The sequence below is a fragment of the Papilio machaon genome, chromosome 11 (genome assembly GCF_912999745.1).
Source record: "Papilio machaon chromosome 11, ilPapMach1.1, whole genome shotgun sequence".
NCBI classification, from domain to species: Eukaryota; Metazoa; Arthropoda; class Insecta; order Lepidoptera; family Papilionidae; genus Papilio; species Papilio machaon.
In genome coordinates this window covers 7,208,499-7,280,587 of record NC_059996.1, presented here as the reverse complement: position 1 = coordinate 7,280,587, position 72,089 = coordinate 7,208,499, and the positions used below count along the sequence as shown (strand labels likewise).

Sequence of the window (72,089 nt, the reverse complement as noted above, 5' to 3'; positions counted from 1 at the left end):
ATAAAATGTTATATAAACTAAATTGTTAAAAAAATTATTTAATGTTAGGTTCACGTGAGGTGAGATCAGTGGTAAAAAAAGTAAGTTGAGAGTCGTGTTAGTTACACTATTTATAACTCAAGAACGGCTGAATCGATTTGACTGAAAATTGGTGGGCAGGTAGCTTAAAACCAGGAAACAGACATAGGATAATTTTTACCCCGTTTTCTATTTTTTATTCCGAGCGGACGGAGTCGCGAGTAAAAGCTAGTTTTATCTATGTTTTTACACTCTTTATTTTAATATCAACTTCGACTTTGAAACCAAATAACGTTTACGCGTATATCAAATTAGGTTTGAGAAAGGAAAATAGATTTAAAGGTTTATTATCCTGAAACAAAGTAATTTTATAGTTCTTATAAAAGTATAATCTTTCAGAGAAAAGCGGTGATTACACAAAGTACAACAAAATAAATGTATTTTTTTACAATTTAATCCTAAAACAATTGTTTTGTCTCTATTTAAAACTAGCTTTTACCCGCGACTCCGTCCGCGCGGAATAAAAAAATAGAAAACGGGGTAAAAATTATCCTATGTCTTATTCCTGGTTCTAAGCTACCTGCCCACCAATTTTCAGTCAAATCGATTCAGCCGTTCTTGAGTTATAAATGGTGTAACTAACACAACTTTCTTTTATATATATAGACTAGCTTTTACCCGCGACCTCGTCCGCGCGGAAAAAAAAAATAGAAAACGGGGTAAAAATTATCCTATGTCCTATTCCTGGTTCTAAGCTACATGCCCACCAATTTTCAACTAAATCTGTTCGACCGATCTTGAGTTATAAATAGTGTAACTAACACAACTTTCTTTTATATATATAGATGTGTATTTGATGCTTCAAAACGGATACAAAGACTTTATTTATAACCCAGTTTCGTTCTACATCTGTGCCAAATTTCATCAAGATCCGTTGAGCCGTTCCGGAGATATCAAATAAATAAACATCCATCCATCCATCAATCTAAACATTCGAATTTACAATATTAGTAACATTTGAATAGTTTTTACAAATTAATGAAATGTTTTTTTGGAAGTTTTATGTAAAATTTTAATCGAAACGTAAATTTTTAGGAATTAGAAAATTGTTTAAGTTGCCTAAATTTTCGTAAAAACATGTTTCTAAAACTAGCACAGCAAATCTAACCAGAAAAAAGTTTTTAAGATGCATCTCGGGAAAATCCGTAACAGTAGAATGCTTTTAGTTTAGTTATTCGAAGCTGCGATTGCCCTCCTTCTATAGAAGAAAAGTATTCAACACGTATATTATCTATTCGTACACATCGTTTATGTTTAATTATGTAAACTGCAATAACTTTTTGTAACAGACGTTTTCTAACCAGAAGTCAATTTAAAAAGTCCTTTTTTTTTTTTTAAAGAGGGGAATGCTTTATGCATACGCCGTGCCCCGGGGGGGACACGGAGTTATGCGAGATTCTCTCCCCTAATGGGAGCATACCCGCTAAACCACCTCTGTTCCTCCTGCGCATTGGTGACGGGGCTACGGGCACGCTTTCGCACTCCTCCGCGGCCCCGTCTGCGCTAGCCGCCGAAGCAGCTCCACCACTGGGGTGGGTAAACCCACCATCCATCCTTTAGGGGAGGCGCGCCGGAACGATACGCGCCAATTTAAAAAGTCCTAGTAAACCAAATTTACTGATGTAAATATTGCATTTTATAAGTAAATTAAAAATGTACGTTTATAGTTATTTTTTTATTTTTTACGAGCAAGCGGTCACCTGAATCCGCCTAAATAGCGAAGCGGCCGCTGCCCATAGACATCCGCAATTGCAGATGCGTTGCCTACTTTTAATCGACAGAGGAGGGGACGCACAGAGAGAGGATATATTCTCTTCCTATGCGTCCCCTCCTCCGTCAAATCCACTTTCCCTTATAAGGAAAGGATGGGAAGGGGAAACGTGGACTAAATTAGGCCTCCTTTTATTTTTTCCTCCATTATTAATTTCAGCAATTACTAAATTATTATTTTTTAATAATCATTAATAACACTTAAAATTAATTTTGGGTAGTTATGCATCCTTTTTATTTTCCCCAATAAGAAACAGTAAATGCATAACGAAAACATGCCGGGAAACATTGTTAGTGCAAATGAATCCTAACTTAGTTTCGGAAAATATGTTCCTCGCTCTGTACACGAATTTGGCAAACATTTGACAACATCTCGCGAGACACGTTCCCAACAAAGGAACTAGTTTGTCATAAAGTTGACCAAGTAATTTGCGATTGTGAATAATATTTTCACTTTGTTTATAATCTGAATACATTCTATTTAAAATAGCAAAATATTAAAAAAGTTCTATTCTATTTCCAGAATGGTTTCGAATTACCTTTACTTGCAACCCATAGTCGTATAGTTTATGGAAGCTTTTTTTTATAATCTGTGGTTTTAAAGCTTTTACTTCTTACTACGTTAATTTTTGATTTAATAAGCTAAGAGAAATGAGTTTATTTTTCTGACTATTCTATTTACATTAGCAGTTATTACACGTTTTTTTATTCTCCAACTATAAGTATGAAAAACTTCAACATTTCGTTGCAATTATCAAGCGACAGCTGCAAAATACTTCCAGCTTGAAACAAGTCGAGTTCTCAATGAATGATGTTCAAGTACGCCGCTTGTTACTTAAACTTAAAACTTAAGAAGTTTCCTTGACAAGTTTAAACGTAAAAGTTTTAGTGTCAGAGCCGAGAATATTTGATACAATCAAATATTGTTTCTCTAATTTTGTTGTGGTGCAATTTTGCAAAGAAATACTTAGACCACAAATTATATAGAAAGGAAACATGTGTAAAGATTAATTAAGCTTAGTGGTTACTAGCTGTCGCCCGCGACTCTGCCTGCACAGAATTAAAAAAACTTAAGTATCCTATGTTATCTTCCAGACTATGTTCTACATATATGCCAAATTTTATTAAAATTCGTTAAGCCGTTTCGGAGATACCCTCTAGTAAACATCCATCCATACATCCATCTAAACTTTTGCATTTATAATATTAGTAAAATTAACCAACTCTGAATGTAGCAATTAATCTAAAACATGTGCTTTACCAGCATTGCCCGCGACTTCGTCTGCGTGAGCTTAAAAAAAACTTATGAAACCAATGCGTTCTTTGAGACTATGTTAATCTGTGCCAAATTACATCAAGATCCGTCTAACCGTATTGGAGATACATTATATATCCATACATCCAAACTTTCGCATTTATAATACGAGTATTAGTGACATGTTTTGTAAACTCTGTAATTTCTTATACTAGAACTGTGATCTGCGAGCGATGTATTCGCTTTTTTGTAAAGTCAACCAAAATTGAACTATTAAATACAAACTTCGTAGATAATATTAGTTCAAATAAGTGTTACTTTAAGTCCTTAGCAAACATTTCTTGTGGCCCATTAACAAATTGCTAATTATCTTCTAACGAACCCCACTTCAGTTTAGCGCTTTTGGAAAGCTCGAATTAATATCGCCCTACCCTACTTTAAGGGAGATGACACTGTACTCATTTTAATGATCCTGTCAGCCTTAACAGTCAAATTACTTTAAAATATAGCTGTTTGCTCTGTTTTTATTTATATTCAAACAATAGTCGAAAACGTTTATTTCCTACTCATTGGTATGTAAAGTCATTTGACTTGACTCACAAAGTCATTTGACTTGTTACTTGATTTCATAATGGAATAAGGCTGAAAAATTCTGATAGCAATAAATTATGTGCTGAATAATATCTCTTATCACATTGTACTGTGCGATAATGGGTCCTAAGTGGGAAGCGAATTAAATTCTTTGACTATAGAATGTGAACATATATAGAGAAAAATCTGCAAACAAATAATTATATTCAACGCTTATATACATACAAATGTAACCGATTCAAATAATTGGTAAAGTTAAAATTACTTTTGTTGGCAATCTCTATGATTTCTGTATACGAGAAAAGTTTTATTATATTCACATAGGTACATGTATTTTTTGGTTCTAGTTTGTATTTTTGTTGTATATGATACTAGCTGTCGCCCGCGACTCCGTCCGAGCGCAGTTAAAAAAAAATGGGTGGGGGGGGGGGTTTATGAAATATAGATGTTGGCCGATTCTCAGACCTACTGAATATGCTCACAAAATTTCATGAGAATCGGTCAAGCCGTTTCGGAGGAGTACGGTGACGAAAACTGTGACACGAGAATTTTATATATTAGATATTAATCTAAATCGAAAAATTTGAATTTCAAATTACTTAAATTTAACGAATTATTTGTTTTTCGAAAAATTCAAAATATTCGTAAGTTCGAATAATTCTCACAACCCTAATATTTACATATAAAGTGAGATGGATTATTTTAATATTGGTGTAAAAAAACAATGATATAATAACAGTAATTTTCTAACTGTTCCTTTTGTTCTTGTCTGTCGCCGCTTTGAACAAGTTGTGATAATAAATCATACTCTCCTGTCACTTTTTACAAGGACCCAGGGGGAGGAAAATACGCTTCAATTTACAAGCGGTAAATAAAAATTGTATTTGGTAGATATTAAGATATAACGATGCCCAAATGTTGTTTACTAATATTGTTTTCTGTGTAAAAATTTGTAACACTTTGATATTTGTAAAAGGAGGCGATGTACTAAGGAGTTTCTAACCTACTTTACCTCTGTAAGTCTTATATTCTAATTTCGCTATTAAATAAATCCTCGGTTATGAACAAACTAATGTTTTATGTCATGTGTGTGAGTGGTTGTTTATTTATGAGTTAAGAAATATGGAATATATTATATATTGAGAAAAAAAGTATGGAAAACAATACATAAATTATGCTGCCTTAAAAACAACTTACTTTGGTTATAATAATATTTTATAGGAAACTATAGCTTAATTTAAAACAACCCACAAAGTGAAGTTCTTGTATCAGAGAAGCAAAGACATTTCGTTATTCCCTCACGTGTACCTGACAAATGCTGTGAAACTGCACTTTACGTGCCTCTAGAGTATAGTGTGAAAGTGCTTTAAAATTTTAAGAAATATATAACTAACTTGTCAGCGACTTCGTGCTCACGGAATTAAATAATAATAATAATAAATATGGTATACGTCATCCGGTGAAACTGTTACTTGCGTTATGCACTGAAGTTTTTCGATAGCTTGATGATAAATTTGTAAAAGAAAACATCTATTGTTCTGGTGATAATACTATTGTCGTGACAATGACAAGAAAAAAAAAATGACTAATGACAGAAAAAGAAACAAAAAAAATAAACGATAAAGTATGACGGGCGACGCGCACTGGCCGGTAACATTGTTGCCGCAGCAACTGTAGCTTACGCGAACGATCAACACTTATGTCTTTATAATATTAGTATAGATAACGGAAATTTAACATGAATTATCTAAAATATTCGCAAGATGAGCGTCGGTGGCTCAGGGGTTAAGCACTTGACTTGCAATCTGCAGGTCCTGGGTTCGATCCCGCCATGTACCAATGTGTTGTACATTTTTCTGACGTTCGTAGGGTGAAGGAAAACATCGTGATGCAACCCGCACATATGTGTGAATTCCCGGGAGAACAAGACGGCGACGCGGCTTAACACCGCGAACCCCGAAACGGCGAAAAGTGTATTGCGGAGGTTAATTTGGCCTCACCAAATGGAGGTTCGTGGTCTCTGCCTACCCCTATGAGTTGTGTATCTAAAATCTGTCTATAATAGGAAAATACTCTGTAGATTTTTGTGTTTTTTGCGAATTGTATTGGATAATACAATTGGATTGTCTATTCGGTTTTATTTGTGCGTTTGTATGCCATTAAGTAATTGGCTAATCCATTTGTCGATTCCCATGTGAACACTCTCGCATAGATACAAATTTAACAAACAGAGTAGCAAATACAAAGTCTTGTTATACATTTAATACTACGATCTTTGTTATAAACCACTTCAAGAAGCTATTTTAAGTACTTGTTTCTTTATAGTTATTCTTTTATTTTGTATGAAACACTTTACTAAATAACAGTAATCAGACTTCTTCCAAATATTATCAAATGATTTATAAATTAAATTTACAACATTGAAAGCAAATGTAAGCTTGGATTTCCATTGAAACATTAATCAAAATAATTTTGTTATCTGTATTTTAGATAATGATCACGATGAGTATTGTTTTTTGCAGTTTAAACACAGAATAAAACACAAAAATATTTGTATAAACATTTAGTGCGTGATAAATCCTATTCTTGAACAACACAACATAAACTAGAAACGTTTCATGGAAGAATGAATTCAATTACTTAAAATTAATATTTAGTTATATTGAAATAGCATTGAATATTGTTTAAAAATTCTATATACAAACCGCTTTGCAATATCTGTGCTATTCTGTGATCCGTGCGCTTTGACGATGCACGGAACTCTATTGTTCCCACATCCCAACGTTAGAGGTTTTATTAAAAACGTCACTGGAAAAATACTGGCCCTCGGATGCGCCCCTCAATAAACTCTCGTGGAATTTCATTTATTATGCGTCGTATATGCATAATTTTTTTGAGTTATGATTTAAATATTGCGTTTGTTTTTGATGATAATCTATATATATATAAAAGAAAGTCGTGTTAGTTACACTATTTATAACTCAAGAACGGCTGAATCGATTTGACTGAAAATTGGTGGGCAGGTAGCTTAGAACCAGGAAACGGACATAGGATAATTTTTAGCCCGTTTTCTATTTCTCATTCCGCGCGGACGGAGTCGCGGGTAAAAGCTAGTTTAAAATAAAAATTAAATAAATTTACTAAGATATCATGATATATTTTAATTTATAGATATTAAGATATATAATGTATAAGTTTTTTTTATAAAAAAGAAATAATAAGAAGTAGTTATTTATTTCGAATTTTGCCCACTAAAATCTTATTAATTTTCATGTGACGACCCTCGTACTTATAAGTTGGAGATTGTTTACAACTTCTCGTATTAACTCAAAGTAATAATATTGTGAAGGACACGAGAACAATTTTAATACAACATACTTTAGAACTCTCTCTAAGCGATCTTAAAATTATGTAAAGGAAGAATTTCATGTCATGTTCATAAACTATGTACGTAATTTCTTTTTATTGAATCACTAGTTGTCGCCCGCGGCTAAGTCCTCGCGGAAAAAAAAAAATGCCTTTGAAGTAACCAATGTGTTCTTCCAGACTATGTTCTATATTTATGCCAAATTTCATCAAGATCCATTTAACCGTTCTGGAGATACCTTTAAACAAACATTCATCGATCCATCTATCTAAACATTCGCGTTTATAATATTGGTAAGATAGTAAGATTAATAAATGAGAAAACAGGCGTGAAGTGGAAGCAATTCCGCGTTTCGTCTGATGTGTGCTGCTGTGTGTGGTGCTGGAGGCCCAATTTTAGTCCACGTTCCCTTCTCACCCTTTTCTTGTAAGGAAATGTTGGGAAGGGGAAGTGGATTCGGCGGATGAGGGGACGCATTGGAAAGTAAAATTTTGCTTTTTTTTCCTCCTTCGTTGATTAAAGGTAGACAACGCATCTGCATTTGCAGTTCATGGGCAGCGGTCGTTTTGTTAATTCAGCGAATTTAAGTGGCCGTTAGCTCGTTAGCCACCTAAAATATAAAAAATAAAAAAAAATATTTTGTATCCGCAAATCTTACTAATATTAAAATTGTAAATGTTTAGATGGATGTTTATTCGAAGAAATCTCCGGAACGGCTCAACGGATCTTGATGAAATTTGGGAAGTAAAACATAGTCTGGAAGAACACATAGGCTCATTATTATTTTTTTTGATTCCGCTCGGGCGACAGCAAGCACTTAATATATACGAAGCATGAGGAGTTCCGACGTGAGTGTTAACTGTACTTAACTATTTTATCTACTGTTTATGAGGAAAATAACGCCTATATAAGAAAAAGGTCTCATTCATAAACCATTCCAATAACTCTCAATTAGTTCAGGATAAACCTTACAGCAAGAAACATGTTCCGTATTCTTATGTGACCGTGATAAAGTTTGTGAGGGTATGTCGTAGGTAATCCTTACGGAACATGTACCGTAAATGAAAATTATTTTGGCTCCTACGTTTACGTAACGAAAAATTATTAAATTTTTCACAGCAGTCGTTTTAATGTACTTACGTAAAAGACATGTCTTTTCGATGTTATTTACTTTTTTTTTATATAGTATTTGATAATGATAATGAAAAATGCATCTTCAAATAAGAAAGTCTTGAATCTAACGATCCTATGAAGTCATCATCATTTATTTGCCCTTTGCTGGGCCTTTACTTGCCCACTGCTCGGCATAGGTCTTTCCCAATGCCTTCCATAGTATGCGATTCTCCGCCTTCCGCATCCTACAACTTCCCGACTTATGAAGTCACTGTACATTAATTCACATTATATTTATATTCCATTTAAAATCATCTGATTTCAATTATTATATTAAAACTAGCTTTTACCCGCGACTCCGTCCGCGCGGAATAAAAAATAGAAAACGGGGTAAAAATTATCCTATGTCCGTTTCCTGGTTCTAAGCTACCTGCCCACCAATTTTCAGTCAAATCGATTCAGCCGTTCTTGAGTTATAAATGGTGTAACCAACACAACTTTCTTTTATATATATAGATGTTGATTTCAGAAATAAAAAAATCTTGTTTTGTACTTCGAAAACACAAAGGGAAATTTTGGTAAAAAACGAGTTACGACCTTTTTCGTAGGATCCATCAATTTGTTGTGCTCTTGTTTGAATCGTCTGTCTCAGCCGGAAGTAGCATTTGAAGCGGATTTGGAGGCTTACGAGTTGTATACTTCTTTTCCAGACTACTTTGAGACCAAGGCAATTGCAAAACGAAAGTAGAATTAATTTTTTTTTCTATTAAGACTAGTTTACTATCTTATCGTGTAAAGTGATCAAAATTTACATTGAAAATAACGTTAATTGTTTTTATGAATGTTACAAAGTGTATTTTTAATTGATAATTGTGTGGAACAGAATTCAGCAAACTCGACATATTATTATTTAATTTTTTTTAATATCAGGAAAATAGAAAGAATGGAAAAATATTTTATATTGTTTTTTTAAAACAATGAATGTCTAACAATAAGTTTTGTATCGGTTTTTTCAAAGAGGAAATCCAAAGTGAAACAGAAATAACATCACAATTTATGGTAACAAATAAACAATAGATACGAGTACTGTCATAGCACGAATTTTGGTGACAATCACCTTCGTATCATCATCATCATCATCAACTCACTATACGTCCCCACCGAGGGGCTCGGAGCCGACCCCAACTTAGGGGTGTTTTTAGGCCATAGTCAACCACGCTGGCCAAGTGCGGTTTGGTTGACTTCACACATATCATCAGAATTTCTTCTCAGATATGTGCAGGTTGTATCACGATGTTTTCCTTCACCGTAAGAACGTCGGATAACCCACCTTCGTATCATCATCGTTAATTATGTCAAAATAGGTATGAGATTTTTCAAGTACTTTACACCCGATACCATGCACAAATGTTTGTGAATATCTCCATAACAGTTTATGTTTGCAGTATACGTGCAGAATTTCATATCAAAAGCGTTAGGAATATTGTACAAAGACAGTTTAAACTCGCACTGCTCTCTGCTGTTTCCATTGTTTGCGTGCACGCGCGTACGACAAACTGCTTTGAGAATTTCTAATACATATTGTGACTGAATTGCGGAACAATCAAGACTAATATTATAGATGCAAAGATATTTTTTGGAAGGTAAGGAACGGGGTCTGCATACAAGGTTTTATAAACCATAATCCTTAAGATTAATTTGTTTTGCCTTCCGCCTGCCTGTCACCAACCATATCTTAAAAGGTAACGGAGTTATGTTACTTAATAAAATAGCAATATGAATAACAAAAAAAAAATTATAATGAGAGAAGGTCTCTGGCACGTCTGTCAGGCTTTTGGAAGATAAAGCCGCTGCATAGTTTTGTGAGTCAGTTTGTGTAAAAGAATGCGTGTTTGACGGTCGCCTCGCTATTTCGGCGAATTCAGGTGTCCGTTTGCTCGTTTTTCGCCTTTTAACATAAAAAAATAAATCATATGTTAGCGCTGAAAGTCATGACATATGTAATAGTTATGTTACGTTTTTGCTAATAAATGCAATACAACTACCATTTTTCTAGTCGAATTGTTGAAATGTCGAAAATCATTTTGTAGTGTTAAGTTTTTGAGAATAAATTAAATGATAACAATCATTACTATCTTTTTACAAAAAAAAATTATATTTAATGCACAAATATTTTGTAAACATAAAACTGTAATAACGGATCACTTGAGATTAGAACAAAGGGACAATAAAGTGGCATGCATTGCCGCGGATGCATTGTGCGGCCGCGCTCATGTGAAATGCCGCGCCGTGCGACTGAACGAGAAGAATGTCCCTGTTATTACAATGTTCATTTTATAAACATACTTTTAGCTCTCGTTATATCTCAAAGTTATATTATAAATGCGGATGTATTATTATAACACTTCTAATAGGTTGTTAAGACGTGACTATTGACTATGGGAGAAATCGATCTCCAAAATCAGTCAAGTTATTTAGGCCTAACTGACATACCGTACATACACGTTAAGAAATAAAACTCTTTTAGATCTTCAGTACCGATTTATTTTTAAAGTTGTTACTAAAAAGTAAGTTATAATAATAATAAAAAAATCATCAAAATTACTAGAATTATTCGTTAGAAAATCTAAGCAAATATGTTAGTTGTCTTGCAGACATAGTATACAGCCGCCGTATCATATGGCCAAGTGACGACATAGTTTGAAGTAGTTAAGCTCCAGTTAGCCCCGAACTTTGTAACTTTAAGTTAGTTACGGCTAAACCTTTGTAACTGTTTCAAAATGTTTCGGACGCGACGAACACTATTAATTAAGAGTACGGTTTAAAGCATTAGATTTTATATTAAACATTAGTGCCTCTTATACAAATATTATATATATTATGAATGCTTAGACTTTTAACAATAGTATTTCAAAAATAAATTACCTATTAGAGCTTTTTAAATTAGATAAATCTTATAACTAGCTATCGCCCGCGACTCTTGAATTAAAGAGAAACTTCATTAGTAACCTATGTGTTCTTCAAGACTATATTCTACATCTGTGCCAAATTTCATCAAGACACATTGAGCCGTTTCGGAGATACTTTCAAACAAACATCCATCCATCTAAACATTCGCATTTATAATATTAGTAAGATTGTAAAGCAACTTTTTCAAAATCGATCACACAATTGAAATTGTAATAAAATAGATTGATTTAAATCGTTACTAAAAACAGGTCATGAAACGAAACGATCATTGAATTGAAACGATTAACCGAACTTATACGAATACGTTTGTAATGGATGTTCGCTTTATTGTTAGAACAGCATTTTATATCGTTTTGTTGTAAAGCGACATTTTAGTATTTACTACGTATAGATTAACATTAACCATTTTCTTTATTTAACAGTTAAGCACTTTTGTACGAATGTTATGAGTAACATATGGAAATTTTTTAAAAGTAGTTTAATTTGATTAAAAAGGTTAATATAAAATATATCGTCATCCTTCTCGTTATCTTTGACAGAGATAACAATATTTTTTATACTTACTTTTTACTATTTGACGTAACTTAACTCTTAATATGTAGTGTAAAGTAATGAGATTGAATGTGGATGGCTATAAAGGTAGAGGAAGACCAAAGAAAGTATGGATGGATTGTGTGAAAGAGGATATGCGTACGAAGGGGGTAAATTCAGATGTGACGGTTGATAGAGATAAATGGAAGCGTAGTACATACTGTGCCGACCCTCCATAAGTAAAAGGGCAGGTTGACGATGTTGATTATAAGCATTTTTGTTTTAATTATTAAATCCAAATAGTAAATACGCATTAATATTTGATATCTTAGACAGAGTAACAAGACCCGTATGGATTATTCTGAAAGCTTACGTCTAACGCTTACACCAAAACAATAGATGTGATAAACCTCTACATTCGAGTATATGTAGAGCATTATGTATACAGATATTAAGGCTTTTGCCGTTGTATGCCAATGTATGTGGTATGTACTTCTAAGATTGTTTAGTATTAAACATTTACACACATATTGTTGTTAGCTACTAAGTATATGATTCGAATTTGTTAACAAGAACCAATTCCCGACCCAGTTCAAAAATAAAACTCTAACTGAGAGATTGTTAGTGTAGCTATGATGTAAGAAATCCACACTAAGGGACTCTCATATCCCTAAAAGGTATAAAAAAAACTTGAGGAAATTTGATATTAAAATTATACGAAATTCTCGTAGAAGTTGGTTGAGGAAAAATAAAGGACGAAAAAGGGAAGCCCCTAAATCCCCTTCAAACGTTATATCCGGACAAAACAGAGTAGACTCGCCGAGTGCACGACAAATAGCCCTCATTGAGCGGCTCTGTTTTGTGAAATGAATACCTACATCTCACCCCTGCACAACTATATTGTATACAAGTAATGCAAGTCACACACGTTACTGGTAAAGGTTAAAATAGATACTAAAAAGAGGTATGTTTTGTGAAAACCACCATACGAAATCTTATGTGTGTTGTATACATAATATCCGCAGACGTGCAAAATCCTTTGTAATTGAAGCAAGAATAGGGTTGCGGTAAAGAAATGGATAACTTAATACAGGATGTATGGATATACCTACATACATAACAAGATATATGGACACATAATATGTATATTATTTTTATTCCTTTATCATAAAACTAGCTTTTACCCGCGACTCCGTCCGCGCGGATGATAGAAAAAAATGCACATAAGATAAAAAAGTTCTAATGTCCGTCTCCTAGTTCTAAGCTACCTGCTCACCAATTTTCAGTCAAATCGATTCAGCCGTTCTTGAGTTATAAATAGTGTAACTAACACGACTTTCTTTTATATATATATATATATTATATATAGATAAATTAACATTGATTCATGAAAATTTCTGTTATTATAATGTTTCCATTTAATGTGTTATTCAACGATAGTTATTACACAAAAGATGGTGAAATATTTTTCATAACACGAAGCCCTATACGAAGAATGTAGAACATAGAAAAGTAAATCTCACTATTCGATGAGTTGTTTCACAAATATAACATTAAGTTTGCAAATATTTACATGAAAATCACTTAGAATTCTTTGCTGTCTGACATTAAGCCCTTTTACACTTGGGATTTGTTTTGGCTTATAGCCTCTTATATGTGTGTGCATACTTTTAATCAATCATTTGAGGTATGTCTTTAAATCTATTTATACTGTCTGTCTGTCGTAATAGCTGTACACTTCTAATGTAAGGTATTTTAAAGTAAGTAGATCTTATTACCAACAAACTACTGAACAAAAATACTGTTTTATAAATATACAAGCTGTCGCCCGTGATTCCGTCCGCGCGGTTTTAAAAAAAATTAGTAGCCTATGTGCTCTCCAAGCTATGCTCTGCATCTATGCCGTTCTGGAAATACCTTCAAACAAACATCTATCCATACAAACATTCGCATTTATAATGTTAGTAAGATTTCAGATAACATACATTGCTATACATTTTTGTATGATCATACAATCAAAAAACTATTCGAGTATAAAAGCAATCCAAAATCACGTACACAAAGCGATCTCGATTGCTATCGTGAAAAGCAGTGAGAAAAACCCCTACGATTGCACTCCATTGTTATGCTTAAAACTTGCCCCAGTTCTCAGTCAAAACTGAACAATCTAAATGTGGCACAAGATCTCACTGAAACATACAAAAAGAATTTTAGGTTTCCTAAACATCTCCGCAACAATGATTTAGTTCCTTACAACACCACAATATTGAAAATGTATCAATTTTTATATACAAATAATGTTGAAACTACACTCACTGTTACATTAAGAAGTATGTTCAGAAGCCAATGGTCTTTAATTTTGATTCCCAATGTTAATATGGCACCTAATATGGGACAAACTTCACCAGTGAAATATAGCTAACATAGAATTTAAATGAATAGTCGTACAACAAAAGATTAGTCGATAGAAAGCCATTCCAAGTACCATTTCGAAGAGATTAGATTCTCGTTTTAAGTGCACCGTCAAGAAAATTTTCTCTCGCGTATATTCTATTCGCGGACATTTTAAGTGCTTTTTAAAGAAAAAAAAAGGTTGAATTATCAATTCATTTATTTTATTTTAATTAACCGTTAGTTTCGTCATCACTGTCACTGTGAAAACAGTTAACTATAAGTTCAGAATTTAACTATAATTTCATCTTAATATAATTTTAATCGTCGACGCATAAAAAAATACATATTTTTAGACTACGCCATCGAAGCGCAAAGAGCAAAAGGAAATCAAGCTAAACACTTTTTTTCGAATTAAAAGAGGCGCTGCTATCTGGTAACGGATTGCGGAACTAGATTGATTGACAATGGAACAATCGTTGAGTCGTTTAAATTGGGCAAACTGTTTTTTAAGCACGTGCATTCTTTCCTTTGCCATTTCACTGAAATGTAGATAACAAAATTAGCAAATATATCCTAGTAATGTTATAAACGCGAATGGATGGATGTTTTAAGGCATCTCCAGAATGGCTCAACGGATCTTGATGAAATTTGGCACAGATGTAGAACATAGTCTGGAAGAACACATAGGCTACTTATTAAGTTTTTTTTAATTTCACGCGGGCGATTACTAGTAGCATATAAACCATAATGTAGTTAATATACTTTTATTTAATAACCTTAATAAAAGTTTTGACTATCATAACATCTATACAAAGACATAGTTATCTCTATTTTTTTAATAAGAGTGAAAGAGATGACTAATATAATTGTGTTTCAGTAGTGAAAACATAGACCTTTTGACAAAACTACAGTTATGTATATACCTAGTTAATGTAGATATAATAAGCAATTAGTTAATGGGATACGAGAAATGTTTGCAGACGTCTCATCATGCTGCAGTCGCATGTGCAATATCATTAAGCCTTATTTCCACTAAGCAACAAGCCGCCACTAAAGTTGATTGACACTACAAGTAATGTTTGTACTATTTTCATTGGCACGATAACGACTAGGAATAAACAGCGAGATAATATGCGACTAGTTGTTTAGTGGAAATGGATTCTAAGTACTCCCATAGAGTAGTCACGTAGAAACGACATTAAATATCCTCTAAGAAGTCATATGAAATTTTAATATCATGTCTATTAACTTGAATTTTTTATCTGTCTCATATAAGAGTCTCTCCGCTAACTGTATTTATCCTAGAGTCATGCGTACATGCAAAATATTATTAAATTGTAGATTATCTTTGTCCGCGTCTTTGTCAGCGCAGAATAAATAAAAAAGTCTATGTTATGGCCGCGTGCATCAGCTACCTTCCCGTCCAAGTTCGTCAAAATCAGTCCAGTCGTCATCCATTTTCTTAATAGGATAGGATGGGAAGGGGAAATGGATTTGGCGGAAGAGGGGCACATAGGAAGGAGAAATATCCTCTTTCTGTGCGTCCCCTTCTCCGTTAATTAAAGGTAGTCAACGCATCTGCATTTGCGGATGTCTATGGGCAACGGTCGTCTCGCTATTGCGGCGAATCCAGGTGTCCGTCTGCTCGTTTGCCAACTTATGATATAAAAAAAACTCGTTCCGAAGATAACCCGGAACAAACGCGGCCTTGCGGACAAGTAGACAGGACAAACAAACAAAAATTTTAAGAGCGGACGGAGTTAGTTTTTCTATGGAAGATACCCGATGTTTCTAAAATATCCTAAAATTTTGAATACTGGTTACTTACTAATATTAAAAACTAGCTTTTACCCGCGACTCCGTCCGCGCGGAATAAAAAAAATAGAAAACGGGGTAAAAATTATCCTATGTCCGTTTCCTGGTTCTAAGCTACCTGCTCACCAATTTTCAGTCAAATCGATTCTGCCATTCTTGAGTTATAAATGGTGTAACTAACACAACTTTCTTTTATATATATAGATGTTTAGATGGAGGGATGGAGGGATAAGGGATAGTCTGGAAGTATACAAAAGCTTATTACGTTTTTTTAAATTCCTCACGGACGGAGTCACGGGCTAGTAGAACATAAATTAAAATCTAGCTGTCAAAATAGAATGTTAGCAGGTACATTATTAAAGTTCTCCTACACAGTGTCTAGACAACATATTAAATGATTAATAGTCTAATGCATCGCTTGTGGACGTGAAATACTGCAAGTTGAAAGATTTAAAAGTAAACAAAATCCTTGGTTTCTTGTCATAATCGATCGCATTGAAATCCCAGCGTACTAACACACAGTTTATTCGCAGCCAAAAGACCTCTAAAAAAACAAAATACTGTCTCGTTTTTTTTTTCAAGGAAAATAAAAGTGATGACAAAATGTTTTTATACATGTCTCAACAGTGGAAACACGATTACTAAGATATAATATACCAATTATATAGAAGAAACGTAGTAAATCACACAAACTAAACGTACGCTAGAGACATTGACTGTGGGAGTCTTTCGCCTTGAATATTAAGAATAGCACCCCGCTCATAAATAATACAAATACTCTCGGTTTCGTCTGCTATTATAAGATTTATTAGCTCTACGGCATAGATAAATTCGTGACTAGCAGCCTGTCATATTTTAGCATATAGAAAAATTCATTAAGATAAGGTAATTTCATTCAAAATTTCTTTATATAAACAAGATAATTTTATAGGAACATAAAAATCTTGTCTTGCAAGAAAAAAAGAGTTACCTGACTTTATATTTAGAACCCCTCGATTTCGAGTAATATATTTTTTTTATTAAAAAAAAAGAGAACTCGGTAGGTAAAGACAAACAAAAGATGTCGTGTCATTTTTCAGACCCACGAGTCTTTAAAATATGTCATCACGACAATAGGAAATGACGTAATTTATTTGGGTACCCCATCCCTACAACAATGGTGGTTGGGGGAGATAATTAGCAATTAGAATATGGTCCAGGGTAAATGTTTACTCGTATCTTGTAATAGGATACATATTGTGTGCTTAATGATTTGCAATTTTAACCAGCATGATATTGAAAACAGGATATTTCTATACTGAAACGTACTTTATGATGAACACAAGTTACATAAGAAAATTTATTCTTAAAAGACAATAAAATACTTAACACATACTTGTCGTACACTTTCATACAACTTAAAACAGCCAGTCCACATCTCAGCAGATTATAATACTCCAATACTTTTATCATCAGCTCACTATACGTCCCCACTGAGGGGCTCGGAGCTTACCCCAAGTTAGGGGTGACTAGGCCATAGTCAACCACGCTGTCCAAGTGCGGTTTGGTTGACTTCACACATATCATTGAATTTATTCTCAGATATGTGCAGGTTGCATCACGTTTTCCTTCAACAATATCAATCAATATCAATAACAAGATCAATAACAAGATGCCTAAAATATTAGCTGCTCGTTTAAAATATGAGCCTAAATTTTCTAAAATTCTAAATAGTAGATTATAATCTGTACAGATATTTATAAAACGTTACATTTACGTTATTGGCCACTTTAACCATCCTCGGTCTCACATGGGAATTAAGTCGATGGGGTTCTTTGTCCAAGCTGCACACTTACAAACATACTTTTACGTAAATTACCCAAGGGAATAGTCTACAGCTTACATCCGATACCATAGAATTTCAGTTTATTTAAATTAAAAAAAAAACAACATACTTTAAGTACTCCCTTACTTAAGTCATCGTAGCAACAAGGCACATTTATAACCAAAATATCTAGATAAGTTAATAAATAGACTTTAAAACAAACCTAACTGCGTTCAGCAGTTTGATGTTAAGCAGACAGACTTAAGGGACACCCTAAATGTTTAAAACCACCCTTAAGAGAAGAAGAGGAGAAAGATATAAATCTTCTTACACAAGTGTATTTATAGTATGTCCTAATAACCTGTATATTATGTCAATATCTTAGAACTATCTGAGAACTTTAATATCTTAACGAAATATCTGGGTTCATTGAACCTTTACACAAGCATGTAACGTCGCGCAGTCAACACAACTGCTTTTAGCTGAATGAAATTCCAAGTAGTGTATGTAGTACGGTGGAGGAAAACGTTATTACATTATTGTCTTGGGGAAATATTTCCTTGTTACTTTTCATGTTTTTATTGCGGTGTAATGTAGAGTTTAGTGTTTGCTTCAACGATTTAATTTTCAAATAGAACTAACTTTGTTACTTCATACTAATATTATAAACGCGAAAGTTCAGATGGATGGCTGAATGGATGGATCGATGTTTGTTTTGAAGTTATCTCCAGAACGGCTGAACGGATCTTGATGCAATTTGTTTTACTTATTAAGTTTTTTTTTAATTCCTCGCGGGCCAAGTCGCGGTCTACAACTAGTGTCTTATAAAACTAAGAATGAAGAAACGGTTTCATAGTATTATTTTGGATTATAAATAATAACGTCATCAGAAACTAGTTTGACAATCTCTGACTACTTTATAAGATTTAAATAATATTCAGACACTATTAATCACAAGAAAGCAATTCTAAATATATTTTTGCACTTTTTATAAATACGCAATTCAAAAGCCAACTTTTGTAACGTCGCGTCGGTCATTTTCTGTTCAAACAAATGTTTAAAACAAACTGCATCAATTACTTCTGCAGTTCTAATGCACAAAGCATGGCAATTATTTAGTTCTTTATCACTTTATTACTTAACCAGATGTTAACCTTCGTTATGGTTCAGAATTGTAAGTTTATTGACCTCCATTAGTCATAGAATATTTTTTTTAGTTAGAAATTTTCAATAGACACAAAAGCTTTAACGATCATTTACTTAAGGATTAATCTTCAAGACTTTGTTCTTATTATACTTTGTTTATTTATTTGTTTGAAGTAGTTGTGCATTGAGTTTTCACTGCTTAAGCAAGTGTATAAAAACATCTTGTCATCTCTGTCTACTGTGAGCATGAGCATGACAAAGTATTGAAACACGAGAAATTATCATCAATTAAAAGAATGTTTTTGTTACAATATTTAAATTTAATACAATGTAAACTCTTTATAACGAAACTCAAGGGACTGAGCATTTTTGTCGCTATAGAGAGTTATCGTTATATGGAGTGAACAAAAAACAATCAAATTAACAAGATAACATAATATCAACAATAATACCGATAATAAATATTTACTGTCTACAAATATGGACACATTTCTTCGTAATAGAGAATGGCGTATCGCTATAAAGAGTGTTTCAATATGTGGGTTTTAACGCAAACCAAGTTGGGCTCATTTCAACGTTACAGGGAGTTTATTGTTATAAAGGATAACGTTATAAAGAGTTTACACTGTAGTTAAAATAACACCAATTCGTAGAAATACATACAAGCGTGTCTAGGCTCAGGGTTGGCATTCCGTTATCATATTATTGTTTAAATGAGCGTGACATAGCGAACGCCTCCGCTCCTGTATCACCCTTGTAATACAAATTGCGGATGGTATTTTCTCATTAATGATTGTACGTACTATGACGAGTTTAATATATTTTATACTAGCTGTCGTCTGAGACTCTGTCCGCGCGGAATTAAAATAAAATGTACTAAGTAGCCTATGTGTTCTTCTAGGCTATGTTTTACATCTGTGCCAATTTTATCAAGATCCGTTGAGCCATTTCGTAGATACCTTCAAACAAATATCCATACATCCATCTAAACTTTCGCATTTATATTATTAGTAAGATTTATAAAAAATCTACTAGTCTTATAGTTATTAAAAAAAATCGAAAAAAATGGGACCCATCTGCAAGCACTTCCTTTCGATTAAAATTATTTTTATCAAAATCGGACCACCAGGGGCGGAAAATCCCGGTAACACATATAAAAAACTGAAGTCTTTTTGAAGTCGGCTAAAAAAATGGCGATTTACGTCAACAATTTCACAAAAGAGAATAGTCTATTGAAAGTTTATTTTGGATGAAAAAAGGGAACAGAGTCTGTCTTCTTGTCTAGCATCTGCAACTACATATGTACATAGAATCTCATTATGTTATTAGGTATTTCTGATGATAATTCCTAAACAACGTTGTTTGTTTTATATTGAGTCAATTTGTGTGTCACATTGACATCGCAACATAATATGAACTATCTATGCAATAAAAAAAAAGTTATTTAAATAAAAGAAGTAGCACTGTGTACGAGCACTTTATAATTTGTCGCTTTAATAGCTTGAGATAAAATGTAGCGAGCCGACATGTGAGTATGAATTCCTCGCAACTAGAGTTGCTGCCACGCCACGTTATCCTCTGTCGAGTGTGAAACATGCTATAATGTGTTCTAAAGGGCCGTGTAAATATGCAAATTATATGCCATTACAGAATTATTCAATACATTTTAGCTTAACGCTAATGTTTATTAAAGTTTTCATAGCAAACATTTAGCAAAAAACATGCCAACGATTAGTGTTTTTTTTTCTTTTTTTTGATTGAATTAATGTTATCTTGTGTACAACTTTCAGCCTGCTAGTTTAACAAACCTCTTTGGCGAATGAAAATTTTTGCTCGTTTCATAAATACAGGCGTTCTTTTTTTAGTATTTACACATAAAAAAACATTGAATATAATTTTTTTTTACTTCCACAGAAATTATATCTATAAGTATTTTTTAAACAAAGCACAGCACTAGATAATTCCTTTTGTCTCGGTTTCTATTATTCAAAAGCAAACTCGAAGTCGGAATTTGTATTCGCTGTAGATATCTGAAGGGACGCGGGTGTACAAGATTTACGGCGAGGCCGGGACTGTCCCGGACAAGGGACGGGCCATTCCCGCAAGATTAATTGCTCAACGTCACCCACTATTCGACCGGTGCTGATTTTTAATCCCGATTCTGACTAATACGGATTTAAATTCAAATCGCTTTTAGATTGCGTCTCATTTACGTTATCGCTCAGGGATTTGCTGAAAATCGTCGGAATTGGATTGCTAGCGGGGATTTCTAACTTACGACATGTGAAAACTAGTTTTTAATTGAAGATTAAGTCTTCAAAACCATTCTGCATGTCACTAAAAGGTATGTAATTTATTCATATCAAGAAGTATATTATCTTTTATCTTTTAATCTTATATGAGAATAACTAGAGTTGTCGGAAATGGAAACAATGAATTATTTTCAATCTCACAATTAATGTCACGTGTAGTGTTGATATTAATACAAAAGGAACTCTTAAAAAGTACTCCTGTTTTCGATAGCTGACATCACAATACGGAGAATAATATAGATATGACAAGATGTAAATTTGAATAAAAAAATACGTGGAAATATGTTTCGATTGTTTGCAAACACAATGACCCTATACATCGCCGGGACGTGTACCGAATCGTCAAACTGTCGAGCGAAATGTACGAGACCACTTCTGTCTCTTTGCTTGAAATATTTATTAACGAAACACCCTTTGTAATATCCACATCGTATAATTAAATTAAGTTAGAGAAAATGAAATTTTCCAGTTTCATTTAAATAAAAAAAAAACATAAATAGGGTACATAAATAAACAGATAAATACGCTATATTTTTCTAATATTATAAATGCTAATGTTTAGTTTAGATGGATGGATGGATGTTTGTTTGAAGCTATCTCCGGAACGGCTCAACGAATCTTGATGTAGAACATAGTCTGGTAGAACACATAAGCTACGCGCGGACGGAGTCGCGGGCGACAGCTAGTCTATTGTATCTTCTTAATTAAATAATAGATTAAATATTTAGTCCTTGAACATTCTTCAATTTCTTAAAATATTACTACGTCTTTTGTTTTAATTACAGCAGTAAATTATCTGTGACTGACAGTCCTTTCTTAATCTTCGCACTATATCTCTCCTCTCGTGAAGTTAGATTGTCTCCCGGCCCGTGCTAAACCACTACAATATGTCTTTTTTTTATTAATATTACATATCTTAATGAAAACATGATCTACATCTCTCGTGTTTAATTTAATTACAAGAATTTCACGAGTATTAATAAAAAATAAAACACATGAAAAATAAATGTACCTTAAATACGTATCGTATTTAGAACATAGAAGTAGGTTCGTTGGAATTTTTACGTTATATTTTTGTAGAGTCTAAGTAATTTTAAGATGTGTAAATTTTAAATTTAGACAAGCCAATACTAACTTAGGATTAGTAAGCTAGCGGATTAACTAAGTACGTTTTGTGTTTTAAAGAAAAAAGGGTAACTAACTTAATGAACTACTAAATATTATCGCAGGTTTAAGTAATAGAAAGGTGAAACTATTACTAAAATAAACATAGACAAAGTAAAAGCGAAGGCTTCGCTCATTGAATTAGTGTAACTTAGCAACCAACGACTGCGGCCTCAGCAGGTATTAATTTACTTAAGTTATCTATAGAAATGGCGGGAGAATCTTAAATTAATGCTAACAATTGAGGGATTGGATTATCTCGCAAAATCTATTTGTTTTCTTAGGCCCTTTGTTCACAAGGAAAGGTGAATCTTCTAAATTAATATTGTATACTTGCGTAGCGGTTATCGCGTAACGCACTCCGTACACACAACGTTGGATCCTCTACCCGAGTCGTCTATTCGGTTAGTACAGTCATAGCGACTATACGACTAATATGAATTTATAAAATGTCAATAATTTGCTGCGCCATCTTGAAAATCGTAACAACTTTTCAAACGACGATCTTGATAAATATGTAGAGAGCGGTTGGCTTTGGCCACAAAAGAACAAAATGACGGACGTGTGCATGTGTACGTACCTCTATGACATTTTATTGCGTAAGTCGTTTGTACTTTATATACGAAGGGGCTCACTGATGCTGGATAAACTGTAGGAGTTCATGTATTACAATAGATTATACTGGGCAAACAACTTTTTCTAAACTTAAACTGTAATTATGTGTCAGCTTTACTAAATACAAATTAAGAACCAATTTAATTGATTATTTAATACAATAATTTTGGTAATTAGTGATGAAAAAGATAATCGACATAAAACATTACAAGCAATCAAGAATGACATTAAATATTCAATATAATCCGACTGAATTATTAGAAAAAAAAATTACATCCGGAGAGAGATTACATTTTATTCGAGTCTCATTTTCAAATGGGAATGGATATATTAATCCAATCTCGAACGGCTCACTAAATGATACAAATAAATCGAATTCCGCAGGGTGAGGGCGACGCGACTCGACGCGTGCATCAGTCTCTATCAGACGTGGGCACATAGCAAATTGAATTCGATACGTAATACTACCAAATATGTGGTTTTATAAATCATTCTAGATATATTATTAATTACTTTGATTTCTCATAAAAAATTGGAACTAAAAAAAAATCTTAAATAGTTACCAAATAAATATTATGACAGCCAATGGGGCCGCAAAGTACTGGAATGGCGGCCACGTACAGGTCGACGCAGTGTGGACAGGCCTCTCGCATGATGGACCGATGATACGGTCAAGGTTGCGGGAGTATCCTGGATGCGGGTTGCACAGGACCGATCATCGTGGCGATCTTTGGGGGAGGCTTATGCCCAGCAGTGGGCGTTACGAGGCTGAATTGATGGATGGAATTATTATGAATCTTAAAATTTTACTTTATGTTACAATACGTGAACATAGTCATTCTGTAACCCATTAATTGTGTTCTATTTTACCAGTACTTTAACTCTATATACACTTTACATTTACTTTGAGGCCCTTCGTACACATATCAACGTAAATCGTCGACACTAATATTGTATGGTTGCGTTGCGAGTATCGAGTTTGAGTCGTTGACGCGAATCGTCTGTTCGGTCAGTATAAGATTAGTAACTACATCTTAACTACATATATACTCGTAGATTTGCTCCGCCATCTTCAAAATCGTGACGACTTTACTTTTTTTTTATGTTTTGGCGATGCCTGATAGAAATTTCAACATGTGCTTATGTAGGAACCTTTATAACATTGTATTGCGTAAAATCGATCGACTAAAGTAGCCAGTTATAAAAAATTCACGTCGCCTTGTGTACGTAGTGTCTAACATAACTAACTTAAATAACAAATAAAAAGTTATTTGTTTAGTGATTTCTACAATTTTCAACTACATACTTGATCACGGTAAATGATGTGTGCTGTAGCAGATTAAATTCGCACAATTCAATCAAATCCTTGAACATTTTGGGTTATTCCGTTAAGATAACGTTATGCAGTGATTTTTTTATCAAATTTATGTTGAATTTATGCATCACTTCCCTTATAAAAATGAGAACAAACTTGATTATTGAATGTTAGTTTGAAGAATGTGTTTTGTAAAGTATACTTCGTTACTTTAATATCAGAAATACCATGCATGAAATGTGTTGACTATCGTGAAGATAAAATATTTCAATAATGTGTTTAAAAGTGGTAGATCCCGCAATAACAATATTTGTTGGGTATACGAATGGGTCGGGTCGACTGGTTTAGAAAGTAAGAAAGAAAGAAAGAAAGAAAGAACGAAAGAAAGAAAGAAAGAAAGAAAGAAAGAAAGAAAGAAGGAAAGAAAGAAAGAAAAACATTTACTTTTTTTCTTTCTTTCTCTGATGAGTGTACGTGCCGGAGGCCTATGTTTCTTTCCCACCTTTTTCTTAAAGGGAAAGGACGAGAAGGGGAAGTGAATTTGATGTAGGCAGGGATGCATATCAAGAGGATATATCTTCTTTGTGTGCGTCCCCTCCTCTATCGATTAAAGGTAGGCAACGCATCTGCAATTACGGATGTCTATGGGCAGCGATCGCTTCGCCTTTTAGGCGTATTCAGATGGCCGTTTGTTCGTTTGCCACCTTATGATATAAAAATATAGTTAGTTATTTAGATAGGTACAACCACCCCATTGGGCTCAGTAAGAATAGTCAGTTCTATCATGCATCGGTTACTAGTTGAAGTTTAATAAAGACTACAAGCTTTGTTAAAATATAAATGACATATTTTTTTTAATTGGAATGTTTTTATATTACATAAACAAAGGAATAAGCAGACAGAATATACCGTTTGTCGGGTACCGACAAGGGCTAGTTAAGTACATTCATGTCGGTGCAGTATAACAGATATGCTCATAGCAAACCCGCTGAGCAGATTTCCCCGAGGACTTGCGCTCATGGACGCAATTGCATACAACTGCTGTCTGCGCATTATTCTACCATTTTTTACGTGTCGAGAACAGTCTATATTTTCTTTTACTACTTTACAATCTTGTCTAGTGTTAAATTTTCGTGTTTAAAGTATGAAATTAGTCACGGCTAGAGACAGAGAGATGGTGTACATTCAAATCAATTTCATTGGATAAGATGATGCACCGTAAAAGTAAAATAAATGTAATAATAATACTTATTTGTAAAAAAAATTATTACAATCGAATTAATTAAAAGGAAAAAAACTTTCATTCTTTAATGTTTAGGATATTAAAGTTACATGACATAAACTTATAAAAGTTCAAATTAATTAAAATAGATTGATGACTACATTAGTCATCAATCTAAAATTAAAAAATTCATATTAAAATATTAATTAATAAACACAAAAACATGTTAGAGAAATACATTTTAATCAAAGCACATTACCATAAGGGCACGACAAGGTTGTCGGGAGCAATTTGCATGAAAATTTCAAATGTATTCACAGAGGACAATACCTAAACTTTACAGTCGAGGACGTTTATTTCCTACCCATATGGATAAGATGTCATTTATCATTCAAAATGCAATGGGGAGGACCACTTAAATCTCTAAGTAGGTGGGTCGAGAGTGGGCTATCATCTGTCAAAGTTCTTTACGTTATTCTGGCGATTAAAAAAGATTGATCCCTTTTTTCATTTTTGTTATAGCATCATGCAGATATTCTAAATTATAGCTCTAATGTGACAGTTTATTAAATTCGTTTCGATCTTAAGTGGGTAGCGAATTTAGTTCTTTGACTGCACCTACATAATACATTATACAGTGATATTCCACTGCCGAAACAATTGTATTAAAACATACTGTCCTCTCTTTTTTTTTCAAAGGGAATAAAAGTGATGAGAGAATATTTCATCAGTGGAGACCCGTAGTTACTGTGCCTTTTGTCCGTGAACATGACAAGAGAATAACGCGACCTGTCGTTGTGGAACGAGTTATTGAATAAAGTTATTAGTACGGCCATTGTTACGCGTTTAATTATTAGAATGGAGTCATGTTGTAGTGAACAATAGAAAGTGAGGATTTTAATTCACGTTATACATATAAAGTGCATTTAGGTTTATTAAATAATGTTGCAACGTACTTAATTTATAGTTGGAATGATAGGAAAATAATATTTATATTACCAGCCATATGTTTATGTTATTAAAGTATGTTTTTTTTATATGGCAAACGAGCAAGCGGCCATCTGGATTCCGCTGCCTATAGACATTGTCAATTGCAGATGCGTTGCCTACCTTTAATCAACAGTGGAGGAGACGCACACAAAGAGAATATTTCCCCTCCTTATCCCCTTCCCATTCTTTCCTTAAAAGAAAAGAGTGGAAAGGGAAAGAGGACTTAAATTAGGCCTCCTAAACATACACTACGGAACATCATATAAAACACGGAATTGCTTCCACTTGTCGCCTGTCTTCTGTGGTCATGGTATAGCAGCGGGCGATCCAACCAATTCGTGCAACAGATGTTATTGGGCTGGCGTCTGCCAATGTCTTAATGCCTGTTCTATTGTTAAATCCTGTAGCCAAAAAAACTTGATCGATTTACAAATATGAGGTAGAAATATTATAGAAGATAGAATCAATTGGGTATATTTTTTTAACGTTGTCCGAAAGTTAACAATTATATTTTACTTTTATTCTAATTTTACTAGATCTTATTACATTTTTTAATGTTGTAATAATTGGAGAGAGGGGAGAAAAGTAAATTAGGATCGAAAAGGTCGAGCATGGCGAGGTCCATTTCATTTTCATTGTGGCCGACGCTGTTTTATCCCAGCAATAAAAAGTTCTGGCACGTTTTCACGTTTCTTCTATTAATATGTATGAATTTAAGATGCCCTTAGTTAGATACTTTTATGTCATTTGATTCTTGTCAAATGTACACATGGAACAATGACGGAAAGACCTTTCTACTGATCTGACTTACATTGCGGCTGTTTCTCAAAAGACTTCTCCTGGTTTGTAAAAATGAAATTTAATTCATAAAAACCATCAACTATTTAACTACTTTGTATATAACATTGCAAGAAAAAACTTGTTTTTAGACAATTAACTTCAGTTAACCCTACTTTATAAATAATCGTTTTTTTATATTTAGAAGTAATTAAAATAAATTTTATGATATAAAGAACTTATAATTCATGAAAATGTTTTAAAACTTTGAAAGTTAGCGTCACTAAGTCTATAAACGTAATTTGAAACAATGAAAATTGATGCATTGTTGAACGTGAGTGTACTATACTGCACGTGTAATGAGACGCGACTCGTGGGGAATTGCTTCTTACTGATTTCCCAAGGGTATATCAAATTCTACACATTATTGCACAAAATTGATACACATCATTAATAACTATAGATATGTAATAGTACATTGTTATCCTGTTCAATTAATTAACATAATAAGGAGTTCAAATCGACACGAAAAAAGCCTTATATTTAAATTAAAAGTAAAGATTTTTATAATCCAATAATCTAAATTTTAGCAGCATACGAGCTGTAAGTCATCATCATCATCATCAAAATGCCCTTATCCCTATGGAGGGTCGGCACAGTATGTACTACTCCTCCATACATCTCTATCAGCCGTCATATCTGAATTTCCCCATTTCTTACGCATATCCTCTTTCACACAATCCATCCATACTTTCTTTGGTCTTCCTTTACCTTTATAGCCATCCACATTCAATCTCATTACTTTTTTGTTTATATGATTATCATCCCTCCGCATAACATGACCAAACCACGCTAACCTTCTGCTCCTCAATTTCTCGATAACTGGCGCTACTTTCAAACTTACAGGCATACGAGCTGTAAGTGTTATTTTTAAATGTAGTTAAAATTTTTCAATTTTAAAACAGTGATATGACTCATTAATTTACGGCGTAATTTACGTAATAAACATTTATAAATATCGATTTGTTAACTAATTAAAAAAGGGACAATAATGTTTTTAAAAAATTTAATAGCTTAAGCTTTATCGTCATGTAAACATGAAATTCCACTGGTATGACATGGCTGATGATATGTTTTTTTACACAAAGGTTTCTACATTAATAACAAACAACACGTAATACCTTTAGTTATAGTAAAATTAAAATAAAAAACTCAATAAAAATGTATCTCCCCCTTATTCTAAAGAAAAAATAAATAAAAACACAGTGAATCAAAAGGAAAAAAGGATGCATAAATAATTAGAGATTATTAACAAAGATCGCAAAAAGTATTGTTATAATTCAGAACCCTCGAGCTTTCGCAAGGGCTACGTTATGAAATCGATCATCAAACAACGAATTCGGTGTCCAATTAGACGGGAACAAACGCCCGGACGTCTCGTCTATTTATTTTATGCATTCCGCTTCGAGGATTTTCGGCCTGAGTTAATTTAGTGGCCATTATACAAATGCTGAGCTGTTAGATGACTCCACGTCCCGCTTTCATCACTTTTTTAATTGACTCTAGGCGATTGTTGTTCGACAAAATTTTAAAAACACTGTTCAGAAACAATAAATGACGTGTAACAATATTGTAACGCGTTTGGATGAATTTTAAGCGACGTTAGTGACGATGTTAGTTCTTGCTGAATGAAGATTTAGTGAAATTTTCCATTCTGAAATTTTAAAAGAATGGTAAAGGAAAGATAAGCCATTACTAAGTTTCTTCAATTCTTCTTTTTTCGGGAAAAAAATTATGACACCTGGTTTTCTCTGGCCAACCTCTCGTCTATTGGGGTTTACGTATATTATTACAACCTGTACTCGATACGAAGAGCTCGGCTCGTGCAAACATAATCGAATATGAAACATAATATTTACAACTACCGCACGGTCACGAAAAAGCTCTCACGTAGAACGCATGTTATCCTATTACACGTAACCCACAATAAACATCTGATTCTTTCCTGCGCACCTCTATGCACCTTCTTTTGTCTCGCTCATGCAAATACACATCTCTGTCCGGCTGTGTTCGGTTCGGGAGCTCCTTATTCCCTAGTTCATTCCGCGAGCTCGCGGTGATAGGACGCGTACGTCGCTCCTGATTTTCATGAAAACGTGCGGCCCGGGAGTGTTTTTTTTCTACCGGTATCTTAATGAAAAATTGATGAATAGGAGCCTTTAACGATCTTTTTTCCGTAACGGTGTAGTGACTCGAATGAAATATTTGTAGAACTGTGAAAGGGTGGCGATGTTACGGGATGCTGTCGCTTTGGTAAGTGTAACCTTACACCGATTACAGGTGGATAAGTTGCCTGAAAATTATCAGTACAGGTAGAGAAAGCGATAAGTGGGCCCGGAAGTAGAATTTATGTTTTACATTTTTTTTGTTGAATTTTAAATTGAATATTATTTGAATTTTTGAAATTTAAATTTTTATAAAATGATTGGATTTATAAAAATTGTTTATATCTGTTACAGAAGTTTTAAATTTAACAAATAACAGCTGTTAATTGTAGTTAGAGCGTTTGTCTTTTAAATTAAAGTGGGTACGAATCTGTAGAGATATTATAGTGCCGATATCAACATAGATAATCTTGGACAAAGCATGTGTGTACATTTGTTAAACTAATTTAAATCTGTTCTAATTATAATATAGAATTTAAAAGCACAGTAGTGTACATTTTTGATATCTTATCTGTAGAATTGCTTCGTAATTTTATAATGTATAGATAATTGGAGTTATTGTGTCTATTTCTGCATCACTTAGCTGCGAATTACTTTCGAAAATCTTCTAGAATAGAAGATTGTCATACCGCTCATTCAACACATTTTAATACTGCAAAGGATTCTCATGATAAGCTGTTTTTGTTATGAACTTTAATATTCTTGTATAAATAAAATGGTTAACATCTTTCCGCTTAACACACTTTAGAGTCCACGTTTAAGTTAAAAAAGAAGATAAGGTCTAAATGAAACCATTTATGAAAGGTTAATAGCCCATTTACAAGAAGGTATTATATTCTAAAGATACTGTAAGCGGTTCGAATCAATTGATTAAACGATTTTAGGCATTTCCAAATCAATGGAAAATAAGGAATATCTGTTTTCCTTGAATTGATAGGCTATTTTAACCGCTTACAGATTTCATAAGCTTTATGAGAAATTTGAGAGGTAAATTTTCTTATATGAAAAAGGAAAATTTATTTTGGTAATATGGTATTGGTAATATGATTGAATTTTATTTATTTTTTTTGCTAATTTTGCAGTGATTTTCTTTTGCAGACTGTAGTTGCGACTTTAGGCGACATATCCGTTTAGCTTGCAATGTTTTGTTACTAAAACATTTCTCAACAAATTTAGGATGTAAGAATACATATATATTCACGAGGTATACTTTTAAATTGACGTCGGGTTATCCACGATTGCTATTTGAATATAAATTTTGAATGCAGTCTGTTGGAATTGAGCTTCAATAATTAATTGGCTATCGAATTAAAAATTTGCGACGAGCTTTCTCATTAAAAGTTTGTACTTGATTTTGAACAAATTTGGCCGTGTTAACATCATAAAAAAGACTTTTATTGAAAGACTAGCTGTCGAATGCGACTCCGTCCGCGCGCTTTTAAAAAAAACTAAATGGGGGGGGTATGAAAAATAGATGTTGGCCGATTCTCAGACCTACTGAATATGCTCACAAAATTCCATGAGAATCGGTCAAGCCGTTTCGGAGGAGTATGGCAACGAAAACTGTGACACGAGAATTTTATATATTAGATTTTTGGTAAAAGTCAAAGAGCTCACAGAGCTTTTTCCTTATAAAATTTCCTCATCTGCTGACTTTTTTAAAATTATGCATCGAATTAATCATATACAGTCACGATAAAATCGTATCTTGGAGTGCAAAGCACCCAGCGAGGCTAGCACAAGTGGATGTAGTTCACAGGTTTAATTTTGTGTTAAACTTACTATGTGCCCAGTAGTTCTGATTTTTACTAGTATTTCTAAATATAGAATATACAAGAGCCGCGCCCTATGACAGAGTCGGGTGTAAGATATCGTATAACGAAGTTCTAAGTGCTGCCATTGTCATGTAGGAAGTATCACTAGCCATTAGGTGAATGCCCCGTATGACTTTTCGCTATTCCTCGAAAAGGAAACTTTATTTTTACACATTACTAAGAAAAAGGCAAAAGTTACTTTGGTAACGTTCCATTGGTTGAATCGTAAGAAATCAACCATTCATAAGTGTGCAATATTTATGTAAGAACACAACAAATACCACAAAAACCTTACCTTTGTTACCTAAATTTACCTTTTTTTATCTAGCCTTTTTTCATGTAGAATAAGCGGGACAACAATATGTTTTTGTACAATTGTGTCGGCAGTAGAAATTCACGAATCGATAAACTACATACTCGGCGGTATTTCCAAACCAGTACGACTTAGGGTCCTTCAAGAAGCGAGCGTATCACCATCTCAAAGGCCGGCAACGTATTTGCGATTCCTCTGGTATTGCAGATGTCCATGGGCGTCGATGAACACCTAGGTGTTCCCGCTGCTCGTTTGCCCCCTTTTCTTATAAAAAAAAAAAAAAAAAAACTAATCTGGACTTGCCAAAGTTATAAATAAATATCTTAAAAGTAATTTATACTTGAATAAATTGTTTCTAATATTATTAAATATCTATTTGTTAGCTCTTGAGCTATGTACGAACACTATTACTGTTAACTAGGTCATCTATTTTCCACAATTATATTCTCGGTTACGTGACTACTAGATCGATATGTCTACGAATAAACAAGCTTAATCGACTACTTTATACTCTTTAGGTGTAATCTTACTAATATTATAAACTAGCTTTTACCCGCGACTCCGTCCGCGCGGAATAAAAAATAGAAAACGGGGTAAAAATTATCCTATGTCCTTTTCCTGGTTCTAAGCTACCTGCCCACCAATTTTCAGTCAAATCGATTCAGCCGTTCTTGAGTTATAAATGGTGTAACTAACACAACTTTCTTTTATATATATAGATGCGATAATTTAGATGGATGTCTGGATGTTAGAAGATATCTCTGGAACGGCTCTACGGACCTTAATGAAATTTAGCACAGACATAGAACATAGTCTGAAAGAACACATAGGCTACTTAAGTTTTTTTTTTAATTTTAATTATTTTGAAAAGTGGATAAAACTCAAGAACTGGATTCTTAATTCCATTTAGATCAAAGGCTTAAATGAAATAAACAAAGGAATGTCAAGTTTCATACATCGAGGTTCTCTCTCTCTCTTTCTCTCTCTCTCTCTGCCTAGCTCGAATCCCACATGGTGGTGGGATCGGCATAACATCGAGGTTATTACGCTAATACACTTACTGTGGGTTCCTGAGACCAAAATCGCTGTATAAAACATATCCTCATCCATGTGATAAATTTTTACAGAACAAAGAAAACAATATATTTTAAACCGGAATTGTGGTCTTAGAAACCTATAGTTATTCAGTTAGTTTAAAATTGTGAAATTGTTAAAGGCATTTTCCGCTATAATGGCGATGTTACAAAATATTTTGAAATGATTTTTTTTTAGCTAGATAAAAAATGTGCAACCAGTGAAACAGAAGGTACAAAAATGCTTTAATTTCTACACAATGTGATCAATTTTGGTGTGATCTGTTTTGTGTGTTGCATTGGATCATTTCTATAGAATTGAAAGCCCGCATTCGTATCTTATAGGCTTAACTTTAGATAAAAACGAGTAGCACTTTCTCAAGTTTTATATCCGTCACGACCGAGAGAAGCTATAAAGCGCTTCCCGCTGAAAATTGAAAGTGGCCTCGGCTGTAAAACTTGCGATGAATGAAGCACTCACAGATATCAATTTAGGAATTCGACGCTTACGACGCTATGAAAATTTATCTTTTTTTTACATCGACTTATTGCTTTGTTTAGTGTTAGTAAACATACCTTCGAATAAAATAATCTCAGAGAATAGTTTCTAATTTAAGGTTTTTTTTTTGTAAAATAGCAATGATTTCTAAACGGAAAGTTGTTTTTACAGTTCATGATTAATATCTTTATTAGTTTTTCTAATTTTAAATGCTAGAAATTCGATGCAGATATAAAACTTGCTTATCTTCTCTAGCTAAGATATTACATAACATAATTTTTAATATTTAATTATTTTTTTTATTAATTAAGATTTCGAGTACTGTATAAATAAGTATATTGTAACCTTGTTCTAAGTACGATTATCCAGGGTAGGACTCAAACGCTGTAAATAATGTTAGGTGAATCGGAAACGAGGGTGATGGTGCGCTCCGTTGATTTACATCCTCCCCGCCTACGACTTATAAGGATAATTTTTTTCCGGCTCCATTTTTGTCTATCCCTTTCTCTGCCCGATTAACCCCGACTTGGGGAGTTTTGACAAAGTCATTGCGAAAACGAAATGACTATGCGAATCTAGTATATTTTTTTGTAATTGTTAATTTATTTACAGGTATTAAATTTTAATAAACAATTAAAATGCCCCTAATAAGATATGAATCAGTTATTTATTTAATTTTATTAGATTAAAATAATTTGGTCCGTTTACATAGCAGAGCCGATATATACAGATACAGATTTTATCGCAATTACGATTAAAGGAAGATTTAATATTACTTTGCACGTTTTTTTTTATCAAAAGAAAGCGCAAAAAGACCTCAAATTTAATAAAACAACAAAATAAAACTCAATGTTTGCGGTTTGCGATTAAAATCTGCTCTGGTCTTCGCCTCGGTCTGTGTAAACGCACCTTTAGTGCACAAACACGTGGGTTTCCACATCAAAATCGCATGTACAAAACCTTATTGTCTTACGTTAAAGTTTAAATAAAATTAATCATAACGTGATGAGATGCGTGGGTCATTAAACTGAAGGCTTATTTGTCTACAGCCTCCGATTTAGAAGCCGTATTTTGTCACAGTTTTTTGTAGTTGTTCATCGGCATTGGCTTCTGTGAATTTTGGTGTACACTTTCACCGGGATTATAGTTGACTGAGCGCTTAAGTTTTGTTGAACATTTTTTTTACCTTAAGAACATTAAGCAATGTATTTATCCAACTTATATTAAAAACACGTATTTCTTTTGAAAATATTTTTGTTTTCATTTTAGTCTCTATTTATCTCTATCATTCATTTGTTTTTAATATGCATGGTTTCATAATATTTTATTACATCTATATATATAAAAGAAAGTTGTGTTAGTTACACCATTTATAACTCAAGAACGGTTGAATCGATTTGACTGAAAATTGGTGGGCAGGTAGCTTAGAACCAGGAAACGGACATAGGATAATTTTTACCCCGTTTTCTATTTTTTATTCCGCGCGGACGGAGTCACGGGTAAAAGCTAGTATTTATATAAACAAAGAAACTACTCTACATATCTTTAGATGACAGGCAAATAATAACAGTCCAATAAACGTAACAATTGATGTTATGTCAATAAATCTGTAAACATTAATATGTTGACGTGTGTCACATTCCTATATAAATATGAGAATATTACGAAAAACATAGACTTTGTATCAATAGACAAGACAACATGAACCAAATCGTAATCTATGAATACTGCGTAATAAGTCTGTTTTACACTGAAATGTGAAGGCATTTGATTTTAACTGACGATCATGATTAAATTAGATTGTAGAAAACATTTGCTAGATATAAGACAAATGTATGGAAAACAAGGTAAACTAACGAAATTCAAGCATTTACGAAGTTTAAGAAACTTCAACGTTACATCGAGTTACGTTATAAAGAGTTTACAATTATATAGAAATGTTTCTAACAGTGGGTTTCGTGACAATTGTTTTATTCCATATTTATGCCACCCTTTTCATTTTCTTTGACAAAATAGACATAACAATAGGTAACAAGTGTCACGCAGTCGAATTCTACAGCAATGTCCACTCTATAGCTTATTTATTGGAATATCTATGCCCAAAACCAATATCCGTTGTTATAAGTTATAACTGTAGGTACATTGTTAACGGAGAATGACTGTCATCCGCCAAATATATTACGAAGCGCCATTCGACCGTCGACGTGCATTGACCTATTTCACGTCTATTTCTGCGCGGACAGGAATATACAGCGGACTTTAATGTTTACTTTGCTTTGATGATAACATCAAATTATCAATGCGTGAACTTTTTGATGAAAATTGTATTGACAGCTTTAAACGTGTCGAAAGGAAAAATATTTTGCTGTGCAGAACTAATGTACACTTCGGTCGTTAAAATAAAAAATGCGTAATGTTATGTAATTTAAATTATTAAACGAATTAGAAATATTTACCTAAAATGCCTAAAGAAGCATAAATGAAAAACGTATTACTAGTAAAATAAGAGGCAAAATACTGACGTACAACATTCTTAAGGCCGTTTTATTGTTTTTTTATATCAAAGGTGGTATCAAAACGAGCACACAGCCACCTGAATTCGCCGAAATAGCGAGGCGACCGTTGTCCATAGACATCCGCAAATGCAGATGCGTTGCCTACCTTTAATCAACGGAAAAGGGGACGCACAGAAAGAAGATATTCCCCCTTACTATACGTCCCTTTTTCCGCCAAATCCACTTAATAAGAAATGAAGAACTAACATTAGGCCTCCGGCACCACACTCATCAGACGAAACGCGGAATTGTTTCCACTTCACGCCTGTCTTCTGTGTGGTCGTGGTATTTCACCGGTCGACCAGGCCCATGCGTGCACTGTTAAACTGTTAAAAAGTCTAATTAGGGAAGAGTTACTAGGTAGACAAATAGGTGTTTTAATAAGACATTGAACTATGTCTAATATATAAAATACTCGTGTCACAGTTTTCGTCACCGTACTCCTCCAAAACGGCTTGACCGATTCTCATGAAATTTTGTGAGCATATTCAGTAGGTCTGAGAATCGGCCAACATCTATTTTTCATACCCCCCCCCCCATTTTTATTTTTTTTTTAACTGCGCGCGGACGGAGTCGCGGGCGACAGCTAGTAATAATATATAAATCTACTCTTATAAACGATCACAATGCCTTACTTTACATTGTATAACTTTAACTAAACCTGGTTTTATTGATTGTCATAACAAGATACAACTAATTTAAAAGTTATTTTCAAGATTGTTACCATCGCTTAACCCAATATAGCGGTCGCATTAGGCTTGTCAACGGATTACCTCATCGAAGCGTTGGCCAAATAAAGTGCACCCAAAAGCATAATCAGTGTTTCATCGCTCACGTCGGGATTGTGGCAGATGTCCAAGAATTTAATTCAATCACTTGATCTCCTTTCCACAAACTATTTCCCACTTTTTTAACGAGATCAACGGCCAAATAAAGATTTTTTAATAAGTTCAATTTGAGTTTATCATTGCAAGTAGTTAAGGGAAAAATATTAGCATTTTTTGCAGATTTCTGAAGGTATTCTTGATTATTCGTATTTCTTGATTACCAGAAAAATATCCAGATAATTAAAAATATTATAAAATTATTTTAACCCAAATAGAATAGAGTATTTTTTACTACGTTACTGATTTGAAGGTGCAGTTTTCTGATGAGAGTTTTATAAAAATTAAAGATTAGTAGCTGTGTCTATATGAACCAATATTTTTCCTTAATAAGATAGATATCGTGATTGCACGCGATTTAAAAAAAAAACTGGTTTGAAATAAAGATTTTAAAGTAGAGAATTAATTAAAAATACGTGGATAGCAATAGCCGATGATGATATCGCGAAACAATAAGCTAATCGAATTATTGCTCCTGCGGGAGTGAATGACGAAAAACAAAAGACAGGGAGGGATCGGAACGAGTCGCCGAGTTGTTTACAAGGGACCGGCGGGCGACGGCGACGGCCCCGTGTTTTATAGCCAGGCCGGGGATTGCGGTAAAGGTGGGAATAGATTATCGTTAAAATTTAAAGCCAAACCGACGCGATATTTTTGGCTTTGAACTTTTTTACAGCGTGAAAAAGTTTGCGCTTTCGAACAAAGGAAAAACATAGCTATTGGTACACACACATTATGAGTGTATTAGGAGACCTTTTTTTATAGTGTATTTACTATAATTTATTTAATTTTAACACAATTCTTTTAATTTTCCTATTTTGTCTACCTTTCTGGATATTTAAATAGGCTATTCCATATAGGTTAGTTTTTTACCGATACGTTGAACATTTTTCCTTTAATTGACCAACAAAAATATGATTTTTTGTTTTATATAAGATCACAAAATGTTTTCCTTTTCCTCTTTTTTCAATTTGTGGTTTTGTAAAAGGCGATCCAAGTCATTGAATTCAATAAATGTGAAAGAAAATCTAGAAAAATCCGGTCGAAAAGGATTTTCGTTATTTTGAAAGGACAAACCTTTTGTTACATTTTTTCTGTAGAAATGAAATGTTTTGAATACGAACCAATATAATGGTATACTAACTCGTCTTTGCATAAGATATTGGCTTGTGACCGATGGGATTTTGAAATGTACGATTCCTTATATTGAATCTTTACATTTATTGATGTCGTGAAAATGTTGCGGATTCCTCTTTTTTACATTTGCATCTTCCATTTATGTTAAGTTTTTCTTCAACTTTATAACAGAAGTATCGGAAATTATAAAATAAAACGAATAAAATTGTTTAAAAACAAGCGACACCTTATTTCCTATCTTTCTCCATTTTGTTGTGGATTATAAAGTATATGGAAAACCTTCGAAAACAACTTACAAAAAAAAAAACTTATAAGAACATAAAAAATAAATTAATAAATGCAGATATCAAAAACAAGCAATAATAAAATATTAAAACATCCAAATCAAATCCAATCCCAAATCAGCCGAGGGGTAAAGTTTATAAAGAAAAATGCGTTTGTAAAATGAACTAAAAACTATAGCTGCAATGTATTAATACTGGCGCAATATAGTGCCTTCCTAGAACAAGGCTGACATAAATTGCTTCAGGGACTCGCCCAGTTAACGAGCTAGCTGTAGGTGGGTGAACGTAATAATTTCTTTATTGTTCACAAATATAGAAACAAACCAATTGTTATTTAGGACAACGTAACTATCGCTATTGATCGAATATCGTTACTAAAAATCGAATACATATTCATAAGAAACCTTTTAACGGATGTAACAAAAACAAAATATTATACAGATTGTAAAAGTAAAAAAAAAACGATTCTTTCGTTGACTTACTTTACTTTTATTAAAGCTTTCAGGTTATTTTTTATTTAACTAAATAAAGCTTTTAATTTTTTTTACGAAACATCCACATTACATCCCTTAAGTATTTAAATTGTGGATGCGTAATTTTTAACAAATAATTGTTATAAAAGACAATTCCGCTTTTATTTGCGGATCGTAATAAAACAGAGCACAGTTTCAGCTTTTCAGGCGACCCTAATTAATCCCATAATGCCTCGCTGACATGAAATGGAAGAAAACTACGGCCGACAGTGGAATGCTTTAAAATAATTTGTCCTTGTTACAATGATCATGGTTTTATTTAAGAATAAACAATTTATACGATGTATCGTTATCCTTAATTTTGTTATAACGATGTGCAATAACGATACGCGTTGTAAACGTCAAAAACATTATATTTTTATCTAAATACTTTAGCGAAGTGAATCTCCGTGAATTTTCAGTGCCAAAAATATATAAAAACACAATGATGTCCCTCGAATAATTAAAACAAAAAAGAGATAACGACATGTTTTTTATGAGTATTGCGACCGTAGATACACATGGTTGCTGTTGTGTTAATTTGTTTATTATATAAATGCCAGCCCCATCGGCACGTCCATACGCTACGGCGATAGATGTCAAACTGAGTTAATGTGGAGATTCTCTGTAGGTAGACACAAAATAAACATTCTTGTAATTTCCGTTACCGTTGAATTCTAAATTAGTTTATAATTTTTTTAGATAGTATTGTCAACTTTTCAACAATGTCAATGAATGTGAAAAAAATTCTAATGTAGATAAAATAAATTTTGTTTCCGAAGCTACGTTTAGATCAAACGAAGAATTTTTATTCGTTTCATATATCAAACTAATTTTGAAAACTTACAACTTCTTGTTATGCTGAGGAATTATTATAGCTGTCATAGTATGGCGTCCGTCCAGGATATTATTAAAGCGGGCATGTTAAATACATTAATAATCATAGCCAGTTGCCGGGACATAGCAATATTTTGATGTGAATACGAGACGAAAATAATGTGTGAGTTATTATTTAGTAGTATTTAATTTGTATTTTTAATATGATGCTAAGATTAAGTTCGTTGCTCTTCTAGATTTATACAGCGAAACTATTTTATATAGATGAACTTTGCAAAGAAAAATCTTACTTCAAACTGACTTATTTTTAATTTAAAACTATTAGAAAGGAACAATAATAATATAGTTCTAATACAAATTTTTTATTTGTGCAAAATAGAATATGTTAAATTGGTTTGTTTCGTATCCTGTCAAGATTTCAAAAAGAAATTTAAACGTTCGAAATACTCACGATTCTGTGAACCACAATCATCTTTGACATTCACAATGTGTTAAATATGCTTTAGACGATTCAGCTTTAGTATCTTTAGTTGCAGATAACATTCAACCTTGAGAGGTCGAGCCTAAGCATTCTAGTCACGAGCCGCGCCACTCGCTGCAAATCCCTAAAGTAATTGAATGGTTCAGTTGTAAAGTGTATTGAGAGGCGATTGGCTATACAGCCATCGGTAGTCCCCCGATCGTACTATGCCGTCGAAAAGTTTAACGGGTTAAGGTATTAGTTCAGTTAACAGTTTAGAGAAAATTGTCCCGTTCTGTAGTAATAAAGTTTATCGGAACGTTTATAGGAAAGTGTTCGACGCTTGTTACATCGAGCGTATTAATTTTGTTACTGAGTGTATTGATGTTAATTAAAGATAGCGTATCTTCAAGTACAATTAAACTAGCAGTTGAATCTTGTACGTTTATTGTTTGTGAGTATAATTGATCTGTTACGTGTACAGATAATAGTCTGGTAGATGAAAAAACAGATCGTTTGGTGGAAATTAATAATCGAAACATACGAAAAGCATACGAAAAACAAGCTGCTTTACTTTATGGTTTTTGACTCATAAAATAAAGTTACATCGAAAGTTCTAGATATAGTTTAAATTCTACATAAACAGAGCTAAAATGAGAGTTGTTAATAGTACGATTTTCTCAATATAGGTCCGTAGACATTTTATCTTAGAGATCCAGTTTTGATTACGGGAACCCATTCAATTTCGGGCAAGGTTGATCTTGGCAGCAAGCTGATAATCTTGCATTGGACGTATTTTGGTTGAAATTGATTATTGAACCTTGGAACTTACATGAAACGTAAAAACACCTTTGGCACAAATTTTTAGTGCTCTAAATCCATCACTCAGGGTTACATTGTTATTATAAAGTGTTTAGAATTAACAGATTGTTTTGAAAACAACTTCGCTAGGCAAGTCGGTGGTTCATACTTAATGTTTTAACTGACTACCGCTGTTAGCACTTTCATTCATTACGTAGACATTATTCCAAATAGCTAATTATTATGGTCAGCCTTATTTGCGGAATAAAAATATTTGTATTCCGTCAGGTTAAAATTTATGAATGGACGAAGATTAAGTCAATCTTTAGACTTTCACGTCAGGAATGATGTCAATGAACTCGTCTATTTCAGTCTCTTTGAGGTGAGATGTTGGTTAAATTAACGCGACGGATTGTTGACGCACGTGTCTGGTAAAAAAATATATATTTAAAAATAAACGTCTGCACATTTTAAAATTAACCCTGTCTACCCTGGTTAAACTACTTATTAAGGGAAATTATTTATAAGCTTACGTTTTTGGTGCAAACTTGAATCGTAAGATTTAATTCATTAAATTTCAAAATCGTACATTTTTCTAGACTGTCGCGTCAAATGTTGTGATGCATGTGAACTTAGCTTAGTCTTTAGTTGTATTACTATTTATCATGCAACGTGCAAACTTGATTTTGAGGTTTATTTAAACTTGAAACTTGGAGTACAATATAACCCTATTAATTTTGTTTCAGATGCAGCGAGAACGAATGAAATGATTATCAATTGTAGATAATGATTGACACCTAATACACATCTACAATGTTGTGGAACACGTTGTTGTTGTTGCTGCCGCTATTAGCGGTTGCGGCGGCTGCGGAGGACGGATGCAATCCTGATAAGATGACAGTCTACCGCATGGTCCTGCACACTTACTGGACGAGAGAGAAGTTCCCGAAGCACTACCCGGACTGGAGACCTCCGGCGCAGTGGTCGCGGATTTATGGTGAGTGGTTTAAAATAACACTCACAGTATGTAAACTCAATGATTACTAATATCGTTACTCTGAGATGTATCCAGAGATCATTAAATTATAATTTATTTATCTCCTTGTAATCAACCACGACGCTCTGGTAAACTCTTTTTACTACTTCTTTTGGAAAATTTGATTTTTTTTTTCATCCCTGTCTTAATTTTTGATAAAACAGAGATAATAATATTTTTAATATTTTTATCTCTGAAATCCACAGTAACTCCACTTGTATCATATATTTACAGAACACATCGTAGCCACAAAAAATACTTTATAAAACAACTACGTCGAAAGTCGCATAAACGTATCGTATAACACCAAAATTGTCCTCTTCAAGATCCCTTAATGCCTTCAATTTACAATTTTCCCTTTGACGTGGAGAGCGTATCTCGAATCCGGCTCCGTTCCACTCGCCGAATTTACAAAACAATGCCTAATCTCTTAAGACATCCCTTTGTACGTAAACGATAATGTTAAATTATTTTATTTACGCCGTTCTTTTGCCAAGAAATAAACGCCTTTATATTTTGTCAACCAAAATGACTCCATTTGTTATCAAAAATCGTATTTTTTTTACTTTACGTTGTTTATGATGATCAAAAAAGCTTTTATGATCGTTTTATGATAATAATTTGAATGAAGAACAATTTAATTAATCTGAATTAGCTTCTGAGTATATCTGGAGAAACATCCAAGTCGATGACCTAGATATTTCAATATTGTTTAAACTTCGAATATGTTTCTACAATAATAATTTTTATTAATATAATAATAATATATAATAATAAAGTATAATAATTTACAATAGTAATATTCATTTATTGAAGTCTTTATTCGCTAAATGCATTTCTATGTTTCTGTACATACGGCAACGCTTTTAAACCGCGCCTTTTTCACTGCGCAGTGTTGGATTTTGAACGCTGGGCGAATAGAACAAGAGTTATATTAAAGTATTCGTCACTCAATAGCCAACAACGCCTTGTTTTAACGCTGCGTTAAAAAGTGCCCGTGTAAATAAGGGCTTAAAAAATGAAAAGTAAGTTTAAGTCTTATGTTAAATAATCACATTAGTCTTGCAAAAGCTACCAATTTATAAATCTAAATAATGAATGACATTTTGAAAAAACATCTTCCTTGATCCTAAATATTAGCTTAAATCCAAAGCATCCGCTTTAACAGAATACATAAAATGGTGTTAAAATTGCCCAACCTTAATACTAAAGTTGAATTTGAAACACATCATGGCTGCATATAAAGTTATAAAAACATGAGATAGATGGGTAATAAAATGCGCCCAAAATACTCGTAGCGATATATTTTATCGATATATAAAATGTTTCCCGTATGATTTGATATTAGTTACAGAATCCCTTTTAGCCCAAAAGGAACGTGATGAAATTCAGATTTATTACACATATGTACATATAAGCTGTGGCTTCGTGTTTCCACTGTGGAAAAACTTGTATAAAAACGAATTTTCATCTTTGTTATTATTATTTTTAAATATAGTTTCCAATAAGATTTTAATGCAAGTCTTTCGTAAATGTATTATCAAGGTTATCTGCGCGTCTGTTTCTTGAAATTATTTCAGTCTTTCGTTAGATAAATTTAATCTTATTTTCAATATCTAATATATAAAATTCTCGTGTCACAGTTTTCGTCACCGTACTCCTCCAAAACGGCTTGAACGATTCTCATGAAATTTTGTGAGCATATTCAGTAGGTCTGAGAATCGGCCAACATCTATTTTTCATAATCCCCCCCATTTTTTTTTTATCTGCGCGCGGGCGGAGTCGCGGGCGACAGCTAGTCTCAGTATAAAATTATGCAAGTTCGCATTGGTCAGGGTGCATAAGATAAATTGGAATATATTATTTTGATTTTACTTATAAAATTATAAATCTTACTAATATTATAAATGCGAATGTTTAGATGGATGGATGGATGTTTGTTTGAAGGTATTTCCTGAACGGGTCAACGGATCTTGATGATTTTTGGCATAGAGGTAGAGCATAGTCTGGAAGAACACATAGGCTACTCATAAAGTTTTTTTTTAATTCCACGCGGACGGAATCGTGGGGTACTACTAGTAAAAAATAAATCGTAAGTATAAGAGCGCCGTCAACCGCCTTGGACGTATTTTAAAATAAACACAATTCTAGAAAAAAAATGAAGCGCTAGGCCAAAAATACATTAGTCATAGTATTATCTGTTGTGGCCGAAACTAGTCCTCGGGAATTGAAGTAGAGCCAAGACGTGTGACTCATCTATCGGACTCCCCTGACACATCACTTGCACTGCCTCAATTACACTTCCGAGAAATTTATTTTCATTCTACTATCGTTGCTATGATTAAAAATGAGTATAATGATTCGTGTAAATAGAAATAGTGGAGTCTACGTCTGGTCTCAAAAATATGTTACAAAAACACTATTACACAAATTAGTTTAGTCATGCACATTTAGCCTTTAGTTTTATACTTATTCTACGCTTGGCTAATAATGTGTGTGTATGAATGGCGTTATGCAATAAACATTCAATTCACACGAAAACATATATTCGATACGATTACATACATACAATTCGGCGACTTATTTAAGACTGGATTACGAAAGGAAACAAATATAACTTAGTTAGCCTATTCTGTGAGGGAAATAGACTTCGTCCACACCAAGTATATTGATGACGTCATTACGTAGATTTCTTTATTGCTCTGGGGGAAAAGAAATTGGAATACATGTAGACTAACAAGTCTCATTTATATAAAGTGCGACTGTTAACAGCTAGCATTCATCTAATATTACATACATGAGTATACTATGTTAACAGTAGATTACGGCAGCTTTTTGTCATCATTCAAGGGGGGAACCCTTATCAAATTGTCATCCCTTTCATTCTTTTTGACAAAACGGAGACAACAATATGTTTCAACACGGCAGTTGAATTCTATGGAATGCATTTACTGGAATTATGAAATGATTCAGAAATAATTGGTAATGTAAATGTGCAGTACATACTTTTGGAAGACAAATTGGTAATTTTATAATATTTTTAAATTGTCAACGAAGTAGGACATTATGAAAAACACATTATCATTTAAATGTCATTTATTCCTCAGGGTTGTTAAATATTACTCGAGTATGCTGTGCCTATAACGTTTATGCCTTGTAACATAGCCAACTGGTAACGCATCGTATTGTGACATTCAAACTTTATTGCGGCTCGTAATTAGCAGCATACGGATGTCTTCGCGGTGTGACCTGTGACCACTGTGAGTGAACGAAAAGTGACGCACGGGTGTACTCCCCAGCAGTATCCTTGTACATCTCGCCGGTACTAGAAACATTGTAGTGTTAATGTAGGGTCTCGAGCGAAATTTCTAGGCGTTATCTTAATATATATAAATCTCGTGTCACAATGTTTGTCCTCAATGGACTCCTAAACCACTCAACCGATTATAATAAAATTCGCACACCATGTGCAGTTCGATCCAACTTGAGAGATAGGATAGTTTAAATCTCAAATTATAGTCGCAATTTTAATTTATTGCTAATTATTTGTCTGTTATTATTTGACAGTCACAATTATCTGTTAACTCCAAATGATTCTAACAGATGTCGATACCTTTCGACTGGGTTGAGTAAGTAATCAATAGATGGCGCTGGTAAATCTACGAACGTGTCATATAAGCTTATTAACTGCGCGCGGACGGAGTCGCGGGCGACAGCTAGTAATATAAAATGTTTGAATGATACACTCCATCACTGTGACTGTGAATCATAGCTATGTAAACAAACCATCTAATCACAATTCAATGGATAATTTGTGAGAGACGTTTTGAATATAATATTTAATTTATTTTTTATTTATCTATTTAATATTAATACATAGAATATTAAATAGCTCTCAATTGAGAAAGCGGTTCAACTATACATATTGAATAAGTGTAGTGTTTATAATTATTGTTAACACGCATAATGCCACCAAAAAATCGTAGTAGCATTAAAATTGTTAACCAATTCTTGCTTAAAATATTTGTATTTTAAACCATCTTAAAATCATGACGATGTCATATTTTACTTAGTTATTACTTCATTAAAATTATAATTTTTTATTTGTTCTCACAATTCAGAGTACCTTTTCATTATTACATTGTGCTTTATCACAGAACCACAAGCGGCTATCCAATACAATTAATACAGTTACGTCATCTGCATGAACTTCATTATATAGAGACTAGTGTACGAGACTGGAACATCCTGTGGTTTATGGTTAACGTTTACATTACAACTTTATCTAAATATACTCAACATAAAGTAAAGAAATTAAAAATAGATAAAAATAAAGCAGCATTTATTAAACAAAAAAAAATCCATTAAAACAAAAAAACAGTTGCTGCATTACTCCAAAAAATAATGTGACACCCTTTGACCGTCGCTGATTGATACTATTGTCGTCAACGTGGTTACAAGTTACACTATATCACCACAATGATTTCAGTATCAGTTCTAACTTCATTATTTCTTTGTACGCATTTCGGACGCCTACGAATAGTAATGTTGCAATAATCATGATTTGTCAAAAATCCGCGCCGGGAGCTTGAGTATCGATATAAAAGAGTTGACGTATATTTAAGCTAAAATTTATTTGAAACATTGTCTAATTTTTTATGGTAAGGCCCTTATTGGCTAACGGGAATAAGATCAGCTGATACTGACTACATTGTCACTGTCGGCTACGCTTGTTTTCAGCTTCGTCGTAATTACTTCAACAAGGTTCAGGTAATTGTGAAAAATTTAATTAATTTAAAATTATAAGCAGAAACGTATTAGGATTAGAGTATTGTTATTTCAGAACTGTATCTATAACAATATAACTTTCGAGCACGTCTGTATTTAAATTCGAATTTGGCAATGCATAATGTACAGTGCAGAACAGAAGTATTTATATTTATTGCATTGGAAAGGATTTAAATGTGATGTATTCATCGTTGTAAATAACCACTGCGTTTTAAAAATCGTATTTTGTTCTTAATCACTATTTATTTGGAACGCAAGTGGGCGGAAACAAATTAATGTCACGGTAATCTTGAATTTCAAGAAATCAGTGTTATTCTTGTAAATAAATGGAAATTTGTGCCACATTTTATTGTTTAATACAAATCTTGTGAGCTAGTAACGAAACCAAAATGACTGAACTGTATCATTATGGCATAGTTTTATGGGTTAAATATAAAAGCATTCCTCAATATTAATTAAACGTAGACATTAAATCTAATCATTTAACTATCATGCGTTAGAATATTGAATTACAAAGTTTGGAAGTATTTTAAATTTAGTTTGAATGTATCTTAAACACTAAACTGTAAACGCCAAAACAAAACTAACAAATTTCCAATTCGTATATCAAAAACTTTCTCATGTCGTAGGCTGTGAGTGAATCGATCCCACAGAGCCGACTGAGGCCGTTAATCAACAGGATAGAGAGCAACCGCGGACCTTTTCGACAACATTTCAACTTCCACGCGATCCCTTCGCCAGCCTTGGGACCTGTTAAAATGATGAACACATGTTTTTCAAATGAGGAATGAGGGCCGGAACGAAACAAACCTATTGTATAAGAAATATACTTTGTATTTAACGTTCCCTTTGTATGTACAACAATGTAAAGTTATTTATTTAATCTAAAGAAAGGCTCCATGAACTTGCTCAGCATAAGTTGTACATTGTTCTGTTATTTTTTCATGCCTCCATAAAAAAATTGTATTAAATTTTTTATGTGTAACTATGTCATTAATATGTAGGACTAGCTTTTACCCGCGACTCCGTCCGCGCGGAATAAAAAATAGAAAACGGAGTAAAAATTATCCTATGTCCTTTTCCTGGTTCTAAGCTACCTCCCCATCAATTTTCAGCTAAATCAGTTCGGCCAATCTTGAGTTATAAATAGTGTAACTAACACGACTTTCTTTTATATATACACATCAAAAAAGTCTAAGCAACACATATAAATTTCAATTTTACAATGTGTTTTCGGATTAAATCCTTAGTATTTTCGTACTTTTATTATTTATTAATGCTTTTTTGATATTAAACAGCAATTGTTTTTTTTATTTACTTTTTAATAATCTTAATTACCAATAAATACGAGTTAGGAATGTTTGTACGTAGTACAAAGTAAGGTGCCCTAATCAACTAAACTTAAAGTAAAATTTAATGGTTGTACAAAAATTGCATAAATTAATACAAAGTGTGGTCTCCTCTGTTATGGAGAACTTGCTGGCACCGATTATTCATAGAATCGATGAGACTGTTAATGTGATCCTACGGTAATTGCTCCCAATGAAATTTTGGTAAGTCCATCAGTTGTTGGGTTGTTGTCACTCCATCCAAGTCATTTAAAACACGTCTCTGGAGCATGTCCCATGCATGCTCGATGGGGTTGAGGTCTGGCGATTGTGCAGGCCAAGGCAATACCAGGAAGTTTTCCCTTGCCAAGTACTCCCGTGTGTGCAAAGCTGTATGCGAACGCGCATTGTCATGCATCAAGGTGAAATCGAAGCCAAGCGCTTGTGCGAATGGACGGACATAAGGTCTTAGAACATCCTCAACGTAATTTACAGCGTTCATGTTACCATTTACAAAAACGAGCTCTGTTCTTCGGTTCTTCATAATACCCGCCCATACCATAACTGTTAAGTCGTTGTATGGATCCACTTCCTGAAGCCACCTCAGTCTTTCAGTATTTCCAGGACAACGGTACAATCTTACCCTTCTAGTATCAGACTAGAACCCAAATCGAGACTCATCGCAAAATAAAATTTTATCCCATTGTTTCCGGGTCCATATAATGTGTTCCCTAAACCATTCATTTCGACGAGCGCGATTCCCGTGACGTATCGGTAGGCACCTAATTGGCCGTCGTGCTCGTAGGCCATACTCATGCAATCGATTTCACACAGTTTGGCAGCTAACAACAACACTACTTGAATTTTGTAGCCTCAAACCTATCTCTCGGGCGGTTAACATCGGCTGGCGTCTTTCAGTCAGTTGTATGTATCGATCTTGCCGTGTTGTTGTACACCTTCCTCGACCTGGGTGCTGCTCAGCAGGATCTCCCGTGTTAGTTTAACGCTGATGAACACGGCAAATAACGCTTCTGTTGATACCAAAATACCGAGATACCTGAGATTGAGTTCTTCCCGCTTGCAACATCCCTACAGCTCTCTGCATTTCATCTGCGTTCAAATGACGTCGCTCCATAACGTAAAAAATGTCTCAAAATTCAAATTTGTTCAAAACTTTTTTAATTATTGTTTGAATCTTAAAATTGATACCGAATACTAAATTTTAACAAGCAAAGAAAACGCTGTAAAATTCGAACAAATGCATTCGCTTTTGAATTTGTGAAAAAAAAAACAAATGATACTCGATTTTTTTTTTCACAACCAGCCAGTATGTCCTATAGATAAAAAAAGTTTACATAAGTATTACCTACTTAGTAAAAAAATGATAAAATAATTGATTAATAACTTGAAATAGTATGTGTTGCTTAGACTTTTTTGATGTGTGTATATAGATTTTCGTACTCGTATTTTCAAATTCTTTCAAGTTATTTTCTGTCATGGAATTTCATCTTAACAAATATTTCCATATTAAAATTTTATTAAAATGAAATAATAAGTTATCTTTACTTTCTATTACAAAAGTTTTCGAACAAAATAAAAATGTTGGGTACGACCCGCGACGGTATTTTTAATAAAAAAATATCAAATAGCTCCGGGACTGTTACGAACATAAAATTTGTTGGAACTCTCAGATTAAAAAGTTTGCCAACTGGGAGATCTGTAAGAGCAACAGATTCTGTAATATTTCTCAAGGCTTATATTTACAAAGCAATTTGCTACCCTTTTTTCGCGCCTTTCACAGTCCATCTGAGATTTAATATAACTTCATTAGAACTCGTGTTGGGAATAAATCTTCGTTTCTTTTTTATTGAACCACATTATAAAGCTTTATAAACAAATACATACTTTACAAACAGATACAAAACATTGTTTACTTCTTAAACTTGTTCAAACGACAAAAAATCACGACAATAATTCTTGTACAATAACTGAAAAACAAACCAAGAGGTCTATTTTATATGCAAACGTTATCGATCAATAAATCTAAGCTAATTCACGAAGACGTAATTTTAATACAACATTTTATGAAATTACTCCAACTAGGATCCATTGATAATTACTAAAGAAGGGCCTTATTAATAAATTAATTAGGAACGGTTTAACTCACGTATGATCGTCCGGTGACGGCACCGACTAGTTTCGGACCCGTCAGGGGTCCATCTTCAGAGCGAGTGTTTATTTTGAGAATTTCGCGGTTGCGTCGCGTCTCGCACTGAGTTAAGCCGTTCTTAATTCATTTATTATTATGTCTCACGAAAGTTTAAACAATTTAAGGGCCTTATTGTAGATTTAGTAATAGAAATATTCACTAAGTGACTTATTTTAGTAACCATCGTATCAACAATTTCTAACTATTTTTTACATCTTACTTCAACCACTATACTCAGGGTCCTTTGGTTACAAAACAGAGTCCCTTATGGAAGATTAGTCTACGCAAAGGAACTTATTTAGTGACCATTGTAATAATTCCTGATCTCCTTGTACACAGGTGTATCACACAATCGTCAGTATGTATTATTCCGTTTGGGTCGTCGTGTGTCGCCGCCAGTTCGTCAGTTTGCGGAGTCGGGTCACTCAGAAGCACTCAGCTCGGGCCCTGGGACTATGGATGTGTTCACTGCGCCTGCAATAACACAAGGCGCTGGTCGCACAGAGGCAGAGTTTTTCGTCGATGGAAATCATTCTAGGGTAAGATATCAACCTCTTTGTTTGATTAAAAAAAGTAATAAGTCACAGAGTATAGTAAAATATTCAACAATTGCATTGTTATAAGAACTTAGGTTAGTTTAGATATTAAATGCGCTTCGCATCTCTTTCCTTTTAGTTATAGATGTTGATGTTCTAAAAGTTAAAATGTACTATTAGAAATTTATACGTTTCATTTTATTTTATAAAGTAAAATGAACGCTGAGAGCAAAGGATAGTGTAAATTTAGTATAAGGACCTGCTTTAGTAACCATTAAATTATATATGCAAGTAAACATAATAACAATATCTTCATTATTTACGACAGCTCTTCAAATATTCAATATACTGTTATATGAAATGCAGATAACATGAATAAAATACAATAAATGTGCATCCTACACAACGATAACATTATTCCACGAATTCATGTTCAATGACAGACTTAAATGACAAAAGCTTCGATAATTTCACAATTATTGCGAGGCAGCAATAAAACTAGTATTTAATTAATGGCCCAGAGAGCAAACAACAATTATCCATCAAGCCACTTGAACGGATAAAAAAAACTACGCAGCCAATTCGAATTGAGTCGGTACAAGAGGGGCCGAAATTTATCGTGTTTGCTATCAAAGTTTCTTTATGGCCGGTTAGAATTAATTTTACTCAGTACTTTATTGCACTTGTACGTTAATGTTCTTGTAAACTATTTGGGTTTATTTTCAAAGTCAATTCTTGTTTTTAGTACCCAAGTAACTAAGTTTATATATTTTATCACGATAAAAAATCGATTTGAACAAAAAGTTTACACACTAAAGATACTCAAAATAAATAATAAAGAAAACTCAAAATATCTAAAACACAATTTAACGAAATTAAGTCTGCAACTAATATTATCATCATCATCATCAGCTCACTATACGTCCCCACCAAGGGGCTCGGAGCCCACCCACCAACCACGCTGGCCAAGTGCGGGTTGGTTGACTTCACACATATCTTTGAATTTCTTCTCAGATATGAGCAGGTTGCATCACGATGTTTTCCTTCACCGTAAGAACGTCGGATAAATGTACATATGTAAATCGAAAAACACATTGGTACATGGCGGGATTCGAACCCAGGACCTGCAGATTGCAAGTCAAGATCTTAACCCCTGAGCCACCGACGCTCTTATAATACTAAACTAATATTATAAAAAGTTGTAATAATTAAAGCAATTTGTTAATGTTTTTGCTTTAATTTTATTTAAGTTAGTATAAAAGTTTTCTATCAATTTTAATCAAAATAAAGTAGGATATAAAAAGGAACCATTTAGTTTATTCTCACTGATAAGAGATATAAAAGTGTTATTAAGATAAACGACGAAAGACAGTGAAGTACAAAATAGAGAGCACGCTACAAAGCCTTTGTTTTGAGACAAAGTTGTCTTAAGTGTGAGTGGTATAACTGCTAACGAAGATAAGCCCGGTATTCTTCTCTCTAGCCAGATATAACATTGTGTTTAAATCACAAAGGAGGTTTATACAGGCGAAACAATTCCCAACTCCACCGTATTCTGTCTACATCTCATTCGTCTCGAATATTCTATTGCGTAATTACGTTTTTGAAATTGAGACAGTGATACGAATGCAAATAATCTGGAGCAAGACATCATTGACCATTTTATCCGCTTCTTTTTGTCAACAAATGGCGTTAGACAACTATTATTAGCTGACTATTTTTTCGAAAGTTGTGTATGACGTATGCTCCGTATAAGTTAGGCCTCCAAGATAGAGCAGCGATAATAAATAAATATTAATAAATGAACAAACGTAAAGATTACAGAGTGTTAGGTATATATACAGTTTTTCCATCAATATTCTATTTTTTTTTATCAGGTGTCAGTGATGACAAAAATGATTCCGTCTCCAGACTGGTTCATAGGTGTGGACAGCTTTGATCTGTGCGTTGACGGCAACTGGCTTGATAGCATCACTATTGAAGTAAGTTTTTAATTAAAATATTAATTTGAACGTCTTAAAGTAGCATACAAAATCAGTGCTGGTTGAAGAAAAATTAAATAAATTTGTTAATGTATTTAAATACAATTTAAATAACTTCTAACTTCTGTTTAGTTCGTACATTATTTAATTTGATCGTTGTTAACTCAGGTGGACCCAGTGGACGCGGGCACGGACAATGGCTTCACATTCACCGCCCCCAACTGGCCGACCGCGCCGCAGGGGGTCGCCTACCGCATCACATCAAAGTACCCCTCCCACCCCGCAGGCTCTTTCTTCTACCCTCATTTGAGAAGACTGCCCCCTATCGCTACCTTTCAATTCATTAAAGTAAGTCAAGTTTGTTTTGTTACTGTTCATTACTGCATAACACTTTTAAGGAATTAATTCTGATTGACTCTTCTTTGTCAGTATTTCTTTAATACGTTTGATTTCGTTACAATCAAAAGGATAATCAGTGAATAACATGTAATGCTCTTTATTGAATCTTCTTTTATTCATTATAACGATTTATAATTTACACCAAAGATAAAATGTAACAAATAATTTTACAAAGATTTATTAATATATGCGGTCAGAATTTTGTTCCTAGTCTATATTTAATTTTGTTTAACAGCTTCGAGAATACGAACTCTCAGAAGTGTTTCACCGAGAGAATGACGACCGAAAATACGATGTTCTACAATTAGATAAACACAATCACAACAACATTGATGTGTTAGACGGAAATAGGGCGCTTTCCATCGCTGAAGAAGTGGAGAGAGCTGAACAAGCGCCCAGGATATATTCTGAAGGCTCAATGACGACAGTCGACAGCGCTTATTCGTTTTATTCTATGTAAGTGTAACAACTTATTGTAATATATATCAAAGTCACAGCCATTCAGTCATAAATGTCTATGGAAGTCAAGGTTAAATATTGTTTATAGGTGTTCTATGTAGGTCTATGGGCGGTCGTTTTGCTGTTTTGGAGAATTTCGGTGGTCGTTTTCTCGTTAAAATATAAAGAAGATTAAATCTCAAAGTCGATTTTTGCTGAATAGTCAAAAAACTACAGTAAAATTTTTTCAACATCTTCAAACACCAAAAATTTAACGAAAACTCAAATTCCTTACGCAAAAAAGTTTCCTGTATAACGTTAAAACCAAAATAATGTAAATTTAATTTCCGTGCAGTACGAATACAACAGTGAGCACAACTGAAGAGCCGCGATCAGCCAATGAACTGCCAACATCGGGTCCGACGGCCAGCGAGCGTTCCGCGCTGCGCAGTCTAGCACGCCGATACCGCGCGCGCCGACGACGCAAGCTGCGTGCTGACAACACGGATCCTGCTGAGAGGAGGAAGCGGAAAAGAGCTAGTAAGGAACTAACTTAGAAAAACAAAATCATATGAGTGATTCCTGGTTACCGAAGTACTATGAAATACGTCTTATTTTGAACACACATAGTGTCAAAAAGAAGAACTGAATTAATAGTGTTAGGGCAATTCATCTGGCCAAGATTAAATCTATTAACTTTGCCCTTCGTTTGTGTTCTCAATTGATGGTATGTGAATTCAACCAAAAACAAATTACAGGGCTTCTAGACTGCCGTGTATCAGACTGGGGCGAATGGAGTCCATGCCGCAGTGAAGGCGGATGCGTTGGATCTGCGCTGCGGACGAGGCGCATCATCCGGAGGCAGCGACCGGGCGGTGCGCCTTGCCCGCCAACCGCGCAGTCCCGTTGGTGCGCTACCAACTGCACGGCCCATGAAGACTGGCACAACAACCTCACATGAACCTAAAACCCCGACAATTTCTTTAAATCCTTCTTCTCGTATCTTCATCTCTTTTTTAAAACCAGCAGGAATTTTACTATGAAAAGTTTTCCACTAAAGTTCTTTGGAATGAATTAAAAAATCGTTTTAGTAAAATTTCTTCTCGACCCGCTCTTTTTAAAAAGTTTCTTAGCGTCTGTCTGTCCGTCCAAATTTTTTCTTTTGATTCCATTCAATATTTATTCGACATTTGATTTTAAATTGATGTGTAAAAATCAATTTTCTGTGTAAAAATACTTTAGTAAGAGATGACTGTTGATGTTCAAGATAACAATTTTAGATTAAATTCGATTACTTGCGGCTGTATTTAAAAGAGCTTCTTTCTATATTTTTCTTCTTTTTCGTCGATAAATGTTTCTTCGACATTCATTTGGTTCTTTACCTCTACAGAACATGTTTAATTAAATCAAACTGATTTAATATCTGTGCTAAACAATTTGAATCTTAAAAAAAATCTTTTGTACCCACCTTAAATTAAGAAAATAGGTTAACTTTAGATTAGTTGCGTAAGATAGCAGCCGTACTAAAATTTATTTTTTCAATGCTAGATGTTTTATTTATCAAAATTCTGCTCTAGTACAAAAAATATCGTGTCTTATATGAAAATGAATAAAAAAAAAAAATCACTTTAAATTCTCTTCCAAAGTTAATGTTAAATTGTATGGTCATAACTTGAGGGACGTGTTTGTAAGTGTGACCATATGTGTATTTAATACAGTATTTAATAAGTATAAAATGTTCATAAAGCTGAAAATATCTTTTTTTTTTCCTTGTATCTCTCGATTAACCTCGTGAGGTTGGTCAATTATTAGTATATTACCTCAATAGTGAAATACATATCGCTTATTTAAGAACTTTGTGACAGTAATTCAATAATGTAGTAGTATTGATTTAGTAAATGTTATTCGAATCCAAAGATGCAGCTTTTATTTTTAATAATAAATAATATAAGTGTAAAAATAGGTTAGTTATAGTAAGGCTATGAATTCAAATCTCTTGATGCTTTCTTGTAAATCAAAACAAAACAATCTTTAGTTCGTTACAACGTAGAATTTTTACTTAAACATAGTGAGTAAAAAATAATTTGTCATTTGATGAAAGATTTACCAATTAACGCAATTACGATAATCAATATGTTTACCTCAATGACATAAATTAGTTCATGTTACGGAAAGGTTTTAAAACTGGCCAATTTTGCAAACTTTGAAAGAAAGAAAAAATACTATGGTAGACTACATTGTGGTTAAATTATATTTGATATACCTTTTCATTTTATATCTCACCCGTTTAAAAAAGTTGTCATTACCTTTTTGAAATAATGAATAAAAAAATTTAGATCTAATCTTTTCCATAAAATTGATTACTTCTTGTAGGCCGGTTTTAAAAAGAAAATAAAACTTTATTCCAAATTTAAAAAAATGCAGCCAAAAAGTTGAATTAGAATAAATAATGAGTATTGTGTATTTTTTACATTGTAAAATATTTTGATTTCAATAAAAAAAATCTAAATAACACAAAATATGACTTTTATTTTTAGAAACTTTTATAAACCATCATTTCAATGCTGGTAATAATATCAATATTTTCTTGCCTCTTGTCACTTCGAAGATGATTTTAATTAATTTAATGAGGAAAGATGGATCCACATTTATTCAAATTGCGGGCAAAAAATTATGATTTTGGAAGCTTACATTATTTATAGATATATGCTCTGAATATTTTGGACTCAAAGAAAACAAATACCTACGGACACTACCTGAGCTCCTTAGATGTTATAAAAACTCTTTAACTTTAAATGCCCTCTTTAGGGAATAAAATTTTGCTTCACATTTTTTTGTTTTCTCTCCAATTCTTCGTTGTAACTTCACGCAATTTCCAACATTATCACCGGTTGAATAAAGATGAAATTCGTTTGAGTAGTTTAAAGGTGACATTAATACGAAAATTAGCTTGTCGTGTTGCGTCACGAACTGTTGACTTCTTTTTAGCGTACACACGACACAATCTGTGCACAGTGCCTCACAGTGCCTCACCATGCCTCACGTTGCCTCAAAGTGCCTAACGGAAGCTCTAACCTCATTTTCCCCCTATTTAAAAATGTTTCTCTGTGCAAACAACTGAGGTTGGAACACGCTATCTCCGGGGACCTACTTTTTATTAACATCGTGACCCGGTACTTTTAAATTGGGTCGTATAATAATGTTACGGATGACGCAGGGAGAAGTTTTTCATGAAACGGAAATTAGAATCTCTGCATGGAAAGCAAGGGACACGGTAAAGAAAAGTAAACAGGCATTGAGTCCAAAGTTTATTTTATTTTCATGTTTTTAATTCAACTAGTGGTCGCCTATTGGTCGGAATTCTTCATCTTCTTATTAACTTTAACAGCGTCAAATTCCACGTCCATCCATTGGGGCAATTTTCTTAAAGTACAAAGTTTTTGCTTCATCTATATCTATACATATTAATAAAATTGGAGTGTTTGTATGTGATATCTAAAAAATAATCTTGTTTTAAAATTGTTCTCAGTCTGTTTGTCCGTAAAGCCGCGTTTGTTCCGAGTAATCTACGAAACGGTACGGCAGGAATGATTTTGACGAGTCTTTGACGGGATGGTAGCTGATACACGCGGTACTATAGGCTACGTTTTTTTTTTAAATTCTGCGCTGACAAAATCACAGGCGACCGCTACTTTCATAATTAACCCTTATGTTTAATTTGTTTCGTTGTCAATTGGTAATTTGACTAATACCTGTTAGATTGCCAAATCAAATCAATTTCAGTACAAACAATTAGGACGATAAACAATATTGTTAACCGTAAAAAATCTTTGAAAATAAAACATAAACCATTACGCGCTAAGCATACTTATCTGTAATAAGCAGGTTAAGCTTATTGGCTTTGTGCATCCGGACTACTTCCGGACTCAATATTTCCTTTTGTAGAGTGAAGTCAGCGCTCGCCATGAAAATTAAAGATTCTATCAGCATAACGAGCTCAATTGCCTTGGAATTAAGTACATTTGAAGTTGCATTAATTCTTTTACTTAAACAATTTTAGTTATTACATAATAAATCGAGACACTTAGATAATTTAAATTTATGGATTTAAACTGCAATATTTTAAAAAAAAAAAACTTCATATCAAATACTCAATAAAAAGTTACATTTCAAACTCAAAAAAACCACAACATCTAAACATGACCAGTACATCAAAGTTTATTATGTCTTGCAACCAAAGTTCAACGATAACATCGACACAAATCACTGCAAACAGTAATGTTGGAAAAGGCCATAAATAAATTATGTGGATAACGTTAGAACGATACAAGTTTAAAATTCCGTCGCGATCAAAGTTGCGCGGCGAAGCAAAAAGATAAGGCGGCGTGCACACGAGCAGACGCGAACCCGGACGCCGCTTCCGTTCCCTCTACCGAACATTATTCATAGTCTGAGCGCTCAAACTTCCTGCCATACATGACGAAAGTTCAGATGAATGACTGTTGACTTTACTGTGACCGTATCTACCGTGTGCAGTATCCGATTTATAGTAAAATAAAACTTTAATAAGCCTGTTAGAATAGTTTAGTCTCACGGAAATCTCTATTCTATTTTTGGGTAGTCAACGTGAGTGAGATGTTAAGAAGTTAACTATAGCGATTAAAAAACATAGTCTAGACATAGATTAGACTACTTATTAAGTTTGCTTTTTAATTTCGCGCAGACGAAGGCACGGGCAAAATGTAGTCACTTAGTAAAGTTATATTATTCTTGTGATGTCTTTGTCATGCTTTCTATCCTCGAAAACTAGCGATAAGATCAAACAAATCGAATCCATGTTCAATTTATTTCTATAAGTTACAAGAATTAATTATGAACCTCATGACTCTAATGAATAGGCGGAGGAAGCCTTTGTTGTTAACGCAAAAAAACGACAAAACAATACCGGCTTTTGTCTCTTTAAGAGGGCGTTCTAAGTTCCCGGAATTTCTAATAAAAAACTCGCAAATTGAATTTGCCACTTTCCCAACTCGGATGATTTAAGAATGAAGATAAATATTTTTTTTTTTGTATTCTTTATGTATGAATGTAGAGTAGTGAAATGATTGATCTTAGACTACAAACAGAGCATTATCCGAGATGAAATTTGCGTTCAAATATAATTTGCTTCATTTCTTTGTAACCTCAAGGGTACGCTGAAGATGCTTGTAATATTTTTATGGCAGTTATTATTCTACGTATCTACATGAAAAAAATTAAGCTTGAATACATGGTATAACTTCGGTGGCTCAGGGGTTAAGCAGTCGACTTACAATCTACAGGTTCTAAGTTCGAATACGGGCATGTACCAATGTATTTTTCAATTTTCGATTTACATATGTATATGGACATTCTTACGGTGAAAGAAAACATCGTGATACAACCTGTACATATCTGTGAAGAAATTCAAAGATATGTGTGAAGTCGACTCATCCGTACTGGGCCAACGTAGTTCACTATGACCTAGCCAATCCTAACATAGGGTAAGCTCCGAGCCCCTCAATGGGGACGTACAGTGAGCTTAAGACAAACATCGTTACTGAAGATGATTTATGAATTAATATCGTTCGTATAAGGACATACTAGAAACCCTTTCGTTTTATGAACAGAATACATTTAAGAAATATTTACCTGTAACTAATATTAGAAATGCGAAAGTTGGATGGATGTTTGTTTGAAGATACGAGTGTTTCCGGAATGGTTCAACGGGTCTTGATGAAATTTGGCACAGGTGTAGAACATAGTCTGGAAGAGCACAGAAGCTACTAGTTACTATTAAGATCATTTTTTATTCCGCACGGAATTAGCTAGTTAAATCTAAAACGTATATGTCAATCGATATTAATATGAAAAGCACATTTGCGGAAAAACTCGGTTTCATCTTCGGTAGATAAATGAATTCGTCGCGCGTTCCGCCTCCACCACCGCCTCATCGGAATGCCTCTCGTTACACATCATTACGATATGTTTTCGCTTCTTGACATATGACCACGTTTGCTAAAGATTCATTTAGAAACCAACTATTATTGGATCTTTAAATGTTCCGTTTTGTCATTTTATTAAACAAAATCTACTATTGTTAATCTAAAGTAATTATCGCTTTTGAATTCAACTGAATGAGTCAAATGTTACGCCACTACCAGACGCCAAAGGAAAGGGATTAGTTCAATTTTACATACACATACACTATAGATGATCGTCAGCATAAATTAATTACAACTATTTCGATGATTCTGGGGTTTTCCATAAAAAAACCATTGTTACTATGTTTATCAACAGATTCATTGCTCATACTTACTGAGATGATATAACTATCATATGTATGATATGCTAAGGGAATTATATTTTTAATCTTTAATAAAGTGTACAAAAGCTTCGAGTATAAAGTGCGTGCAACAACCGAAAAGGAGGCTTGCGTCACGTCGTGTTCATTATCATTTGTATTCAGAGCTGATGGGGTGCGAGGGAGGTGCACCTGGAGTGCTGTCAGCCAACATGATTTATGTCTGTGCAAAAGTGAACAAAACTCCGCCGCTTTGTATGGAAATGTTCATCCTTTTCATTTGACGACCTTTTGTTACTACTTAAAATTTGAATACCTCGTGATACGAATCTAATTTCCTGAATTTTAATTAACAAATAAGACGCTTTGTAGTATTAATATTTTCGGAATTGATAAGCTCAGGGGTTCACCTTCTAAATCAATCTATCTTCCGCCTATTATACGATATGGGTGTCATATTTACGCGTTAACTCTATTACATGACATTCTTACCTCAAAGCATCCCCATAGGCTGCTAATAAATATTAAAATTAATATCTGTTGTAAAATCCTTACGGAATATGTTAACCGTTCCGAAGTAATCTACTATGACCTACTGTTGGATTAGGTCGTACTTTAACATGCCACCTGTGCCTCAATTGGAAACAAATGCCAGTCAAAGCCAAGTAATATTGACTTACGTTGTCTCTTATTATTTACTTACATTGTTATCCAATTAGAACAATACTTTCTTAAGAATGCGGTTACTTTTCCTGTCCATGCATGTATTTACTATTTTGTTTTTGTATAATTTAAGTTTCCGAGATTTTAAAGAATATCCCAATTCCTAAAAAGAAACGTCCCAACATACAAATATGCATTGTCGTTTCAATAGTCGTATTATCTAAAGAGAAAAATGACACAAAAAGAATTTGTAATCGTGCCTTTACCTTAAAACTTACACATGAGATTTACCTGTAGCAAATATAAGGGAAAATGAGTTGTGAAGTTAAAGCGAAAAGACAGAGCGGCGACCTAATTTCCTTTACGTTGAGACTTCAGAATTGTTGTTTAGTTTTCAAACGCATAGAGAAGCGCCTATTGTTTATGTGTTGATGATAGTTCAGTGTTACATTTTTAATACAAAAAGTAAATTTGCTTCAAAATATTATCAGTCGAAGATATTTATTTCCTACACATTTAGGTTGCACGAAAATTACATTATTGGCGTTTTTATATCTAAAGTTTGCTACTCTGGACACAAGATAGTAAACGGGAGAGAAGAAATAATAAACAAGTAAAAGTTCCATATGAACTGTTTCTAAATAAAAAGATTACTTGGGTCATAACTGTATTGTATATATTTACACGTTATGTTATAATTGTAAAATGTAATTTAAATCAGTTGGCTCAATAATAATATGATAAGCGTTCGATTACTTCCTACAAATAAAATTGTTATTTGACGATAAGGTAGTATACAAGTAGATAATGCTGGTAAATAAAAAAAATAATAATATCTAATTTAAATATCGATTCCATCGAAAATGGAAAAGATTCATAAATCGATCGATACTCAAGCCATCTCTTGTCAAATGAATTGTCAACTATTCATCCTTAATATAAGTTACGTGATTACGGTACATATTACATATCTAGTTATACATGAAAGAGTGAATGACTGAATGAATGAATATATGAGTAAATGTATAAATGCATAAATTTACAGAGATGATGATGAATGAATCAGTTCTGTTATATGTGGTACCTTCTTCGCCGAATTCACTTCACTAACAAACTCTTTGAGGAGTTCGTCTGAGTGAAAGTGATAAATAAGCTTATATGAATTATAAGTCTCCCTCACCCTTTTGGGGGATATCCAGATAATGAATATAAGATGAGAGAAACCTTTATCTGCTCCGATACAAAAGTCAATGTTTACTCAAGCTGAAAACATGGCCAAATCAATACATAGTATAAAACAAAGTCGCTTTCGCTGTATGTCCGTATGTATGCTTAGATCTTTAAAACTACGCAACGGATTTTGACGCGGTTTTTTTTAATAGATAAAGTGATTCTTAAGGAAGGTTTGTATGTATAATAAATGCATAATAATAATGTACTACAGTATTGTTCACCTTAAAAAGTTCAACAAAAAAGTCCGCGATGGTATATGTCTATCTCTTAGAGATAACCCAGCATAACCATTTTTATTCTTTTACGAAGTGATTTTAAACAATACAGCATTAATCCTTATCCATTTAGGTACCTTAAATAAATTGTGCATTTATTCTGTAGTAGGTATATTTTGCATTGCACCCGTGCGAAGCCGGGGCGGGTCGCTAGTTAAATATAAGATTAAAAAATCTTAAAGCTTTTAATTTTCTATTTTTTTTTATTAAAGAAGTAAATTTCCTTTTCCTTCTGTTCCATTTTTATTCTCGTTTTTCTCCCTCAATCATCATCGCTGGCTTGTTTCTGTCCAATATTGGACATAGTCCTTCCGCAAGGCATTCATGTTAAATACTCTGTCTCAATCTTACTACTTACAATCCTTACTAATATTATAAAGGTGAATGTTTGGGTGGATGGATGGATGTTTGTTAGAAGGTACCTCTGTAACGGCTGCATGTATCTCGATGAAATTTGGCATAGGTGTAGACCATGTTTAGAGGAACACATAGAATACTAATTAAGTTTATTTTTTATCATAAACGCTAAAGTTTATATAAATGCATGTTTGTTATAAAATATCTCCAGTACGGCTAAACCGATCTCGTTGAAATTTAGCATATAATGTATTTAACACAATGAAAAAGAACACATACGCTATCGATGACCGAGGAAATGAGTACGTTGGTAGGATGATTTTTATTCACATGTTTAATCCAAGCAAAATTCCACAACCGCTTAACGCATTTTTTTGACCGATTTTATTAATTCTACGTAGATAAAGTCGTGGGCAAAAGCTATACTTTAAAAAATGCACTGTTAATTGATATAACAAATTTTATTAAAGCAACTCTATATGTTATTTCATGGTGCATACTTTGGACAATACTTTGTGTAAATCTGTTCCCAGAATTCCAATTCATCTTTATCCGGTCTGGTACCAGCCACCAAATTTTCACCAATGTCCAAAAAATCTTGTCCTTCCAAAGTGTACGGCTTCCATATAACACCAAGACTCTCATCCGGAGTTGGGTTACTGTGAAATGAAGAATGTAATCTATATATATATAAAAGAAAGTTGTGTTAGTTACACCATTTATAACTCAAGAACAGCTGAATCGATTTGACTGAAAATTGGTGGGCAGGTAGCTTAGAACCAGGAAACGGACATAGGATAATTTTTTCCCCGTTTTCTATTTTTTATTCCGCGCGGACGGAGTCGCGGGTAAAAGCTTGTTAATAATAAATCTACTCCCTATGGTTCGATTTCTGTCATCTGTCAATTTCATGTGTCGTGAAAGAAAACATCGCGATGCACATTCATCTGCCAAGAAATTCAAAGATATATGTGAAGTCACCAAAACAATTTTCAATCACTCTTAGTCCGTTCATCACTTTAGAATCTTTTCATTATTTATTTTAACTGAATTGAAATAAAAGACATCATATCAACAACAAAACCATGGTGAAGTTTAAGATTTAAATAAGTTAGTGAATCACTTACCCGTATTTTGCAAAATTTGTCCAAAGTTTTGTAACTTGATCAATCAATTCCATCAATCTGGAGTTGTTTTCGATTTCGGGGAGAAAATCTGCTAACAGTTTCATATGAAACATATAAGGAAGTTCATCTGCGTGACAGACTAAAGTCTTATCATGCGATGCAAACAAATCATTGACTCCCATCATGTGACTGATAACATTTAACTCAGACTTACAGGTAAATGTATATAGAAAAACCTTGTTTTTCCCTCTTTTTGCACAAATTTTTTGGAATAAAATCGTTGGATATTTAAAGACTTCCACACCGAGATACTTTTGCAAATTATACAAATTATCCATAGATACATCCTCGTCTTTAAAATAGAATCGTTTAATCATTTTACCAATTTCCATTTGATCGATTAGAGGACAATATATAGACATAGTTTGCGGCACCAAAAATTCGGCATACTTATTGGCCTGGGATATCATTTTAGATATATCTTTACCGCCTCCCAGAAATGCAACTCCGTCATCTTCAGTGTAGCCTTCCATAACATCAACACCCTCATGTATGCCGTAATTACGTAATATCTCGATAGGCTCACCGACCATGAACCGTTCATTGTTTCCGAATTGCTTTTCTACAACAATACTGAAGGGTACAATAAAAACTTCTTTATTTGTTTCCGCATACGTCACTGTAATGTGTTTGTTTACGAGTGCTTCAACAGGTAGTGCTTTGAAAAATTCATATATTTCTTTTTCGTCCTTTGAATTACATCCTAATTCTCTAGCTAATTGCAATGACCTTTCTTTGACCATAAAGCCTGTAGCCCAATGAGCAGTAGCGATCCCGCTTTGTGGTATGGCTCTTTTAAATAAGCCTTTACTCATGGGCGATAAAAGGTGAAGAGAAACGCTGCCCCCTCCGGCACTTTCTCCGAAAATCGTAACGTTATTAGGATCACCCCCAAAGTTACTGATATTCTTTTGGACCCATCTAAGTGCAGCAACCTGATCCTTCATGCCCGCATTGCCGGGTACATCTTCGGTATCTAAGCAAAGGAAGCCAAGTATCTCGAGTCTATAGTTCAACGTGACAATAATAACGTCGTGTCTTATTAAATAATTTGGTCCGTAAAATTCATCGGAACCACTTCCACCAGTGAAACCTCCGCCATGAATAAAAACCATGACCGGCAGCGGTTTTGTGGGTTTTAGGTTTGGTGAGAAAACATTAACGTACAGGCAATCCTCGCTTCCTTGTTTCGCTACTTTTGAAAAAACAACATTATATTGATAACATTCATTTCCTAACTTCTTTGCATCTCGCACTCCATTCCAAGGTTTTACTGGCTGAGGTGCCTGTAATAGTTATAATGAAATAATAAGAGTTACTTTAGTTTTCTAGCAGATAAAAAAGTTCTTAGAAAACCGAGGAAGCTATCTAATTTTTTATTCTATTTATTAATAGACGTATATTTACCTTGAACCTCAGGTCTCCTAGTGGTGGTTGGGCATAAGGAATGCCTCTAAAGCTATAGATCTTTCCCCCATATTTATTATCGGTCACCTCTCCTTCTAATATGCCATCACTTATTCGCACCTGCACCATTTTTAGTGGTCTACCAAGCTAACCGACAACGACTGAAGGCGTATAGCCAAAACATCTAAATATAACGCCTCAATCTAATCTAATGCCGATTGAGTGTGAATCAGCACAAATATTCTTTGTGCTGGTACAGACTGTATCTTGATTACAAAATGTGTGTGTACGTTATCCGTACAAAGCCAAATGAGTGTGAATAAGCATAAATATTGTTTGTTTGCGCTTCCCGTCTTGATAGATTTGTTTAAATAAATACTAAAAAAACACCCGAGGACCGACGTCATCGTACGCTTTCGTATTTCATTTAGTCACGCACAATCAACCTATCGCTGCTGAAACAGTAAAACGATAATTTGCGGTATTTTAATGTACCAGACCTCCGTGATTTTTTCCACGATAATTTTTACATTCGTATTAGAAAAATAGCGAGATTAGTTTTGTTGTTAATATTTTTTTCATCATGTACATATTTTTGTTACTAAAGTAAAAGTATTGACGTTATGTATATTATTACGAACAATTTTATAAAACTATAAGCGGTCGCCCACGACTTAGTCAGAGTGGAACAAAATAAAAAATTAGCCTATTAGTATAATATTCCTGGACACATCGCCTAATTTGCCTACAAATTATCTATCACGTGGATAAAGTTGCGATCGCTGGTTATTATATAAAGTATGAATTTTGGCTGGCTGACTGGCTCTAAAAAGTACTAAAATTTTTCGTCGCTTAATTTGTTTATTTCTATGACCTTGACCTTGAATATTTATCTTCGTTATTTGAAAAGGTTTTGAAATTACAACATATTTTTTTTATTTAGTTGCTGCAAAAATAGGATATTTTTTTTTCTGTTCTTTATTCATGTACAAAATACTAAGACTTTGCAATCAAAGTCTTAGTATTTCTTAGTCATAGTCTTTGTAAGTTCAATAGCAACGCCAATGCGTTGCTATTGAACATACAATATATATATATAAAGGTGCACGTCCACGTAACGCCTTTTCATGGATTCGAATCCAGTAAATTGGTCCCATTGAGACTGGAGGCCAGACGTGACCGGCTTGAAATGCACGTAAAAATTTTATCTACGCTAAGGGACTCGTCGATTCATATACGTACTCGTAAGCGGAACTATCCATTTTTAAAGGCAAAACTAATCTGTCAAAAGTATCAATATAAATAAATATATGAATGAAAATTGAAATTAGTTTGTTTGTCACATATGTGTTTAGTTCGTTAAAATTTGTTTAAAAAAAAAAACATTTAAATCCTTTTGCTTTTCTTCCTGTCGTGTTATTTTACATTTGTCTTGATTTGTTTAAAGTCTGTAAAATCTTTCAAATACACAATAAAAATTTAAAATGTTTAGGTGTTTGTATATCGATGTTTATTGTACCTACATTACTTTGTTTTTCCAGTGATGTTAAGAGCATACCTTTACAGAAAAATCGTAAAAACTAGTGCTCTTTAGATGATTCTTTATGCTTTTAAATGCTGTTTCAAAATTCACCTTTATCCGGCATCGCATTTTATTTTTTATTTTATTTTCCATTCAGCAAAAAATGTTGTTAAATGTCCAGAATATGAATCGAACAAAATACAAGCAATAGTGTAATTTAAAACTCAATACTCAGATTATAAGACTATAAAACTCCGGAAAAGAATATAATACGAATCAAAAATACAATTCTGATGGTAAAGTGAGTAGAGTAAATTAAGGTTCGAAGACTCGTAAAACAATTATGGCCCAGTCAACAACTTGGTGTTCCAGCAGATTGTTATACCTCATTCTTCCAACGATACGAGGTATGACCTAGGTTTCGTCTTAAATTTCGTGGCCGAGCCAGCGAAATCTGTGTTCTCTGTTCTCCGCCGATATTTTGCTCGGCCATCTATTAGCCTACGTCGGTCGTCGTCGTCTTCGTTGGCCGGATCGTAGACCGACAAGATTATCTGAACCGGTAGGCATAAGACAAACCAAATTGTAGCGCATAGGTTATCACCTGCCTCTCTCATTGGTTTAAATATCCTTGTTTGACTATACAAATAATAATGACAAGATATAGATAAAATCGGCTTTGACCACAGCCCTATGTAAAAATTATTTTTATCAATGCACGATAGAATAGAAGATAACTGTATCCATTCTTTCTCAAATTGATAATGTTACTAGTTAGCAATCCTGAATTACATTAAAAAGAAAATGCTTATCTGAATGCATCATGACTCTTTTAAATACTTTGGAACATGATCTGCATTTTACATGTTGTCATATCTAAGCGAAAATAAAGTTGATAAAGCCATAATCGAATTTTTAGTGATAATTTATTATTATTACGTCATACGTTTTTCTGTATTTATCTCACCGGCAAATCGTGTAAATCGCCCATTTGTAATTTGCCCAGCAAATCTTCCTAATATTATAAATGCGAATGTTAAGGTGGATGGATGTTTGTTTGAAGGTATCTCCACAACGGTTCAATGGATTTCAATGAAATTTAGTACATATATAGAACATAGTGTAATGTGAGATTCTTTTCACCGATTTTTTTTAATTCTGCGCAGAAGAATTCGTGGGCAAGTCATACTTTAAAAAAATACACCTTTTATTTTTTATGACAAATTTTATTAAAAGAACTCTACTCGTATATGTTATTTCATGGTGCATACTTTGGACAATACTTTGTGTAAATCTGTTCCCAGAATTCCAATTCATCTTTATCTGGTCTGGTACCAGCCACCAAATTTTCACCAATGTCCAAAAAATCTTGTCCTTCCAAGGTGTACGGCTTCCATATAGCACCAAGACTCTCATCCGGAGTTGGGTTACTGTGAAATAAAGAATGTAATAAGTAATAAATCTACTCCCTAGCCTGGGTTCTATGTCTGTCATTCTTAATGTACTTTAAAATTTTTAATTTCATGTGTCGTGAAGGAAAACATCGCGATGCACATTCATGTGCGAAATTCAAAGATATATGTGAAATCACCGAAAACAATTTTCAATCACCCTTAATTCGTTTAGCACTTTGGAATCTCTTCACTATTATTTTAAAACTGAATTGAAATAAATGACATCATATCAACAACAAAACCATCGTGAAATTTAAGATTTAAATAGGTTAGTGAATCACTTACCCGTATTTTGCAAAATTTGTCCAGAGTTTTGTAACTTGATCAATCATTTCCATAAATCTGGAGTTTATTTCGACTTTGGGGAGTAAATCTGCTAACAGTTTCATATGAAACATATAAGGAAGTTCATCCGCGTGATTGACTAAAGTCCTAGCAAACAAATCATTGACACCCAGTATGTGACTGAAAACATTCAATTCAGATTTGCAGGTAAATTTATATAGAAAAACATTGTTTTTTCCCTTTTTTGCACAAATTTTTTGGAATAAAATAGCTGGATATTTAAAGACTTCGGCACCGAGATACTTTTGCAAATTTTCCAAATTGTCCATAGATACATCCTCGTCTTTAAAATAGTATTGTTTTATCATTTTACCAACTTCCATTTGATCGATTAGAGGACAATATATAGACATCATTTTCGGCACCAAAAATTCGGGATACTTATTGGCCTGGGATATCATTTTAGATATATCTGTACCGCCTCCCAGGAATGCAGCTCCGTCATCTTCGGTATAGCCTACCATAACATCAACACCCTCATGTATGCCGTAATTACGTAATATCTCGATAGGCTCACCGACCATGAACCGTTCATTGTTTCCGAATTGCTTTTCTACAACAATACTGAAGGGTACAATAAAAACTTCTTTATTTGTTTCCGCATACGTTACTGTAATGTGTTTGTTTACGAGTGCTTCAACTGGTAGTGCCTTGAAAAATTCATATATTTCTTTTTCGTCCTTTGAATTACATCCTAATTCTCTAGCTAATTGCAACGATCTATCTTTGACCATAAAGCCTGTAGCCCAATGAGCAGTAACGATCCCGCTTTGTGGTATGACTCTTTTAAATAAGCCTTTACTCATGGGCGACAGAAGGTGAAGAGAAACGCTGCCCCCTCCGGCACTCTCTCCGAAAATCGTAACGTTATTAGGATCACCCCCAAAGTTACTGATATTCTTTTGGACCCATCTAAGTGCAGCAACCTGATCCTTCATGCCCGCATTTCCGGGTACGTCTTCGGTGTCTAAGCAAAGGAAGCCAAGAATCTCGAGTCTATAGTTCAACGTGACAATAATAACGTCGTGTCTTATTAAATAATTTGGTCCGTAAAATTCATCGGAACCACTTCCACCAGTGAAACCTCCGCCATGAATAAAAACCATGACCGGCAGCGGTTTTGTGGGTTTTAGGTTTGGTGAGAAAACATTAACGTACAGGCAATCCTCGCTTCCTTGTTTCGCTACTTTTGAAAAAACAACATTATATTGATAACATTCATTTCCTAACTTCTTTGCATCTCGCACTCCATTCCAAGGTTTTACTGGCTGAGGTGCCTGTAAAAGTTATAATTAAATAATAAGAGTTTCTTTAGTTTTCTAGCAGAAAAAAAAGTTCTTATAAAACCGAGGAAGCTATCTAATTTTTTATTTTATTTATTAATAGACGTATATTTACCTTGAACCTCAGGTCTCCTAGTGGTGGTTGGGCATAAGGAATGCCTCTAAAGCTATAGATCTTTCCCCCATATTTATTATCGGTCACCTCTCCTTCTAATATACCATCACTCATTCGCACCTGCACCATTTTTAGTGGTCTACCAAGCTGACCGACAACGACTGAAGGTGCAAAGCCAAAACATCGAAATATAAAGCATCAATCTAATCTTACGCCGACTGAGTGTGAATCAGCACAAGTATTCTTTGTGCCGTTACAGACTGTATCTTGATTAAAAAATGTGTGTGTACGTTATCCGTACAAAGCCAAATGAGTGTGAATAAGCATAAATATTGTTTGTATGCGCTTCCCGTCTTCATAGATGTGTTTAATAAATACTAAAAAAACACATGAGGACCGACGTCATCGTACGCTTTCGTATTTCATTTAGTCACGCACAATCAACCTATCGCTGCTGAAACAGTAAAACGATAATTTGCGGTATTTTAATGTACCAGACCTCCGTGATTTTTTCCACGATAATTTTTACAGTCGTGTTAGAAAAATAGCGAGATTAGTTTTGTTGTTAATATTTTTTTCATCATGTACATATTTTTGTTACTAAAGTAAAAGTATTGACGTTATGTATATTATTACGAACAATTTTATAAAACTATAAGCGGCCCACGACTTTGTCAGAGTGGAACAAAATAAAAAACTAGCCTATTAGTATAATATTCCTGGACACATCACCGAATTTACCTACAAATTATCTATCACGTGGATAAAGTTGCGATCGCTGGTTATTATATAAAGTATGACTTTTGGCTGGCTGACTGGCTCTAAAAAGTACTAAAATTTTTTGTCGCTTCCTTTGTTTATTTCTATGACCTTGACCCTGAATATTTATCTTCGTTATTTGAAAAGATTTTGAAGTTACAAAATATTTCTTAATTAGTTGCTGCAAAAAATAGGATACTTTTTTTTCTGTTCTTTATTCATGTACAAAATACTAAGACTTTGATTGGCGTTGCTATTGAACATACAATATATATATAAAGGTGCACGTCCACGTAACGCCTTTTCATGGATTCGAATCCAGTAATTGGTCCCATTGAGACTGGAGGCCAGACGTGACCGGCTTGAAATGCACGTAAAAATTTTATCTACGCTAAGGGACTCGTCGATTTATATACGTACTCGTAAGCGGAACTATCCATTTTTAAAGGCAAAATTAATCTGTCAAAAGTATCAATATAAATAAATATATGAATGAAAATTGAAATTAGTTTGTTTGTCACATATGTGTTTAGTTCGTTAAAATTAGTTTTAAAAAAAAAAAAACATTTAAATCCTTTTGCTTTTCTTCCTGTCGTGTTATTTTACATTTGTCTTGATTTGTTTAAAGTCTGTAAAATCTTTCAAATACACAAAAAAAAAAATTAAAATGTTTAGGTGTTTGTATATCGATGTTTATTGAACATAACTTTCTTTTTCCAGCGATGTTAAGAGCATACCTTTACAGAAAAATCGTAAAAACTAGTGCTCTTTAAATGCACTCATTTTTTATGCTTTTAAATTCTGTTTCAAAATTCATCTTTATCCGGCATTTAATTTTAAAGGAATTTGTCATTTTATTTTCCATTCAGCAAAAAATGTTGTTAAATGTCCAGAATATGAATCGAACAAAATACAAGCAATAGTGTAATTTAAAACTCAATACTCAGATTATAAGACTATAAAACTCCGGAAAAGAATATAATACGAATCAAAAATACAATTCTGATGGTAAAGTGAGTAGAGTAAATTAAGGTTCGAAGACTCATAAAACAATTATGGCCCAGTCAACAACTTGGTGTTCCAGCAGATTGTTATACCTCATTCTTCCAACGATACGAGGTATGACCTAGGTTTCGTCTTAAATTTCGTGGCCGAGCCAGCGAAATCTGTGTTCTCTTTGGTCTCCGACGATATTTTGCTCGGCCATCTATTAGCCTACGTCGTCGTCTTCATTGGCCGGATTGGATCGCAAGGCTATCTGAACCGGTGGGCATAAGTTAAACTAAATTGTAGCTCATAGGTTATCACCTGCCTCTCTCATTGGTTTAGATTTCCTTGTTTGACTATACTCGTACAAATAATAATGACAAGATATAGATAAAATCGGCCTCGACCACGACACAATGTAAAAATATTTTTATCAATGCACGATAGTATAGAAGATTATATTTATTATATAGAATTGATAATGTTACTAGTTTGCAATCCTGAATGACATTAAAATGAAAATGCTTATCTTAATGCATCATGACTGTTTTAAATACTTTGGAACGTGATCTTCATTTTTACATATCTAAGCGAAAATAAATTAGATAAAGCCGTAATCGAATTTATAGTGATAATTTATTATTATTACGTCACATGTTTTTCTGTATTTATGTCACCGGCAAATCGTGTAATTCGTCTATTTGTAATTTGCCCAGCAAATCTTCCTAATACAGAAAAATCTCACTAATCCGGCACTATTAAAAACCGGAGGGTGCCGGATTATTGGAATGTTCGGATTACTGGGTTATACTGAAAAAGTCATCGGTAATAAATAAAATAA

General features: G+C 33.6%; 3 protein-coding genes across 3 annotated transcripts; 1 reads left to right on the top strand and 2 right to left on the bottom strand.

The window, feature by feature from the left end:
- Positions 1-29,339: 29,339 nt before the first annotated feature.
- LOC106717672 (spondin-2) lies at positions 29,340-54,468 on the top strand. Its single transcript, XM_014511583.2, has 8 exons — positions 29,340-29,542; positions 41,370-41,620; positions 50,324-50,523; positions 52,398-52,502; positions 52,671-52,850; positions 53,137-53,357; positions 53,695-53,879; positions 54,098-54,468. Exons 2-8 carry the CDS (start codon positions 41,437-41,439, stop codon positions 54,298-54,300), a joined length of 1,278 nt encoding a protein of 425 aa, XP_014367069.1. The 5' UTR covers positions 29,340-29,542; positions 41,370-41,436; the 3' UTR covers positions 54,301-54,468.
- Positions 54,469-62,585: 8,117 nt separating this feature from the next.
- On the bottom strand, positions 62,586-64,997 carry LOC106707404 (juvenile hormone esterase). Its single transcript, XM_045679915.1, has 3 exons — positions 64,784-64,997; positions 63,317-64,662; positions 62,586-62,848 (listed from the first exon to the last, which is right to left on the bottom strand). Exons 1-3 carry the CDS (start codon positions 64,910-64,912, stop codon positions 62,677-62,679), a joined length of 1,647 nt encoding a protein of 548 aa, XP_045535871.1. The 5' UTR covers positions 64,913-64,997; the 3' UTR covers positions 62,586-62,676.
- A 2,552-nt stretch (positions 64,998-67,549) lies between these two features.
- On the bottom strand, positions 67,550-69,647 carry LOC106707283 (juvenile hormone esterase). Its single transcript, XM_045679916.1, has 3 exons — positions 69,503-69,647; positions 68,045-69,381; positions 67,550-67,735 (listed from the first exon to the last, which is right to left on the bottom strand). Exons 1-3 carry the CDS (start codon positions 69,629-69,631, stop codon positions 67,564-67,566), a joined length of 1,638 nt encoding a protein of 545 aa, XP_045535872.1. The 5' UTR covers positions 69,632-69,647; the 3' UTR covers positions 67,550-67,563.
- Between the last annotated feature and the right edge of the window lie 2,442 nt (positions 69,648-72,089).

What these genes read in the sequence shown, in the direction of transcription:
- LOC106717672 (XM_014511583.2), top strand. Translation starts at nt 41,437, where the DNA reads ATGTTGTGGAACACGTTGTTGTTGTTGCTGCCGCTATTAGCGGTTGCG. An exon ending in TTGATAGCATCACTATTGAA is followed by an intron (nt 52,503 to 52,670) that starts GTAAGTTTTTAA and finishes TTGTTAACTCAG; the next exon opens with GTGGACCCAGTGGACGCGGG. An exon ending in GCTTATTCGTTTTATTCTAT is followed by an intron (nt 53,358 to 53,694) that starts GTAAGTGTAACA and finishes ATTTCCGTGCAG; the next exon opens with TACGAATACAACAGTGAGCA.
- LOC106707404 (XM_045679915.1), bottom strand. Translation starts at nt 64,912, where the DNA reads ATGGTGCAGGTGCGAATAAGTGATGGCATATTAGAAGGAGAGGTGACC. An exon ending in TAGGAGACCTGAGGTTCAAG is followed by an intron (nt 64,663 to 64,783) that starts GTAAATATACGT and finishes TAACTATTACAG; the next exon opens with GCACCTCAGCCAGTAAAACC. An exon ending in ACAAATTTTGCAAAATACGG is followed by an intron (nt 62,849 to 63,316) that starts GTAAGTGATTCA and finishes TTCATTTCACAG; the next exon opens with TAACCCAACTCCGGATGAGA.
- LOC106707283 (XM_045679916.1), bottom strand. Translation starts at nt 69,631, where the DNA reads ATGGTGCAGGTGCGAATGAGTGATGGTATATTAGAAGGAGAGGTGACC. An exon ending in TAGGAGACCTGAGGTTCAAG is followed by an intron (nt 69,382 to 69,502) that starts GTAAATATACGT and finishes TAACTTTTACAG; the next exon opens with GCACCTCAGCCAGTAAAACC. An exon ending in ACAAATTTTGCAAAATACGG is followed by an intron (nt 67,736 to 68,044) that starts GTAAGTGATTCA and finishes TTTATTTCACAG; the next exon opens with TAACCCAACTCCGGATGAGA.